This window comes from Cyclospora cayetanensis, unplaced genomic scaffold, assembly GCF_002999335.1.
Source record: "Cyclospora cayetanensis isolate NF1_C8 unplaced genomic scaffold, CcayRef3 CcayRef3_contig_41, whole genome shotgun sequence".
Classification (NCBI taxonomy): domain Eukaryota; phylum Apicomplexa; class Conoidasida; order Eucoccidiorida; family Eimeriidae; genus Cyclospora; species Cyclospora cayetanensis.
The window spans coordinates 46,015-112,957 of NW_020312381.1; the positions used below are offsets into that span (position 1 = coordinate 46,015).

At 51.6% G+C, this 66,943-nt stretch overlaps 11 protein-coding genes across 11 annotated transcripts in view; 5 read left to right on the forward strand and 6 right to left on the reverse strand.

The window, feature by feature from the left end:
- The window catches only part of LOC34618877, a 5,689-nt gene extending 1,470 nt beyond the window's left edge, over positions 1-4,219 (reverse strand). Inside the window, exons 1-9 of the mRNA XM_026334397.1 lie at positions 3,930-4,219; positions 3,444-3,522; positions 2,204-2,298; positions 1,944-2,040; positions 1,694-1,782; positions 1,032-1,332; positions 819-868; positions 232-295; positions 1-56 (exon numbers count right to left, since the gene is read on the reverse strand). The exon at positions 1-56 is cut by the window's left edge and continues 161 nt beyond it. Of these exons, the coding sequence (XP_026190182.1) occupies positions 1-56; positions 232-295; positions 819-868; positions 1,032-1,332; positions 1,694-1,782; positions 1,944-2,040; positions 2,204-2,298; positions 3,444-3,522; positions 3,930-4,132 (1,034 nt within the window). The 5' untranslated portion in view covers positions 4,133-4,219. The remainder of the gene's footprint in view (positions 57-231; positions 296-818; positions 869-1,031; positions 1,333-1,693; positions 1,783-1,943; positions 2,041-2,203; positions 2,299-3,443; positions 3,523-3,929) is intronic.
- Positions 4,220-7,578: 3,359 nt separating this feature from the next.
- LOC34618878 (protein FMP42) lies at positions 7,579-9,177 on the forward strand. Its single transcript, XM_022732194.1, has one exon. It carries the CDS (start codon positions 7,579-7,581, stop codon positions 9,175-9,177), a length of 1,599 nt encoding a protein of 532 aa, XP_022588085.1.
- A 2,174-nt stretch (positions 9,178-11,351) lies between these two features.
- On the reverse strand, positions 11,352-12,923 carry LOC34618879. Its single transcript, XM_022732195.1, has one exon. It carries the CDS (start codon positions 12,921-12,923, stop codon positions 11,352-11,354), a length of 1,572 nt encoding a protein of 523 aa, XP_022588086.1.
- A 5,379-nt stretch (positions 12,924-18,302) lies between these two features.
- On the forward strand, positions 18,303-20,952 carry LOC34623839. Its single transcript, XM_026334398.1, has 4 exons — positions 18,303-18,822; positions 19,209-20,336; positions 20,610-20,708; positions 20,858-20,952. Exons 1-4 carry the CDS (start codon positions 18,303-18,305, stop codon positions 20,950-20,952), a joined length of 1,842 nt encoding a protein of 613 aa, XP_026190183.1.
- Positions 20,953-23,345: 2,393 nt separating this feature from the next.
- On the forward strand, positions 23,346-26,797 carry LOC34623840. The gene is made up of 9 exons (XM_026334399.1): positions 23,346-23,399; positions 23,818-23,954; positions 24,192-24,281; positions 24,456-24,609; positions 24,829-25,647; positions 25,719-25,907; positions 26,106-26,176; positions 26,282-26,422; positions 26,584-26,797. The coding sequence occupies exons 1-9, from the start codon at positions 23,346-23,348 to the stop codon at positions 26,795-26,797; spliced, it is 1,869 nt and encodes a 622-aa protein (XP_026190184.1).
- Positions 26,798-34,053: 7,256 nt separating this feature from the next.
- LOC34623842 (probable aspartic-type endopeptidase opsB) lies at positions 34,054-38,638 on the forward strand. Its single transcript, XM_022736950.2, has 12 exons — positions 34,054-34,392; positions 34,574-34,852; positions 35,044-35,117; positions 35,321-35,573; positions 35,841-35,981; positions 36,461-36,697; positions 36,819-36,878; positions 37,153-37,341; positions 37,472-37,586; positions 37,696-37,784; positions 37,927-37,979; positions 38,308-38,638. The coding sequence occupies exons 1-12, from the start codon at positions 34,054-34,056 to the stop codon at positions 38,636-38,638; spliced, it is 2,160 nt and encodes a 719-aa protein (XP_022591371.2).
- A 72-nt stretch (positions 38,639-38,710) lies between these two features.
- LOC113146590 lies at positions 38,711-39,732 on the reverse strand. The gene is made up of 2 exons (XM_026334401.1): positions 39,060-39,732; positions 38,711-38,868 (listed from the first exon to the last, which is right to left on the reverse strand). Exons 1-2 carry the CDS (start codon positions 39,730-39,732, stop codon positions 38,711-38,713), a joined length of 831 nt encoding a protein of 276 aa, XP_026190186.1.
- Position 39,733: 1 nt separating this feature from the next.
- Positions 39,734-42,270, reverse strand: LOC34623843. The gene is made up of 5 exons (XM_026334402.1): positions 40,991-42,270; positions 40,525-40,783; positions 40,319-40,402; positions 39,901-40,230; positions 39,734-39,844 (listed from the first exon to the last, which is right to left on the reverse strand). Exons 1-5 carry the CDS (start codon positions 42,268-42,270, stop codon positions 39,734-39,736), a joined length of 2,064 nt encoding a protein of 687 aa, XP_026190187.1.
- Positions 42,271-42,724: 454 nt separating this feature from the next.
- Positions 42,725-43,405, forward strand: LOC34623844 (protein FAM136A). Its single transcript, XM_022736952.1, has 2 exons — positions 42,725-42,979; positions 43,241-43,405. Exons 1-2 carry the CDS (start codon positions 42,725-42,727, stop codon positions 43,403-43,405), a joined length of 420 nt encoding a protein of 139 aa, XP_022591373.1.
- A 5-nt stretch (positions 43,406-43,410) lies between these two features.
- On the reverse strand, positions 43,411-60,182 carry LOC34621575. Its single transcript, XM_026334403.1, has 24 exons — positions 58,920-60,182; positions 57,898-58,630; positions 57,236-57,375; positions 56,275-56,407; positions 55,793-55,893; positions 54,657-55,194; positions 53,824-54,039; positions 53,092-53,338; positions 52,595-52,700; positions 50,877-51,204; positions 49,929-50,248; positions 49,251-49,555; positions 49,036-49,079; positions 48,820-48,865; positions 48,614-48,674; positions 48,340-48,438; positions 47,607-48,293; positions 46,882-46,996; positions 46,506-46,758; positions 45,585-45,828; positions 44,596-45,291; positions 44,140-44,493; positions 43,737-43,908; positions 43,411-43,646 (listed from the first exon to the last, which is right to left on the reverse strand). Exons 1-24 carry the CDS (start codon positions 60,180-60,182, stop codon positions 43,411-43,413), a joined length of 7,437 nt encoding a protein of 2,478 aa, XP_026190188.1.
- Positions 60,183-65,148: 4,966 nt separating this feature from the next.
- LOC34623578 (protein FMP42) lies at positions 65,149-66,669 on the reverse strand. Its single transcript, XM_026334404.1, has one exon. It carries the CDS (start codon positions 66,658-66,660, stop codon positions 65,149-65,151), a length of 1,512 nt encoding a protein of 503 aa, XP_026190189.1. The 5' UTR covers positions 66,661-66,669.
- Positions 66,670-66,943: the final 274 nt, after the last annotated feature.

Here is a 66,943-nt window from a genome sequence, read left to right on the forward strand (position 1 = left end):
TTGCGGGGAGCCGCTGCTCCCGCAAGACGCAGCAGCTGGAAGAAGGAGCCAGCTACCTGCAGCAGTCCGAGCAGCACGGGAGCTCTAGAGGACGGCAGCTAGAGGGGGAAGGAGCAGCAGGCAAGAGAAGAAGGCCCCCTCCAACAACAGCGACAGAGAGCAGTAGCAGCACAACAACCGAGGGACAGGAAAGGGGACGAGAAACAGCACGAGCAACGTCGCCGTCATTACCCCGGGAAAGGCAAGCTGCCGTTCGCTTCGGACAAAGCGACTTTCATAAGAACTCAAGATGTCGCTGAGGGCAGGGGAAAGGAGAAAAACAAACAACGCACAAGATCCCCCAAGGCTCCCTAAAGGCCGCATGCGCATGGCGCGAAGTGCGAGAGAATCGCCCTCTCACACTCACAGCAGCACGCGAAAGAGGATACGTATGTATATATATGCACGCATGTTCGCAGCGTTTGAAGGAGAGACGCCGCAGGCGTGGGGAGGCGCAACGGGAGTTTCGCAGCAGCACCGACGGCCTTGTGCAGGCACAGCATGCGTGGAGCTACTGGCGGGTAGGCTCAGAGAGAAAAGTTCGAGGAGGAGGTGGCGGAGGCGAGTAGCAAGAAGTGCGTGCATGCACGTATGAATTTGGAAGCAGCACGACACACACGGTCTAAGGAAGTTCGCGGACTCAAGCGACCACTCAACTCGGTGCGGCGGCTCGCGAGGTGTGAAGGGAGGGTCGGTCAAGAAGAAGCATAAAAAAATTGCTTGATCGTGCATGCTACGAAGGCTTGTTCTGGCCCTAGAAGGGCCCCCATGAGACGCACTGGAGGAGAGTTAGGTTCTTGATGAGGAACAAGCTGACCATCAATGAGACCTGCAACGCGCATTCGAAATCGACAGCAGAGCACTTTTGGCATTTCCAAAAGGCCGTGTTGAGTCTGCAGTGCAGTGTCCTCTCCAGGCAGAGCCTGCATGCGCTTGGGAAGAGACACACGGCAGCTGCGCAGCGCTTCTCGCTTCTCGGGCAAGAGCCATACCTCGACGTTGCTTGGAGGAGCCGAGAGAGCGGCTGGCAAAGTCGCTGCCGCACACGCCGCTTTCCCCGTTGGCTCACTGAAGAGAGGCAGACGGGCTGCCCCCACACTGCGAGCGGCAGCGTCGAGAGAAACGAGACAGGCAGCCAGCACGTCGCTGCAGGCGGCATCGAAGGGGTCTCCTGCCGCTGCAGCCGCAGATGAGCCGCCACTCTCCCGGCTCCTGCTGCTGCGCTGCAGCAGCAGCAACACCAGGTGAAGGGCCCTGCGAACTGGCGGATATGTCTGCTGTAATATCCATTCCCTCAAAAAGAAAACACACACACAGACACAGCCACAACGCGCACACAAGGACGTCTTCAGGATCGCTAGTTGCCAGCAGCCCCTTGCTCTCCAAGCTCCTAAACAGGCTGCTTGCTGCTCTTCTGGAGTGCAGAAGGGATGGAGGAACGAAGGGGAAAGCCTCCCTCCATGAAACCACCTGTCCCTGCCGCTCGCCAGCCAAAAAAGCGGCAAGGTAGTCCTCCGTAAAGCCCTGCCACTCGCATCTTCCCACGACTATCCCTGCCCCCCTACTCTTTCGCCGGGAAGGTGTCGGAAGAAGACACCCTACAGAGCCGCCCAGTGGTAAGGAGCTGCTGCTTTTCGCCTTCCAGCTTGCTTACTTCGAGAGCTCCTGCGGATTGACGGCGTAGCGAGAAATCTCCGCATCAACAGTTACCTCCAGACGGAAGAAGAGCCGTTCTTGCACGTCCTGCGAAAAAATCGCAGAAGCGACGGCTGCATGAAGCGGACCCTCGAAGCGGGCCCAAAGCAGCAGCAGCAGCCGCTCCACCAATGCCACGCGTCAAGTTTAGCGACAAAATAGTGCAGAGGAGACGAGTGCAGCACCCGCACATCACAACAGAGCCGTACGATAGTGAGTTGATACAATTTTTGCAGCAGCGGAGATGCATCCGCAGAGGCCTCTTGCGCAGCCGCTATCTCAAGCAACAAGGTCTCGCGGATATCGCTGCACGCAGGCACACACGCCTCCAAACCAGCCGCCTTAGCCGAAACATCCAACGTGTCTCAGCTCAGCAGATCGCCAATCAAAGCCCGCTGTAGCTAGCCCTGGCTAGCCACAGCCAAAGAACTCCCACGAACGGGGACGGCAGCCGTTATTGCCGCCTTACCAAAGCTCTTCGACGCTGCTGCATGCCAGGACTGCCGGGAACAGTTCATCATACGTCGCTGTGGCTAGACTCTCCAACAGGAACCTTAGGGCACCCTACGCGAGGCAGCAGCAGAGAAGCAACAACGCGCTAAACGCGGGTGTGTGCGCCTGAGCAGCAGCGAGCCACCAAGTCTCCCATCGTTTCCCCCGCTTCTCTCCAATACCACCGTCCACTTGGAGACAGCAGCGTGCCAGCAAGCAGCTAATGAGTGCGCAGAACTGACGCTACACGTGCTGCAGGCAGGCACTGCATCTCAAGCCCTCCCCGCTCCAGCTCTGCGGATTAACAGGGGGAAGGAAGAGGAGGAGGCAGCTCGTCTTCTTAACAGGAGCCCCCTAACCTCGTGAGTTGGCGAGACAGAGAACGTTGCAAAGAGATCTCTCTCCAGTCCGCAGAGCGATAAGGCGCTTGCAGCGACCGCACGGGCCGCCTCGGGCAATGTGTCACTGTTTCGCAGAAGGAACTGCGTGCAAGCATCTCACAAGTAACACTTGACGCCTTCGACACACGTCTTGCTTGCTTCTGGACTCGTCTCGGCGACAGCACGAGAAGGCCTAACCCCAGGGAAGCAACGTGCGAATCGCCTGCCTAATTCTGGAATTCAAACGCGCTTTTGCATGCCTGTGTCGGGGGTTAAGTGACCCAGGCAGACCATAATAAGCCTCCAGTGTATCTGCTCCCCGATTCGTTGGTTGCTGTTGGACGCTTGTATCGGCCTTGCAGCGAGGCGCGGCTGCTGGCCTTCTTAGCCGTCCGCAGTGGCTCGTGTCATCTGTATATCTGTCTGTATGCCTGTCTCTCAGTCAGTCAGTCTGTCTGTCTGTCAGTTTGTCTGTATGCCTGTCTCTCAGTCAGTCAGTCTGTCTGCCTGCCTATTGCGCCTTGTTGCACCCCTCTGAAGGAGGCTGTCGTCTTCCGTACAACGCACAGTAGCACTTCGCCCTTAAGGGGCATGGCAGAGCAGACACCCTTGCCGATTGTAAGCTGCAACTTCCAAAGCTTTTCCCACCAGACTGGCCTCCCGAATTCTTTCCCCACGGGGCACAGTTCTCCTTACCCCTCTGCGCTCAGAATTTTTATGCGTTCCCTTTAGTGCCTCATCACGCCCCCTTGCAGCCTCCTTTCTGCCACAGCCTCCTCTCTACAGACAGCACGTCACGACGGGCATGCCCGTGCTAGGGACGATCAGAACCCTCACCTGCAAGTGTTTTTTGAGGGACGGGAGGAGCAGCCGCAGCCGCATGGCACAGTACTGCTCCCTTAGCTGCTCGAGCGTTCTGAGGCGCACCACAAGGCAACTGCTAGCACTCAATTCTCTAAAAACTCATCCTTGGCCTGTAGCACTCCATGGCTGAAGAGGCAGCAAACAGCCCAGCGCGGCCAGGCAGGCAGGCTGACTAGCCGCTGCAGCCGCAGGGAGAAGGGGTGCATGCATATACATAGGCAGAGAGGAAATAGCAGCTGGAAGCTGCCCAGGACGGCTGTACGTGTCTCTCTCCCCTACTGGTACGGCAAGCAACAGAACCTTGCTTTCCTCCCTTCCTGCCGGCTATCCCTTCGAGCCAGCTAGTTGCTTAGCAGGAGGGCGGCAAGGGAAGGCACCCTCCTTGTGTGCCTCCAGGGGAAGTTGTTAGCTAGCTAGCTAGCCGCTGTGTGTGTCTCTTCAAAGGGCAGCCCGCTGTACCTGAGGTAGGCGTCACTGCATCCTCTAGCCTGCCGCTCCGTGAGAATTTGCATAACAGGCCTTGTAGCTGCCATCAGGACCTCAAACTGCACATGAAGCACCGAAAGATCGAGACTCTCTTCTTCCTGCTGCTGCTCTTGCTGCTGCTGCTGCGCCTGCTTCTCCTTGAGCCGCTCCAGCAATAAGTCTTCTGTGTGTCGCATGTGCTGCAACGCGGCAGAAAGAAGGAGCGAGAGACAGCGTGTCCGAAGGGCCTCATAGCCGCAAAGGCTAGCCTCCGCCTGCAGGAGCAGGAGCAGCAGAAGCATTCGCACCCATCGAAAAGTACAGCGTGAGGCACAGAGTTCTACAGAGGAATGTGTGGAGGTGTGTGTGTAGGGAAGGGAGGGATGGGAGGAAAGGCAAAGGACGATTCCCAGCTAGCTGCCCCTGCTTTTTCGCTTTGCGCACAGCCACTGCTGGAGGGAGAGACGTTCTCAGGCGGAAGAAGAGAGAGTATTTGCAAGGTGTGAAGCAAGAGGCAAGAACGGATACCCCGGAAAGTGCGTGCGAGATACACAAATGCTCAATCCAGGAAAAGAGCATGTATGAAAAGCCTCTTTTGCAGCTCCTTTCGGGGGAGGACAGAGGGCATTCCCCCGTGTGTGCTGCTGCCGCGCAAAAGCCGCATCCCCCTGAAAGGCTACCAAGGCTCCCATGTTGGTGCCTACGTCTCTGTAGTCCAAGTGCGACGCGAAGAACTGCAGGGCGTCTTCTATTCTGTCGAGTGCCTTCTTGATGACAGACACCTCCACTGCCTGTCGAGCTCCTAGGCCGCCTCCCACGACAACTGGAGGACTTCTCAACTGCTGATTCAGATACTCTAGTTGCGTGTAGTGACGCAGCCGCTGCTCTACGCACTTCGCCAGCGCCTGAAAGAAACGCAGCGGCAGCCAGCTACACACACGCCGCACCAACAGGTCAGCTCGCAGCTGCGAACGCGAAGAAGCATTCACACTTGCACGCCAGGAGAGCGAAGACACACGAAACACAGAAAGGCGAAACAAAAAGCGGCAGGCTCTGAGGAAGACCGCGCAGCGCATAGCCATGAAAAAAACGTTGATAACATGGGATAGAGCTGAAGGCGTCAGCGCCTCTTTCTCTCGGTGTGTGTATATGTCTGTGGATGTGTCTGTGTCTGTGGATGTGTATATGTGTGTGTATGTGGATGTGTAAGTGTCTGTGTAAATGTCTGTGGATGTGTCTGTGTAAATGTGTGTGTATGTGTCTGTCTGTGTATGTATGTCTGTCTGTGTATATATGTCTGTGTGTGTTATTTGTACTTGCGCTTGAGTCTGTCTCTGCAGCAGGTGTTTGAGTGCCCCCTGCAGCCCTAAGCTCGAATGCAGGAGCTTCTCTCTCGAGGCGTGAAGGCGCTGCCTCCTTTCCTCTAGACTCGAAAAGAATCCAAGGGTTGCACTCAGGGGAACCAACACGGAGTCTAACCTGCGCCGCAGCACGCCCCGCCTTCTAAAGCAACAACCCTCAACTTTTGCTTTCTAGGGACTTAACTGAAAGCGACATGCCCTTCTGCGAAGGAGCATGCATGCATGCGCAGTGCAAAGCCTCCCCTTGCATCCCTGGACCACACTCCAAGACGGGCAAATAGGCATCGCTTTAAGTAAAGCTGTTGCGCTCGGCTCGCGTACTCTTGAAGAGGCATCTGAAGCTGCTCTGTCTGTTGCTTTTCTCGTTCTTCAAAGAAAAGCACAGCCAAGTGGAAGGACGGCTCCTAAGAAAAACGCAGGTGCAGCAAGCAGCAACTCCTCAAGCCATGCGTCCAAGAGAGCGAAGGGTTGGACAGGGAGTCAAATAGGCGGGCGACTGGAGAGTCAAAGCGACGCAGACGCAGTGACATGAAAACACATAGGCAGGCTCCAGGCAGATATTTATATATATACTCATACACTCACACACACATAACCATACACATTTACATTGACACACTTGTTGCTGCGCCTCAGTAGCCTTTTCAACTGCAGCACGGCTGGCCTCAGCCTGCTGCAGTTGAGGAGATTGTTCTGTGTCGATTGGCTTGGTGAGCGGGAAGAACCCTTGAAGACCGCCTGCCCCTCCCCAAAGCGCTTCTAGGGCGTGCTCCTGCAGGTCGCTCTGCGGCGGGTGATCGCGATGCATCTTCTGGGGAAGAAGTGCCGCGCTAAATCACATTAATAAAGTCCTTCAACTTCGGCAGCAGCGACATGGGCGCCTGGACTGCCGAGGTGGAAGACTTCGTGCCTGCGCATGGGCAGGGAGGGGGGCAGAGAAAGCCGCAGGGAGGAGAGGGGAAGCCTTAGCGGAGTGTGCGATGAGGCATGAGCGTCCTGACGGCTGCGAATTTTCGCCGTGCAGATGGACCTGATGAGGAAGGGGGAAGACGATAGGGCTCTTGAGTCGTGCTGTGGTGGACAAGGTTCGCTACACCCGCCACACACCACGCGCACATCCGCGCATGTCCTCTCTCGTGGACCGCGTGCAGGAAGCAGAGACGAATATCAGACTCAAAAACACGAAAGACTAATGTTCGGCTGCAGTTAGCGGTCTGCGTGGAGGAGGCATGTGCCGCGGCAGACCGGCGAGTACCTCTTGAATTCAGCCCGCTCCCCGGGGTCTCTGGCAAAATGCAGGTAAAATTGCAAAGGGCGAAGCGCGCTGAAGTTGCACCTTTAGCAAAGGAGGCACAATCTTTAAACGACACGGAAGAACGCTCATGAAAGCAGCTCCTCCTGCGATGAGCTGCCGTCTTGCAAAGCCCCCGCCACCACCGACGGGTGTGGGATACCGCCCCATGCGTCGTAGGTGTTGGGGGGTTCCTCTACGGCGCGCGGCACAGCAGATCTACCATGAACCTGCACGCTTCCACCGTTTTCTGCTTCTTTCTTCTTCATGAAATCGGCCTCTTTATGCGAATTTCCTTCATTGGGCTTCGTGGGCTGTTCTTAAGCGCCGCCGGGCTGCTTACGGGATCGCGTATCAGGCCCCCCGCCTGCAGTTCTTCTGGCCGCTGTTTTCGCCTTCATAACGCGCTCTCTCTGCCGTTTTGGGCCTCTTTTCCTGAAATTCCTGCCTGCCAAAGAGCTTGATCTTTAGTGCAAAAGGCGACCTGTAAGGGTGACCCGCACCCTGTAAGGTCTGGCAACTGCGTAGCGGCGTCATTATCGCCCCACAGGACGATTTCCAGGAGCCCGCGCTCTTTCTCTCTGCTTTCGCCCATTTTCTCCCCTTTGCTCTACGCGCTTCGTTGTCTGTCTTCCCGCTCGCGTTGCCGGGCCTTCTATTCCTCCCCGTATCGTTCCCTGGCAGAAACTGGTTACTGCTCTTCGCCCGCACGGTTTGCGGCCGTGCTTCCTTCCTTCCCCCCTGCATTTCGACAGTCAGCCTCTCGCACTTCGGGCTCGCTCTCTCTATGCATTGCTGCTGCAGCTTCCAGCTTTGGAACGAATTCCTCCGCCCCAAAATTGCCGTGCTCTCTGCATCCTCTCTACATCCTCTCCACATAGATATATATATGAATACATTTATTTTTATATTTATAATCTGTATCGACGTACATATTAAGGCATCCGCACTCATTGCGCGTGGATCTATGTAGCTTGGTTTCCGTGTAAAGATGCCCGTTTCAGCACATGACGTGTCGCCTTCTTCAGCCCCCTTTTTGAACGGCGGGCCCCCCGGCGCCCATTTCGCCTGCGGAAAGGGAGATGGAACGCCATGGTGGCGGCTGAATGGCTGGAGGGGCTGTTGCTGCTGCGCACCGCGCTACTGGGTTGTTTCCGCCACGACGCTCATGGGGTTGCTGACGGGGAGTATATACTTTGGGTGGGCAGCTCTGGCCTCCATGATGCTCAAGTCCGAGAGCTTCTCTAGCATGTGTTCAAAGGATGCCAAGGGCCACTTCATCGATGATGGGAGGAACGCGAGGAGCTTGGCTATCTGCGATGCGCAGGACGCTGCGGTTCAACACCTGTACTCCATTACGCTGTTCACGATGACCAGTGTCAGTCTTGCGGCTGGCGGTATGATGGATTTCTGCGGACCCAGAACCACAGCCATCCTGGGATACTGTCTGAGCATCCTGGCGAGCTGCTGCCTCGCCGCTAGCCGCTGGGGGGGCGACGTCTTTCTATACATTGGATTCGTGCTCCTGGGGGCTGCTACGGATACCGCTTTCCTCCCAATCATGAGCAGCGCGCGTCTTTTCCCAAGCAAGAGCGGTTTCATCATTTGCATCTTGGGAAGCGCTGCCTCTGCCTCCTTCGGAGTTCCCCCGCTGCTAGAATTTCTTGCCGATACCATGGCGCTAAAACACCCGCTGGACATCTTTTGGGGGTATGCGGCGGCAGGGCCAGGGCTGTGCCTGCTGCTGACCTGTATCTTCTTGCCGAACTCCGCATTCTTGGAAGGTGGAGGCGAGCAGCCGGAAGCCTCTCCGCAGCAGCACTACCAAGAGTTGGTGGACGCTGCAGAGAAGGAAACGGCGGCACCCGACTCGGAGTATCTCGTCTCTTCCGATCCTGCAGTCTTAGAGACGCAGGAGCGGCAGCCCAACTCCGCATGGACGTATGTCTGCTCCTGGGAGTACATCATTCTGGCAATTTACTTCTCGGTGGTATCCTGCGCCGTTGTGTTCTACCAGGAAGCGCCAAGCCGCTACTTCAGCCCTCAGGTGGTGCGGGCATTGGAAATAGCGCTGCCGCTCTCCTTCATTCCCTGCGCCGCGCTGGGATGGCTGGCAGACATCTGGGGAATTGTGTCAGTCATGGCGATCGTTACTGCCAACGGCATCATGGCGTACGCGTGCGCCCTATCCGGAAATGACTGGCTGGGATATATTTCTGTTTTTTGTTTCATGGTTTTCATCGCCGTCTATACTAGCCAGCTCTTTGTCTACACTGAGAAGCGGTTCCCTGCGGTGCACTTTGGCAAAGTCATCGGCTCTATACAGCTAATTGGAGGCTCCGTTGCGTTAATCTGCAACCCCGTCTATTCTGCAGTTGCGGTGTCGCAGGTCATCTCCCTTGAAGATGTTACTTATTTTATTATTGCATTCCTTCTCACGCAGTACATTTGGCTCCTCTACCTCTGGCGAGTGCAGAAAAGCGAAGAAGAGGCCCTGGAGCAACAACTGAGTGATGTTGGTGTGCAGCTGCAGAAAAAACTTCAGCTGGAAGCTCGACACACGCAGACGGAGGAGGTGTCCTTTGCCTAGTCATTTAGCAGAGCGAAATGCGCCATCGGCGAGTCGAGCATTCATGATTTGTCACATTAGTGTCGTTTCACTGCGGAATTTTATGGCCGGTCACGTGAACAGTCAATGTACATATTTTACCGGAGTGCCAGTTCGCGCCCGCTCTCCGCTGTGCAAGTTGGCAGTAGCCGTTTGGGCATTTCCTGCGGCGTGTCACGTAGGCGGCCATTTGCAGCGCTGCGGGTTTTTGAAGCTCTGCCGATACGATCCACCATTTAAAGGATTGTTCATAAGCAAAATTTCAACCCTCAGGTTTTGAAATGGCTTGTGTGGACTGTCGTGTCGGTGGCAGGCAGAATTTAAGCATACCATACCCAAGCTCAATGCTGCGGGACAGAGCGCGACGGATAAGTTAGTGCCACATGAACTTTTAATCATCAACACCCACCCTGTCGCGCCACAACTGTGCGTGCATACAAGCCTGCTTCCACCGCAAAGCAAAAATAGCAGAATTTGACCAGCCGCACGCGGGTGTTCAGCACAGCAAATTTTTGTTGCCCCCAGCGCGCATTAGTGACCCACCTAGGCTAATTTATGCGCCAGTGATAAACCCCGAACTCGCGCCGGCGATCCAAGCAATTGCACCCGAATTGCATACACAGATCAATGCGAACCCGCAAGATTACAGCCCCTCAAGGCGGGTGTACTCGAAACAAGCCTCAGTCTTGTTCGTGTGTTAACAAAGGTTGTTGATGTGCCGGCGATAAATGTTATAGGGAACAACCTAGGGAGCAATGCTCGGACGCACACGCAAGGTGTTAAATAATGAAATGAGAACAGTTTGCTGGTGCGCTGTTTGTACTAAAAATACCGCTGAGGCCCTGCGGGAGAAGAGCGAGCGAAATAGGGGAGCCCAATGAGGACAGCCACGCTAAGTGTGAAGCCAATTTACAGGATGGCATGGCGCTCAGCTCTAAACGGGCCCGGCATTGTGTCGAGATACTGCCCAAGGCTGTCTACTACGGAAGCGCAACTTAAATGCCTGCTAGTGCATGACACAGGCAGCGATCGCTGCTCTCCGAGTTGCTGCATTGCATCCCGAAAGAGAAGCCGAAATTCGCGCTCAGTTTCTATGCCATTTCCGGTTGCGGAGCAATAGAGGCCCCCTTCTAGAAGCCTCATGCGGATGAGGCGAGAAAACGCCCGAGCCGGTCATGTTGAAGGCCACAAGTATTTGACTTCGTACTGTGTTCCGCTCTCATGGATGCACTGTTTTCACAATCATCGCCCCCCCTTACTTGCCAAACCGGCATCAAGATTCAATCAACGCAACCCCGCCACTAGGCCCTGCCCGTTTCCAAGGGCCCTGCGTGGCGCTGCACTGCTACAAGAACAGACCCCATTCCATTAGAAAACAGACTTGTTGAAACGAAGGGCACAGCTAAATGCTGCCTGGGGGTTGCACCCAACCATTAAAACGTACGATTCACGAGCCACAATTCTTCAAACACAACTCCTTGCCAAACAGATATACCCGAGACTGCACAACGAGCTCGCAGGTCAAATATGGTTCTCCATACGAACTCCCGAACACCAAAGGACGTCATATCAGCTGGCATGCCGGCACAGAAAAGCATTTGAAGCCGAAGAAGCCATCTTGAACTCCTTGCGCGTAATCCAAGAAAGACCTAAGGCCGTTCGCATTCCGAGGCCAGAGCCAGCGGTCCCTGGGCTCGCAGTACACGACTTGCAAAAAGGAAACTTCGCGGTGCGGTCGAAATGTTTATTACATAGCATCTCGCCGGCGTCGGTTAACAAGAGAGCCTCCATGGAGACATATTGAACACACTGGACGTCGCCTGTCTCCTTTGTTCAAAAGAGTATATGGGAACCAAGGGACGGATGGAAAGCAGTTCCGAGACGCTAGCACCAAAGCACTGCTCTCTAAAACTATTGTCGCCCCACATCAGTTGTCGACCCTAGAACCCTGCGGACTTGATAGGGTCCGCCAAATTCCCTCTCTTCGCATTGCAGAAGAAGTCCACTGACGAGCATCAGCCTGTCCCCGCCTCATCTTTTAAATAGATCACAGCATGCCTCTTGTAACTCCTGGGCAAGCTTGAAATGCAAATCGCTCTGTGCAGCTACCTCGCAAAGCCGCCAAAAGCCTCACTCGGTGCCCTCCCCCCCCCGCCTCAAGCCAGTGCATCCTCGATGCACCCCTGGCTCGACTGTGGCTCATGAGAAAGATCCGGATTGGTAAGCTGCACATCTATGGTGTATTTCTGCTGTCGCGCAGAGCCTTTGCCGCGTTTCCCCAAGAAAAATAATACTGTAATCCATACGAACTGCAGACACAAAAGGCCGACCATGATGCCTTGCACGATGCCGAGGCCGTTTTTAACATCGGGGTTGAGGGCGACACCCGAGTAGAGCGGGTTGCAGGCGAGAGAAAAGAGTCCTCCCACCATCTGAATTATACCGATCAGCTTGCCAAAGTGGTCATACGTGAAGTGCTGCTCAATGTATACAAACACCTGGGACGTGAAGATGGACATGTAGTTTGTGAAGCACAAGACGGAAAGGTACCCAAGCACTTCGATGTCACTGAAGGTAAAGAGGTACATCAGCAAGCCCGTGATGTTGGTGATGAAAATAACACGGAGAATGCCCCATTTGTCCGCCAAATACCCCCACATGATGCATGGCAGGAAGGAAAGCGGCAAGAGGATCTTTAGGAAATTGCGAACCGATACAGAAAGCAGCCGGTTGTGTGCCTCTTGGTAGAAAGAACTGGCCCAACCAACGCCTACGAAGTAGATTGTAAGGACAATGTATTTGGCGGAGAATAACTGCCGCCAAAAGCTTGCACCCGGTATAGCACACCTCGAATCACCATGTGCTCTCTCTCCTGCAGTCTGGCAAGCCGCTGGACTGTCACCACTCTGCTTGCCCTGGGCAGCTTCCGTGCTGCCGGCGTCTTCCTCGTCTCTGAAGTCGATGTAGCCGCTGCGCGGAATGAAGAGAAGAGCGAAAAGAAGACACAGTCCAGGCCCCATTCCAGCGTACGCCCAGAACACGTTTCGGGGTGAGCTGACGTTCAGGCTCTTGCAGATGGCTTCAAGGATCAAGGGAATGGCGAAGGAGGCCGAAGCGGCACTACCCAACAAAGTAATGTTCAGTCCGGCGCTCCCAGGAAACAGACGGGTGATGCACAAGACCGGAAGAAAGCCCATGTCGGCGCCCATGCCAATGAAAACAAAACCTGCGTACAGCGCTGAGTTACCCACAGTTTCAGAGCTTGCCAGCAATGCCCAGCCAGTAAAGTTGAACAGCTGCCCGAGGAAAGCCGTCATGAGAGGCCCCGCAAAGTCCATCATAGTGCCCGCCACGGAACTAAAAGTTGTATGCACAGCCAAAGTGATCGTGTACAGATGCTGCACTGCTGCTTCCTGTTCATCGCATATAAAACCCTTATCCGCAGTCATGTCGTCGATAAATCTGCCGTCGGCATCTTTGGGACACAGCGCAGAGAAGCTCTGCGCCTTCAGCAGCATCGAGGAGAGGGAAGCCCATCCAAAGTAAACGCACCCCGTCAAGAAGACGTACAACAAGTATATCAGCAAAATGACGTATCTGTTCAGTCCCCATGGCGTCGGCTGCTGCGCCCCGGGAAGATCACTCCGAGGCACTGCAGATTTTAATGACGACCATACTCTGGCGCCCGTTCCCTTCCCACTGGATAACGAAGAATCTTGTGCTTTCATGGTTGCCTCTGACTGCCACGTCGAGATCACACGGGAGAAGTAGATTGCACGACAGTGCGGCGATGCTCAAAAAAAGTTGCAGTAATTGTGAGTTCAAATTCGCCTCTCAAGGCTGATAAAGCATAAATGGCTGCCTTCAGTAGCAGTAGGTAGGTCCCCGTCCCCCGGTGAAGACCAACGCGTTACGTAGCGGGTCTACCGCCGTTACTCTCTCTCCCGCACAGCGGGCGACCGGGGAAAGGCAACGCTTGCTTTCTTCCCTCTCAGTATAAACAGCGAAAAAAAAAGCTCAGCGCTAGCCACAACTGTCTAATAATTGGGTGTACTGTGTAATTTTAAAGTCCCCTGCGGAGGGCTCATGCATTCGCCCAAAAATAGCAGTGCGGGGGATGGTCTCAGCCCCACAGCTCGCCCTGGTACAGCACCACTATCAAAGGCCCACACTTCCAGTCAACAAGCTCTATTTGTTGTGAGCATGCCATCATTCAAGAAGTAACGCGGCAGACAGGTGTAGGCAATTTTGTAGCGCCCTCAGCGCAAATGCATGGATGGCGAGGTGAGACAGGCAGTCGTGCCAGCTGCAGGATAGTAGGTCTTTAGTAATGCCCTAGAAAGGAAGGGCGTGAACGAGTCATAAACCGAAGGTAAGCAGAATACTGTCTTATTAAATGCAAATGGGCTTCGGAGAAGGTTGCAGAGGCAAGTGCCACGACAGCACGCTCTACATTCTTGCCTGCGGGAAAACGGCCCAAGAGTGTGTCTACGGGAATTAGCTTTACGCAACACACGCTTAAAGGGGGAAGGGTACCCTGTACGTGTTTTATTACCTTTTGGCCAGCGACTTGTGCTTCTAACAGTCTCCTGCCGCTGCCTTGTCCTCTGCTATCGCCTACTCCACTGTGACTCACACATATGTGTAGCAAGGGTCCTCGTTTTTTTAAAAAAAGAGCTTTTGCCTTGTTCTTTTTGGGGATAGCTGCATCCTGTCATTTGATAGGCTTAGGAGGTCGTGCTTCCCCTAGTTTGATTTCAATTGCTGGCTCGCTGACATTCCACAGGGAGTAACCGTAAAGTGAAGCTCAATCAAAGACCTAGTCATTACCGGGCTCCGTTACACCTTAAAAACCTCTGCCACACTCATTATCTGTTTCACTATAATTACAAACAAATTCACTAACTGGTGTGTTTGTCTGTAAAGCTTATTTATTGGAAAGCACTGCTGGGCGGATACATGTACCGCAATGTTGTGCGCGCCCGAGCTAGATGCGCTGTGTAGCGAGCTCCAAATGCTCTGGATGCTTGGAGGACGCACGCCCCAAGTGTACCTATTTCTTCATGTGAGAACTCTGAAGGTTGCGGGCAGGGAAGGGATGGAGCCCTCATACGAAAAACTCATTGATATACCGTTTATTTGTATTGAGTCTCGAATTGAGTGCCCCCCAAGAAAACCCTTGATGGAGGCTTCTAGGTGGTAGTATGGCATGGATAGATGTGGTTGCTATCATTTCATCCAGAGGTTCTTGACACAATGGGATGCCAGGCCTCAATACAACATTTGTAGGGCTTCTACATAAAATCACTTGGCAATTAAGAATAATCCAGTTATCTTTGGGAGCAAGGCGAGGAAAGAACCTCTTGCTGATCAAAGTTGGTGCTGGAGCAGCCTCTGTTCGGGCTGCAGAGGCCGGCCTGCAAGCTGACGTGAACCCAGTAGCTTCACAGCTAGTAGACAGGCATGATTTTGTCGATGCGCTAATTAGGATATGCATATCGGAACAGTAGGAAAGCCGGAATGATGGGCAAAGATTCGAAGTTTTGATTAGCCAGTTGGAGATGTACCCCGCAATACACCCCGCATATGGAGAGAAACGCATGCTTCTTGCGGCCTGTATTTTGAAAGGAAAAGGCTTTTACCTTTATTCTATTCATAAAGGGAATTTTCCTGCCTATTGGCACTGATACACTTTAGTCCTCCATATAAGCCATTACTTATCGGTCCATGCATTTTTCAGGCCAACAGCATGTTTTGAGAGAATCGAGAAAACTAAGGCAGGAAAAAATATCAATAGACCCATAGATCAAGTATTATGAAGCTTTGGTTCATAAAAGCCAAGAACGCAGACGAACACCAGAAAACTCGAATAATGTGCCTGGGCTGAATGGAAGCAGGCTGCTTGCGGAGCAAAGGGGGCACATCAAGGAAGCAAAACTCCCAACAACAGTCTGCACGGCATGAAGGGCTCCACAGAAGATGGAGCACCATTTTGGGATTCACCACGGTTCAATTGTGCGCCTATACAAGCTCAGACTGATATTCGTGGATTGCCAGCGTTACTTGACGCTGGATGTGAAATGGATGGATTTCACGATAACCCGGCACATAAGTGCAATCCGCCCTTTTACTTGTCAGCGCAGCGCCCAAAACTCAAGTCTGCTGACGGGCGGCAGAAAGTACGCAGTGGCAAGGCTACTGCAATTATTCGGTACTTTACAACAGAATTGGATTCTATCAGCATGGTCGATGAGTCCAATTTTGGACCGGCACACCATGACGTAATTTTAGGTATGCCATGGGTAGCCCATTGGAAGGCGAGCATGCGGCCACAGCTGAGTGCTGTGGAAGTTGGTGTGCCAGGCAGCAGTAGTACGAAGCAGTTCGTGGTCTCCACCGCGCGTATTTCGTGTGTGGTGAGCTGGGTAGAGTTGGTGCCTCAACAAGGTTAGACAAAGTCTTCAGGCAGGCGGCTCAGCAGCGCAGTGAGAGAAAACAGTTCTGAACATGCATTTCGTCATAGCGGCTCTGCAACCAGTTTTCTTATGCCAGACAGTGGGTTGGACTTTTAGCGAAGAAAGAGCAGGAATGGGCAAATACTGAGGAGGAGTTTGTGCATGTGCTAAATAATTACGAGCTGCCAGGAGGCTGCCCACTTTCTGGTCGTCCAGTGCGCCGTACTCACCTATTCCCGGGTCAGTCCCAAGCTATGCTTTAGGCTGTTGAAAGGTTTTATAGCATAAAGAGGGGAGTGAGCAGTAGGCGAATAATATGTTTAAAAAGGCAAAGTACAGTCTGTCTACTCGACATTTGACTTCACAGACTCCCTACTAGATTCCCCCATTCTCCCTGATTACAAGCTTAACAGACTTTTTGCCCCTGCACGCACAAGCTTCACACCACCCTTATGTCGTTTGCATTTGGTAATGTCCCAGCTTAACTGCAACGCACAGTTAATTGAGAGTTTTATGAGCCTATGAAGGAGAGACTAATGGCAGTGCACATAGATTACAACTCCATCATTTACCCTTGCAAGTGTCACAAAGTTGTCATCATTGGCTTTTTAGAAAGTTGCGTCTCAAATTAAGCGCAAAACTTTGCGGCGCAGGCAAGTGACCCGTGTGAACGCGAAACATCCACAGGGAGGCGTACAACTACTACATTTGATGACTGTAGACCACCGCTCACACGAGAGCAGAGCTTCTGGTGAAGTATTGTGGAGGATGTGAAGGACGGTGCTTAACGGATGATCAGCTGCGGGGTCCGTTACCCGCTAGTGAATTTGCAGCTGTGGTTGACAGCGCTAGTAGCCGGGGATGGTATGCCTGCCTCCCTTATTACTTGCCCCCCTCTCGCAGGTTCTGCATTAACCAGCTACCCTGTTATAGATATTGCTTGGACATTCCCCGGTTACCATCGTTAGGGTGTTCTCTGCCCTCAGATTTAGGCGCAGGCAATCCTAATTATCGATTCCTTGCATTATTCCTTATGCTTCCTCTGGAACCTGGAAAGCGATTAAGCTAAGTACTCCGGTTATACTTGCAAGCAAACTATGCTCCATGAGGGGCGGCTGCACTGCTGAACGAAGGTCCTTTTGAGATTTCTCTATATGATATTCTGATCTTTCGTTTTTCTTTGTACAGGCGGCTCACACATTTCAGTGCTTTGACGACAGGGTTTTAGCGCCGTTGAGGTCGTCTGTTCGTTTCCCCATTCATTTCCGGCTAGTGTTGCGTTGCTCTTCGCCTCGACTTTACTTTAGCATCCGACACAGAAATTTGTTTTCATTCGCACTGTTTTCGACTTCTGCCTACCTGAGGAGTGGCGACAGGGTGGAAGCTCCTACACTGCCCCACATGTAGTTGGGTTCGGCCGACAGGTACGGCACGCGAGGATATGTGCTCTGAAGTCGAAGCCGGGATGATGCATTATTCGTACGCTAGTGTACCTGAACTATGAATTTAAAAAGAATTGACCAGTTGGTCTGACTGTATATATATCTTAGCTATTGCAAAGTACTATTAGCACAGTTCCAAAACACGCAATGTTGTGCGTACCTGGGCTGAATGCTGTGTTTAACTACCTGTGAGTGCTAGGAGTACACAGAGAAAATGCAGCTGTGAACACCCTAGCTGTTCCCCTCTCCTAACGTGGAAGACATTCTCAGGCCGCGAGAAGGGAGGGCGGAAGTTCTTTTGTAAAGTCACTCAATAACTTTTGCATGAAGTTTGTAAGAAGTCCGAGGTCGAGGCTCTCTCAGCAGAGGACTTAGATGTGGCTCTAGATAATGCTTTTCCGTAACAGACTTTCTGTGTCTTTGACCTAATGCAACCGGATTTCGGAACGTTGAGAGAGCCAGATAGAGTGTGCACACAGACGCCGAACACTGATTCCTCTTGTATTGAGCCAACTCTTACGCTGGAAAAAATGATATGCACAACCGGTTACACCAAATAATGTATTCTTTGTAAATTCTTAAGTAGAATAATTCGTGTAGAAGAAAATGAGTATTTGTATATTTGCGCGCTGCACACCGCCTAAGTGTGGGTTTCACTACGGCATGTTCAGGTGCTGCAACATTCCGTGGGAATGGCTGCTCAAGGTGGCTCCGCTAGGGCTAAAGTTTGTATGCTCCTCGAGTATTCCTTTACAAACAAGGGAAGATACTTATCTTACCGGAAACTTCTTCATCATGAATGGCAAATGAGTCAACAGCATGCAGAAGTTTGTAGTGCGTGTGATACGCATTTCGCATAAATATTTCGTGATTTCATCAAAATAGTATACGTTTAGCTATTTTATTTGACGTAATGGAAGAATTACTACATTACGTGCAAGAAGCCAACACAAGGTGTACTGTGGACTGAGTGCATGCAGCAGACGCTCTGCCACGGAAAATTGAACTGCGGATGACGAACGGAAGTCGCTGTGTGCGATACCCCAGTACCAATTGCTTCGATTAATTTATTGTACTATACTTGCTTTTGCACTTCTCTTCCAAAAGCTTCATCGAGACCCGCTTCTGTGTTCACGGAGGCGGGTCCAGCTGGCGGCAGAAGGAACCTGAAGATTACTGCCTCTCTACTCGTTTGTTAGTTTGTGTTCAAATGAATCCCTCCTTTTTCCCTGGCCGAGGCTGTGGAAATGGGCTGCTCCAACAAGCCGACATCCCCGCCAAGTCCGAAGAAATGCCCGCGTCAGTTCTAGAGCCCTTACAGTCTAGCCGAGAGGATGTTACCAGTACCAACCCTTTCGATGACTATGAAGGGGATCCCTCGGCTTCCTCTCATATCAGCCAGGCGAAGGCATCCAGCACGGCATTTGCCGCCACCGGTGACAGCGGATCGCGTGGCGGGCACATGAGAAATGCGGCATCTTCCGTTTTGTACCCTGAAGGATTGCCGCGGTTTCTTGGGGTGCTACAACCAACTGTTAGCTTTGGCTTGTACCGCTCAACTTTGAGCCGAGGCATGGACTTTATTGCACACTTCGTTGCTCTGACAACTCTGCTTTCCTTTTTCGCGACCATTCTGGCCATCAGTTGGATGCAGAAGCTCTGCCTACCCATCGCCAAGCAGTGGAATAGCAACTACACACTCGTATTCGGAGCCTTTATGGCCTTATTGGGTGAGACTTATGTGGGATTATTTTCGTGGTATTGCACTCTTTTATGACAATAGACAAAGCACAGGGAAGATCGCCTCTTCAGCGTACTCTGTCTTCGACGTAGAGGCACTCCGTATTCTTGTACATTTCCAAAAAAGGCTATAATATTGAATGCCTAGAGGTCTCATGCAAGGCACGTTTTTGGCGCAAAATGCACTGGCGTACTGAATCGCTGTCCTCTACGCATTGTAGATCCAGTTAGTAGGACATGCATTTTAAAGAATGTTCACGCACAGTTTACGTTCGTTTCAGATATATTTTTCACGTGTTTAGTACTATTGTTTTTCGTAGTTGCATCGCGTTCTGCTGTTGTGTTTTACCTGCCTGTATGTGAATGCTGGTTTCAGCAGTTTTTTCATGGCGATCTGCAACGAACTTCGACCTAAGGCGATCCAAATTCTTCCTGTTTCTCCTGGGATGGCGCCTCCATGCATTGTTGCTGCTTTCGCTTCTCATGATACTTAGCCTTGCCTTTAAACCCCAGTTCAACGCGCACGTACAAAATAGCGTCCGCTCTTGCATGCTTGCAAGCAACAGTGCCGAAAGCTCTTCATTCCGCCTGTCGCCCTCCAGCGCCTCTCTTCTGCAGAGTGTTCAACTCTCCGGTCTGCAGGCAAGTGATGCTCTTCTTCGTGCTTCGGCCATGCCCAGCATCACGGAAGAAGGCCTCGGCACACCAGGCTTTTCCGCAAAAGGGGTGCAGTCAGCTTATCCTGTCGTCGTCTCTGAAAAAGCAACCGACGCCGAACCCACTGGACAGTCCGCAGACGTCAAAAAGGTGGTGAAGCCCTCTCCACTAACTCCGGCAGGCAAGTTGGCTTCGCAACAAGAGGTTGCTTCGCCGGCAGTTTCTGGGCAGGAGCCGGAGTTGCTGGCAGAAGGCGGAGGGAAGTCTTTCACTGGAGGTACAGACAGCAACCAGCCCATTGCCGTGGACAGCTCTTCTAGCCCTCCTTCGCAGCCAGAAAGCGGTCAGGAGGAAGGCGAAGCAAGGGTAGCAGACGAAGGCGTATCTGGCACCGCTATCTCTGCGGAGCAGCAAGAGAGCCCAGCAGCAGGTGTGTTAACGCCTTCTGGTGATGGCACCGTGGTTGGCAAAGTTCCCGAGGTAAAAGATGCTAGGAACGCTCCTGAACAGGGGTCTCCCCTTCAGGCAGACACAGCGACGGCACCGCCAGATAGCAGTGCTCATCAAGACGAAGCACCAGACTCAACAGCAGCAGCAGCATCAAGTGAGGAGGCGCAGGCGGGTCATGAAGCCGCCGATCAGAAACCTGCACAGACACTGGAGCTTGAGAAGCAACGGGCGCGGCTGGAGGCGGCGCAGCACGCGGCTGTTCAAGAAGCCAATGCCTTCGTGCTTGTTGCTCTGGTCGTTGCGTCTTTTGCGCTTGTGTTTGAGCTCTATCTGATGTATGCCTGCTGGAGCTTCAAGGTGTGGATGGAACGAGGCTACGAGAGCGTGGTCTTAGCAGGTGAGGCGGGGCAGGGCATAGTAGGCCGAAGGATCGCGCCGGTCTGGATTTAAAAGCCTCGGAAAAACGTTTTTTTCCGTGTTTAGCTGGAGCACCTTCAGTGTGCGTCTGTAACGACACATCATAATCGTCCCTTCGAACATATATGCGCTACACACTTCTCGTGCAATTTCCATTGTCTCATCGGTGCATGCCCGCTCGGCTTAACTCCTCGTGCACTTTAGTTGCATCGGCCTTACTTGGTTCCATATTTGCGCTGTTCACTTGCTGCAGGCGTTGCCCCATTCGCAACGGCGGATGCAGGCGACGGATGGCTCGCTTATGCAGTACGGATGCCTCAATCCGTTCAAATGGAAACCTATGGTGCCGATGGTGTGTTTACACTTGTGGGGTCATACACTTTGGCCCATATTTATGGTTGGCAGATTCTCCTGTCGAGCGCTCGCATGCTGTAATGCGCGTTTTACGGCTGTGCAGGATCCAGAGGGGCTGTGTCTATTCTGCGTGTGCGGGTGCTGCAGCGGGTAGGCCAGGGCGGCTGCCGCTGTTCTTGCAAACGACGGATTCTTTTGACGGCTTCGCTCATTTCGGCCTCCCGATGACAGGACGCTGGTGACTGCAGAGGCCGTGTTCTTATAGATTTATTCTGTACTCTGGTCCCCCGCTTCGCCATTCCCGTATGCATGCATGCGTGGTAGCAGCATCGGCGATGAGTGCGGCAGTGGCGCACTGCTGCCTCTTGTGTGAAAGCCTCTGGCTGGGCTGCGCGGGGGATGGTCCTGAGACCAGCGTGGAATTTCTGAAGGTATGCTGTATTCACAGCATCCTCCAGCGTCACGACAGAAAGAGGCCCTGATGGCGGGCTTTAATTAGTTTTTACCGCCGAATGCGACCCATTTCCCTTTCAAAGAAGGATGATGGGATAGGGAAAGGCTTGTGCTGTATAAGCCAAAGCAGAATTAGGGCATGTGGTTCATGATATGAATGAATGCGTGGAAAGCTCAGGCAGTTTGCTGAGTTTCTCCGCGATGGACTGGGGGAGCATGTTCTACAGTGGCCGCTCTTTTGTCAGTAGCCTCGCGGCGGTTGTGCTCATTGCAGTTTACAGCACATCTCCCTCACCCTGCTGGTTCTGTGTATGCACGCATAGGGAGGCGGTAGTATAGTTCTGATGTGGGAGAGGGGGGTCCATGAAGGTGCATAAGGATGAGTCACCTAGTGCTATCCATCTCCCGTGTGACGGCGGTCCCGCACCTAACGCAGCGCGGCACACGCTCCTCCGTTGGTTCACTTGCGCATCGCACGCCAATGCTTTTAAAGCAAAATCCATAGTTGCTGCCAACGACGCGGTTGGATAGAGGACTTGGATGTACAGCATGTGTGCCAATGTACACAATAGTCAACTGCTCCTCAATGAGCACATGTACGGACAACTCTTCACGCGGGTCGCCGTTAATCCTCATCCTTCCAAGACAAGGCTAAGGGCAGCGCTGGAAATCGTGCATCTAATGAAATGGATCGTAACACGGGACTGCACCCATAAGCTAAGGGTAGAAGGGCACTGTATCTGGCGGAATGGTCACTTTCAGCTAGAAGCCCACGGTGCTGCTTGCCTTATGCCCACTATGAAGTATGGTTTGGTGCTACGCAACCAGCGGACAGCTTTCACCTCAGCGGGAGTGTGTTCAGTGCTGCAGCCTTACGTTTTACTGTTGCGCCTGCGTAGTTTAGAGACCATAGGATGCTCCCCAAACCAAGCATATAACCGGAAGAAAGCAATACGACTTTCACCATATCACACGCCTACTCGATAAACGCGGTGGTAGCTTAAGCTAAGAACGTTCAATACTCCGGTCGTTATCGATAGTGTGGAAGTGGGCGAGATACCGGCGACGTTGCAAAGAGTAGGGAGTTGGCGGCGTAATGGGGGCTCGCCACCCTGAGTACTTTTCACGTGAAGCTCGTTCAGTGCTAAACATTGCAGATCTATGGGTGAGGGCTTACGTGAAATGTTCGAAATAGAAGCAGTACACAAGGAGCAAAAAGGGCAGGTTCCTCTGGTGCAATTTCGCAATAGTAGCAACGGCTGCTTGTGGGCCATAAGCGTCAGATTATAGCTACCATACATTTAACTCTGGTAGATACGCACAGCCCTTTCAGTATAGTGCCAAGAATGGCTAATATCGAGGCTGCGTTCGAAATGTTGCGGACTGCAAGTCGCTGGGGCAATTGTTGAGAACGGCTAGGAAGATCAATATTGCGAAGACCAGCAACAGTCGTTGAGATAAAGCATCAGCATGTGGACTTAAAGCACTATTGAGTGACGTTGTCAAGTGCAGAATGCATACTAGTGAAAGATTTGGCGCATCCGAGCATCCGAGGCAACATACAGGGAGGCATCATCTCTCTAGAATTGGGTATTCCTCTGTGATTCTGGCCATGTAGCAGAATCTAGTTTCAATCGGTATTTAGATGAAGAATCCCCTGAAGCGCCCTTTTTATTCCCTAGAAGGGCCCGAGGTACCGGGGTGGGGCCTTCGTAGGAGCGCAGATGATTGCATCGCGGGTCTGTGGCGTGGCAAAACATAAAATCAGGGAAGATTATCGGACTGCTTGGTGATCTTCCGTGTTATTCTTTGTTGTACTGTGTTTCTGCCGTATTATTTTTTGTTTCCTTTGAGGTAAGTTGCCTCTCGTTGCAATCTGCACTGTAATTGGCGATCACCGTTCGTGGACCCCGCAGGCTCCTTCCGCTAAAAGGCAGTTAGCGGAGCCAGAATTCATTTTTGTGGCTTTCATAAAATTGACCACAGACGGACGCTGTGCACAGGGGAACGGCGGTTGTTAAGGGTCTAGAGACACCAGGGCACCTCGCCATGTCCGTCGCTTCTGTTGTCTTTTTAAGAAAGTCCTAGGCACTGGAGCCCCCTGTATATTTTGTACCCTCGATGTTTTTTGATACTTCTTAAGCCATAAATCCAAAGCAGCGGATGAACTAAAGCCAAGGAGATGCGCCTCTTTCAAAAAGAACACGTGTTCAAGAACGACTGGGATGCAATCACGGTCAGCTATGTTTGCATTCACGTACACAATTTGAAGGCGAGACCCTATTCTAATAGATTGCATCGACGCATTCGAAGTGGCTAACCGGAAGAGGTCCAGTTGCGTTTCATTTTGGGTTCTTGCTACATTGGAAAAATGCGTTTCTCTTTTCTCTTCGTGCGTCCATCTCCCTTTAGTGGCTTTTTACATTCGCTGCTTCAGTCGCTTGCTTGTTCTTCCTCACCCCACGTATGCGGGCACAGTGCCGTGCTGCATCTTTCCTCATGTTGCTTCCATGTCGTATATGCGACACTGAGTCACGCACAGACTTATCCTTAAGACTACTATGAAGCTAGATGCCCATGCCTCGTTCTTTTAGTGGCGGGTCTTGCTAATTTGAGGCTTTTAGTTGCTATGCGTTGTGTTTGCTCTTTTTCAGTCGGCGTTTTGGGTGAAGTACCCGAATGAGTTGCAGCCGCATGTACTGCGAGTCGATACACTGGATCTTCAGATTGATTCCGAGAATCAGCAATTTGTCTGCCACCGCCTCCTTTCCCTAAGATACCAATGTCCCAAGTAACCTGATCCCTTTGCCTTTCGCCATTTGAGAATGTAGTTTCCTCTTTTACTACACTCCCTTGTGCGGTTCATCTGTTGTACCGTTTGTACATTCCCCGCGCCCCGCTTTCCCTATCCGTTTCAACGCACGCATGAGAAAGTCCAGGAAAGGATATGTGCTTGCTGTATATTTGTGTTCTGTTTGGAATTTCGATGGCATGTTTTGTATGTGTCGATGAGTGTTGCTGCCTACAGGTGGGTGCAAAAGTTCTTCGGGGCTTCACCTATAGGTTTCGCCTTTGAAGAGGCGACTTGTTCCCTCAAGGAACGCAAATTGACGCTTAGGTAACCCACTGTGGCATGTCTAAGGCGTCCATCCTATTATAAAGGAATAAATGATGCTCTCGTGGGGTGCCATGGGAAACAGTCTTATGTGTCTCTCCCTGCTGCTGTCTATGGGATCTTGTGCCACTAAGAGTCGGCATTCGCATCCTCTCCTTAGTTTTTCCTGCGCTTCAGGTCTTGCAACTACACCTTTGCGTCCTTCTTTCGTGTAGAGGAGAGCTGCGAGTACACGCCGCATCCTGAAAATCCGCAACACACGCTCTACAAACAGACTGCTACGTACAAAGTCTCGGGCCTGGGGTTGCCTGTTAACAGAGCAGTAGAAAATGTATGTGTGGTGCTTTGCATGCCCTTCGCTTCCCATAGAGTGCGGCTGGACGATGGTCCCAGTGTTGGTGCATGCAGCAAGGCCCCAATGCCGTGGTATCCGTGGGTGGCTTGTGGGCATGCTGCATGAATTCGTTAGCCAAACAGTTTCTGTGCTGTGTGTTAGCGTGCTTGCCGCTCCCCCATGCGGCCTTGACTTTCTGTGGCTTGCTTTTTTCAGGCGGCGGTGGCTCAGGCAGCAGAGAAATCTCTGTTGGGTGTCAGCGTAGTAGAGCGCCTTGGGGTATTTTTGGCAGAGCAGCAGTGGCGCGAGCGCTGCAGCAACTGTCTGCTTTCTCTAGAAGAGGCAGCGGCAAGTGCTTCAAAGCATGCCCAAGAAAAGTACAGGCAGCTGCGCATGTGCGTCGAGCAGAAGCTTAGAGTAGGCTGCCCCCCAAGCGAAGTAAACAGAAGCAGCAGCGCTGCTTTCCTAGAGCCTACAGACGATTTCGAGGCGCAGCAAAGGGCGCGCGAGACGTGTGGACGCACGGAGGATGGGATTCTCACGAAATTCGTGAAGGGCACACCCGTCTCTTCAGCCGAACACAGCCACGATAGTCTGGAGCAACAGGCACCAGCGTCTGCGCCGCCTGGTGGTCTGCATGCGGCCTCCTTTTCACACACAAGGATTCCCTTACGACTCTCCTCTGAGGAAGCGCTCTCAACGGGGAGTGCAGGCAATGGGGGCCCTTCAAGTGCTGGCACCCTCAGGAGCGACGCTGATGCCTCGAACAGCAACGGGGATGTTGAATGCCCCTGCGGCTTAAATTCTCCGTCCGGCAGACAGCCAGCTCCCACGGGCACGTGGAAAGAGTTCAAAAAACCGTGGCGCGAGCCAGCTTTTGCTGATTTCAAGGCTGCGGCCACTTACCCTGCTTCTTCCTCTTTGCCCACTGCATCAAGATCTGGGGCCATTGATTTTCCGCTTGTGACGCGGGAAGCTGCTACCGCAGCGCGATGTCAGCAGCAGCAGCTGCCGCAGCAGAGCGGTAAGCAACAGGTGGATTGGCGGGGTATCCAGTTTCCAGCTGTATCGCCTTCGAAAGACCTTCATGTACACAGTGGTGAAAGGGATCAGCAGCGGCGACAAAGAGTGCTGCCGCATGGAGGATACAAGCTGCTATTTTCAAGCTTAGGGCCCCCATGAACGCATACGGAGAAGTGCGAATCTGCCTAGCTTTTGTCTTCTTTATGGCGCGGTCTGCTTTTCGTATTGGGTCGCCTTTTATGGATACAAACTTGTGTCAGTTTCTCCAGACGGTGAGGCATTGAACATTCGAGCAAACCAGTCCTTGCGGTTTTAGCGCAGCACTGTGTATGGTAGGGCTGCAGTCGTGCGGCCACCCTCCTGCGCTGAAGGGGTTAGCGGTAGGGGTCACATGCAAAATGATCTGCCTAGGTTGAGGTTTGGGGACCTTCTGCGTGTCGCCGCACCTTTCACGGATTGGGAGCTTGCAGTATGCCGACAGACTTCGCAAACTGAGAGGCACACTTATGCAGTCTGTCAAGCCCCCTCTTTATTTAGTGCGGTTTAACTCTGTTAAGTTCCAAACTAACACATATCCTTCTCTCGTCACTCGGCATCCTCGTAGCTTTTGTAAATAATGGATAGCTTTTCCACTAAAACGGTCCAGAAATGTAAATCTTTTAGTAGAGACATTTAGCCGACTTCGCGAAGCCGTGGCAGCCAGTGCTGTTGTTGCTGCTCCCCCTCATCCCCGGCTTCCAAGTCAGACTGTGGCACTTTGTGGTGATTCATCTATCTTGGGGTCACGGCAATGCAGGGGACGCGCTTGACTAAGCAGTGCCGCGAAGTATATCAATGCCCGTTGGATCTCAACACAAATACAAAAGCTCCTAGTAATACAATAAAAACATTCAGGTGTCCGGGAGAAGTTTGTACCCTTCCTGTGCCCCAATTTCACAATTTTTCGAGGTACCCGGCTACAGCTGATGGGGCACCATCTGCTGAGCTTCAGGCTTGCTCATACAGCCTTGTTCGTTCGTGTATAACCCCTATTTTACCTCACCCTGGCGCCCCCCACCCCTCCACACACAATGGTCGATGCGAGCTACACCCCTTACCTATCATTCCCGTGTATAATACAGAAAGTCACAATCCACGCTGCTGGCCAGACACAGCAGAATGAAGAAAGCGCAAAATATCAACCTGTGTGAAGCGCTACACCAGTTAACGATAATCGACACACCCAGGCTTTCATCCCTACTATTGCAAAAAAGGGATGGGTTTTCAGGGGATGCTGCTGGAAATTGGATGAGGCTGATGAGGAGATAAAACATCAACTGCGGAGGACTTGGGGGTTTTGTCGCAGCAAAAAATGTAAGGAATTAAGAAGACACTTTTCGTTTGGTCTCTGGCCGTATTTTCACGACGGCAGTATGGGATCAGTTCCAGTATGAGTGTACCTGCAGCCGGAGCTTTGCCTTATTGAATCTGTGCCTAGATACAGATTCGAAATTAGGATCCTCCTTTGTCTCGTGCAAAAAGGCTGGAGGTTGTTTCCTTAACCTCCTAACCAGCCAAGCTGAAAGCCAAGACAGTTCCGTACTCTTACAAGCCGAGCAGTTGCTGCCTGGAATAGAGCAAGAAGTACTTCTATAAGGGTTCTAAGGGTCTCAGGACTATAATCAAACCGAATGATTTGAAACTCAGGGGTGAGCCACTTACAAAAATGCGGTAATTAACGGACCGCAAAAACAGTCGATTGTTTGACGCATGTGATACCCTTTAGAAAAATAAGGCTCTCGACGCATCATAGTCAACAAAGAGAGGTACACTCTGGAGAAGTCTTGCTCAGTCAGGGAATTCTTGTAACGTGCGCAACGCTGAAAAGATTTCATTGCTGCTCTGCCTCCCAAATCAGCTTAAAACCGCCTCAGCCCAGCCCTGCACATGCTCTAAACCAGGGGAAATCTACATTGATGTGGCATCCAAAAGTGCTTATGCGAAGAAAATGAAGTAAACTGCAGTTTTTAAAGCGAATGGCAAAGTATAGCTCACGGTGTTTATTAATCGGGTCTGCTTTTAAACCCTTTGATGAAGGTACGAGTTATGGGTAATGCGATCTCTTTCTAACATGATGTTCATTCATCAGGGCAAAAGTGAAGCCTCTTGTGCTGCATGGGCGAGATACGCTTACTGCAGCTGCTGGTCAAAGGTCTCTGTGAGGTCAACTGTCGTGCAAGTATACCAACACGGATAACTTCCTATCTGCGAAGTGTTTACCAGCCGTTCCGTGTATACTTTCTTCTGCGCCAGCGGAGCCAATAGGCTGGTGCAACCAGGCACGCATTTCATTAGCAGTAACAATGGCCAGGCGCTTCCGCGCCATCACTTTTACTCCAGCCTGCAATTCTTGCTCATGATCACTACAATCACGGCATTCATTGAAGAATGTGGACATAGGCGTGAGCATGGCTTCTTTCGCATCCTTTTACTATCGCAGAGGGGTGTCCTGTGTGGCTTAGTGTACCACTCCATCGAGGGTCTTTCAAGAAGACGTCTAATTCCTGACGCAATACACAATATAGAGAAAGTTTTTGCGTGTTTCTCAAGAGAGTTCCCTCCATTCCCTGCTTGCAATTCTCAGGGCTCCCGAAATGAGGGGACAAGGATTGCTAGGGTGCGCGCAGCTGCACCCTCAGAGCGCTCCGAGCATTCACAGCTAGCTGCACTAGGAGTGTGATGCGCATTCACAGAACATTGTGCCTTTTGTCCTAGCAGTAGTCTTCAATGAATAGGCTATACGGCCAAGCAAACCAATCGGTTGATTCTTCCGTTATTTTTAGTTAAATACAACTAGTGTAGTAGACACTATTCAAGCGTAGCAAAGCTTGATAGATCTTCCCCATTTCTTAGCAAATGCTCTTGTATTCCGTTCTTTTCCGTCGAAAAAGCCGTGCAGGGTCTGTTACCTACGTGTTCGTCGAAATTAAGTGCATGCGGGATGCTGGGAAAATTCCTATCCTATCGCCACTGCCCAGCCAGGCAGAAACGCGCAAACAGTGCAGTTGTGTTCCAGCTGTTGAAGAGAAATCTGATGGAAGAAAGACCCACACACCAGCCAGCATCGAGCGACGGGCCAAAGCAAGGCGACCACAGAGGCTTGATCTCTTGTTAAGCAATCCCTCCGCGCCTCATAGAGCAGTCTGTGCAGGCAAATAGGGAACATAAATGTACCTAGTGAGTATCACAGCCTCAAAAGATACGTAAGGAATAATGTGGGAAAACATACTTGGAAGTGGCGGTGCCCGAAATTCGGGAAAAGTGGACACCCTAACAATAATTACAGGGGACCTTGTAAGAAATATCCATAAATGAAGGTAGCTGTTTTAAGGGAATTCTGGGGGAGGGCAAGTACCAGTACCAAGTAACGCAGGACCACCGTCCATGGCTACCAGCGTTAAGTAAAGGCAGAAATTCACTCACAGTCACGAAGCTTCCACCTGCTGCTCCGTCAGCCACCGAGTCTGGCGCTCCCCACTATTGCACTTGAAGCTCTTGTAAAATGTGGCATCGGCGGTCGACAATACTAGAATCTGTCACTTGTACGCCTTTCTACGGATCTTCCGCCTCTACAAGAGTCATCTGCCTGCGCCGCAAAGTTTGCGATTAATTAGAGAAGCTTCTAACTTTTGAAAGAAGCCAATGGTGACAGTTGTGTGGCACGTCCGGCTGTAAAGGCAAATAGCAGGCTCATGAGAAGATGCAAATGGTCCAAGTCAACTGGCCGCAACGTCTTTATCTTGTCACCTTCTGATGCACCGCCTAAAACCTGCCAATTCACCGTACTCAAATCTTCCAGGCTCGAAATACACAGCCCACAGTTTCTTAGCATAATGGCGTGTTTTCTCTCTTGAGCTTTGGACATACAGTCGTGTGCACCAGCCAGCTGTTCTCTAGATCCCTTCTCGGCAAAGGGTAGCTGCTGACCTCCTGCCACCAGATCCGGGCTTGGATCGCAGAGGCAGGGGGTTTCCTTAGAGTAGAACAGATTATTGGGAGAGTAATTAGTAGAACAGTGTTAAATTGCATCATAAACCCACTCAGCACCGAAACGAAAGTCCAGCCAAGCAATAAAATTCCGTGAGCATAAAGCCACAGGCACTGCAGAGGGCAGTGGATGGTGAGGATGGTGCGCTGTCTATCCGTCTGCATCATGATGGTTACATTTGCTAATAAAACGGTCAATGTGTGAGCAGGTCTAAAGTGTTATGCCAGTATGCGCTAGCGAAGTTTGAATCCCTTTTCGTAATGATATCTCTGTGGAGTCTGTAACGCATTGCTTTCATTCAGAGGCTAAGAATAACTGAGCAGCTTCCTGAGTTGTGAGCGAACTGTAACAAGGGCTGTAATGGACACACTTGCTCAGTCTATCGGCAACGATATACGTGCTATCCTGACCCTTGAAAACCAGCAGTGACAACAAAGTACTCAGCAAGATAAGTCCGAAACTGTTCAGGAATGGAAAGGCGTTTTAGAATGCCTATTTCAGGAGATTTTTGTTACTTTAGCTGCAAGCAGTCTCAGTATGATGAAACATGCTTCTCAAACGCGGGACGCATACCAGGCCACCCGAAGGAGCGTGCGAGCCTTCCCAGTGCAGTGTGAATCGTACCTTGACCCCACAAAATATGCTAGTGTGCTTACTACTAAAAGGCAGAGCACAGTGAAGTCGGAATGTATAATAAATTGAGGAGTGCCCAGTTTGTTTTGAACCGTGGCAGGCCATCCTCGACTTCACAGTGCTGGACCCGTTTGCGATTACAAATTCTGGCAGTAGTAGCGAATGTATTAGTTTCAAATGCACAAGACGCACGCATTTTGATAATTCATGCTGGAGCATCGATGACAAGAGCCGCTGTGGTGAACAGCAAAGGGTTTCTGGGGTGTCACGTTAGCGCGTCGGCGACCATCTTGGCTTCACTAGGGGTCATTGCCAGTCGTATTGCAGGAAGCTGTAAAACCGGCAAACAGCTCCAGGATTGTACAAATTCTTAATTCTCTATGCTAGATGCAGTAAAAAATAATGGTTGGTCTGGGCAGCAAAAAGACTCCTATGTAAATGGTGTTGACATTTCAGCACGGCCTCCCCACTGCATAGAGCTTGCTGTTTCCACACAAGATACCACTACTCGTCTTTTTGGCGTATCGATTAGAAGAAAGAGCAAAGATTTGGTATTATTTAATAGCCTGCAGGCTTCTGAGGAGAGAACGGCACCTACAGTGACGTCATAAGAATTGGTTTTCAGGAAGAAAATGACGCTCAGAATCAGGCAGCGTGAGTACAAAAGAAGTTTTGAGGCGCCCAATAAACCTTCTTGCTACGGCATCAGCCATCTCTGCCAGTGTCCTGGGCTGCGTTTCGTTGAGTGAATCAGTCAAAGGACCAATTATCTAAGCAAATACAGGAGTGATATTTAAGTAGTAAGATGCAAGCTTATAAAACTTCGCAACGCTATTGAAGAGCGTAAACGTAATGGCCTCTCTTTGATAGTTTCAATTTTGCAGATTGTAGCTCATTCCTGCAGCCAAAAATGCGATAAATTCGAATTACAATCGTGTTAATGAAAATAGAAAATTTTCCACCTGTACATTCTGTTGCGTGTCCCGCTACAGCTGAAGCGCCCGCCCAATGTCCTCTAGGTGTACTGATACTTTGCAGTTGTCGAGTAAGACGCCCATACACACCACCATCCACCCCTCCCTGATAAGGGCATAACCAGCCCAAGCAGAGATTCCTCAGCTCAGCTGGGGCATTTCTAAGTACCAACGAAAAGCAGGTCTCAATGTGGAACGTGTTGTGTCTGTCATCAGGGTGTATGTGGATATCTAACAGGGCTTCTGTGAAGTCATATCTCGAGTACACTGTTGATCAATGTGAATTGCCTAGTCAGTCTTCAGTATGAGACAATCGCGGACTTTCCACTCTAGTTATTCTTGCTCAGGGGCATGCATTTTAGCTTTCATGTGCGACATTCCGTCCGTTCTTCTCACCAACACCGGGCAGTCCTCAAGGGGCTCGCCAACTCTTGTACTTCGCCTCTTTCAACACATCATCCGCTCGCTGCTCGTCCCCATCTTCATGCTATGGACGCTTGCAACATCGCAAAACATAGCTTGTGGCTAAGCCAAAGGTTGACTTAAATATGGTGTGCTGGACGACCAGAAAGTGGGCAGCCTCCTGGCAGCTCGTAATTATTTAGCACATGCGCAAACTCCTCCTCAGTATTTGCCCATTCCTGCTCTTTCTTCGCTAAAAGTCCAACCCACTGTCTGGCATAAGAAAACTGGTTGCAGAGCCGCTATGACGAAATGCATGTTCAGAACTGTTTTCTCTCACTGCGCTGCTGAGCCGCCTGCATGAAGACTTTGTCTCACCTTGTTGAGGCACCGACTCTACCCAGCTCACCACACACGAAATACGCGCGGTGGAGACCACGAACTGCTTCGTACTACCGCTGCCTGGCACACCAACTTCCACAGCACTCAGCTGTGGCCGCATGCTCGCCTTCCAATGGGCTACCCATGGCATACCTAAAATTACGTCATGGTGTGCGGGTCCAAAATTGGACTCATCGAACACGCTGATAGTAGCTGTTTTCTTAAAGTATCGAATAATTGCAAGAGGCTTGCCATTGCGTATTTTCTGCCGCCCGTCAGCAGACTTGAATTTTGGGCGCTGCGCGAATGAGTGAGCAGGCAGATTGCAATTTTGTGTTGTTAAGCCCATCCATTTCACATCCAGCGTCAAGTAACGCTGTAAATTCATGAATACTAGGGTGAGCGTTTAAAAGGGGCACAAAATTGAACTGTGGTGGATCCCCTAGTGCTGCTCTGTCCTCTATGTCTCCCTTAACGCCATGCAGGCTGGAGTTTCTTCCTTGATGCTCCTTTTGTTCCCCCCAAGCAACCTGCTTTCATTTAGCCTAGGCACATTTTTCAAGTTACCTCGTGTTCGTCTACGTTATCGGCTTTTGCGAACCAGATTGTCATATTTCTCCATCTACTGGTTTATTGATATATTTATATGGCTGAGTTTTCTCGCTTCTCCCAAAGCATGCTGTCGAGCTGATATCTGCATTGACTCCTAGTTGTGGCGGGCTACGGTGGACTCATAAAATTTCTATCAAACTACCTATTTGTAAGCAAAAAGTAGGAAATAGTTAAATAAATTGTTTTCCTGCTGTGTATAGTTTATTGTTTGTTGCAGAGCACTGTATGGTCAATGTTAGAAGGGGAAATCTTGTGTGCGTGTGCCTTAGACTCCACGTGCAACCAGCTGTATAAGGCTGAGAGTGCTTAGAGTACTAGAGTAAGCAGTTTAGGGGAAATGTGATTTTTTGTTCGAACTTCTCGGAAGATAAGCCTGCTTTTTGCTACATGCCCTGCTGCGTATTGAAAACGTCTTCCATCTGACCGGCAGCAGGCGGGTGAAGGAAAATGGCTACTAAACAAACCCATCCGGGCAGGATTCTGTGAAACTAGGCACTCTTTTGGGCATTATCTGTGCTTTAGATGAGGGAAGAGCTCGTGAAACAATGAAAACTTACAATGCGCGTGGCTCTCGTACGCGCTGCATGTAGTGTCGCTTTGTAGCCCGGGTCTCCATAAACCGCATGGTATAGTAAGCCTATGAGGGGCTCGTTCCTGGTGGTATTTTGAAATGCTAGGAAGCTGAGAGTCTTTTCATATTCCCTGGATGCTTTTTTGTTTCGTTGGAATTCATTGCATGGAAGCACGAGAGCAGCTAGCTCATTCACTCTCTCCCTGGTCCTTGTTTCCTGCCCTCGTTCCATTTCCTTGCGCCCCAGCTGAGCCTTCCTGGCTTCTCTGGAGGCTCTTTTCCTCGAAGGTCACTTGAGGGAAAAGAAGCAGCCTCATTTGGCAGATCAAGCCAGTGTAGACGAGCTCCTCCGCCGGATCTGGGGAGCCCTCACCGTGACGCTTTAAAACGGCGGGGGTCCGAAGGCCGTCGTGCTGTGCCTCTGAAATTTTGGACGACTTGCGTTTGTCCTGAAAGGCGAAGGGTGGCAGCTTTGGGAGTGGCAGCGGCTCAGCAGTGCAGCCTCGATTCCTCTTGACCTGGTGGCTGGCGCTTGTGCTGGGAGTTGCTCTGGGAGCTTCTATGGCGTGTATGTCCTCCTCGAGTCGTGCACTTGAGGGGCTTATTTCGGCGGCACCTTCTTTTTTAGATGCGCTGGTCGGGGGGCCCTCTGGACGTCGCCGGCTGGACCCTGCCGCTGAAACTGCATGTGGCCCTTTGGGGGGGCCTCCTTCTCCCGTCTTAGCTGCTCGTATCTCATTCTGCTAGTTTGGACTACACGCGATTTTTGAGGCATTGACGTCTCTGCCATCGTCCGAGCACCTGCGGAACCCGTCAGAATGTGGCGATACGGAGCAGCACTGCTGCTGCCCGTGCTCTCGGCGGGGGTTAATGCATCGGTTGTTGCAACATCGCTGCAGTTGCTCAACAGCCATGGGGCTTCATCGGAAGACAAAGCAGCTGGTCCTTCTGTTGTGCTTACTGCCGTTAGTGACGGCGTCGATGCCTCCTTGGCCGAGATGCATGTGAAAGACGGTGCCAGCCTTTCTTCTGTGACGACACAGCAGAGTATTAGGCCGTACAGCAGTGCGAAATCTTCTATGCCTTACTGCCACAACTGCTTCTCGGAGAATGCAGCCTCCTGCCGCGTCTGTCTACATGGCGAGCATGAGTCCAGCGTGAGTCCTGCCTTAACGCCCCGGACCGAACGCATTCGCATTCAATACGAGTGCAGGCCGAATGCAGAACTCCCAAACACTGTGTAACTGCAGCTGGACGGAGCAATGAAGGGTGGGGGAAACTGCTCTGCGTGGACTTTGAAGGGCAATGAGCATTGCGGTGTGCTGTTTTCTTGAGCAGTTTTTGATGCCAATGACTCCCTCGCGCTTATCGGCAGAGCGGGAGGAGGCGTCATTCGCGGCGCTGGAGACCAATCACTATGCAGTTAAGAATTTGAATAAGACGTTCTACATGAAGCGGGGGGAAGGGCCTTTTGGGTCTTTAGGAAACAAGGAAATAATACGGGAGAAGCAAGACGACAGGTCGGGCAGCTTCCTTCAAAGCCAAGGCAGCACCGATATCCTGGACCTCGAGTTAGGGCTTGCGGAAACGTCCGTGCCCATAATGCAAATGAAAGATGTAAGTAATTGGTCTGGTTCTGAACTAGCCCTCTCTCCTTATCTCTGATGCGTTCGCCATGCACTGCATGCTCGAGTGTTTGGTAAATGCGCCGTCTTGCGGTGTATCCCCAGAATTTCGAGGCTTTAGGCCGAAGGCCGATGACAACTCATCCTCTTTGCATGCTGTGGGCTGCGTTGCTGTGATTTCAGAGCCAGTACTGCGGCATGCTGGGTATTGGGACGCCTCCCCAGTGGGTTAGGCCGATCTTCGACACGGGCAGCACGTATGTTGCACTGCGCACTGTACTTGCAGCTTGCAGCAGCAGGATGGATCAGTGCAGGGAATTCAAGCTTTGAAACGGCTCTGCGAAGGCACTGGGCGGGTCTTGGTCAGAACGACGTCGTGGTTGGCTGCTGGTGTGTTGCCTTCATCGATTCAAGGCTCAAGGCTATGGCCAGAACATTTTGCGGTGTTGTTGCTGCACAGGAACTTGTGGGTCGTCGGTTCCAAGTGCACGGATGACACATGCAAGAAGGTGACGCAGTTTGATCCGACAAAATCAGGGACATTCGAGTACACATCACCTCCCGTCCACTTGGACATTACCTTCGGCACCGGCCGAATTGAGGGCACAACGGGAGTCGATAACTTCCAGATCGGGCCCTTCACCGTGAAGCGGCAAACCTTTGGACTGGTGGAAGGCGAAGGCGGTCACAACATGCACGGAAATATCTTCAAGGTGCGAAGAGTCCCAGCCTGTGTAAAACGATCTTATTTAGGCTTTTTGCTATTGAAAAAGCAACGGTTTCTATCAACTACACCGAGTGCGCGTGTAGTGCATGACTCTGGCCGTTTTACGCGTTGACAGCACGTACTAACTGCCTTGATTGACTCTTAGAACGATCACCCGATTTTCTTCTGTTTCTTGCACGTGAGTGCTAATCCGCTCACCCGGGGACGTTGTCGCACATTGAAACACTTGGTGGTGCGTTGATATTCTGTGCAGTCCATCGATTTCGAGGGGATTGTCGGAATGGGATTTCCGGAAATGTCCAGCACTGGCGCAACGCCCATTTATGATAACATTATGAACCAGGCACAGCTGAAGCGCAGTGAATTCGCCTTCTACGTGGCAAAAGGATCGCCGGTGCGTCTTATGTTTAAGGGTACAATACAGTCGGAGTATGCCGAAGTCGTGACCTAATAGACATAATGGCTGCCATCTACAACCTATTTGCTATGACTGTTTGAACCGTCTGCACGCCCTTTTTGCAGTCGTGCATAGGCCTCTGGGATTGGCACTTGCACCGTAACCGCACGGATTCTGTCCGTTTGTGCCCTTTGTTCGCTCTGTGCATTCGTGGACTCTACTTTGTGTTGAGAATTTCGATGCATTATTTGGTCTCCAGCAGTTGTGCTTTTTCCTCTACTCCATGTGTATATGGCATCTTGCGTGTATCCTACTCATGCTCCAGGTGTCCGTTTGTGCCCTTTGTTCGCTCTGTGCATTCGTGGACTCTACTTCGTGTTGAGAATTTCGATGCACTATTTGTTTTCCAGCAGTTGTGTTTTTTCCTCTGCTCCATGTGTATATGACATCTTGCGTGTATCCTACTCATGCTCCAGGTGTCGGCTTTGTTTTTTGGTGGTGTCGACCCTCGTTTCTACGAGCCGCCAATTCACATGTTTCCTGTAGAGCGGGAACATTATTGGGAAGTTGCCTTGGACGCGATCTACGTCGGCGACAAAAAGTTTTGCTGCGAAGGTGGAACCAAGAACTACGTTATTCTCGACTCGGGGACTAGCTTCAACACACTGCCAGGCGCAGAAATGAAGAGCTTTTTAGAAATGATCCCTTCACAGGTGCGCTGGTCAGGGAATGTTGTAAAGGCTGCACGTGATTCTGACAGTGTCCCCGAAACCTGCGTCGCAATGACGAAAATTGAGGTCCCACGAAGCCGTTTGGACTGTTTGGTTTGTGCAGGACTGCGGGGGGGAAGATGACCGATTTCTTCAGCAGTACCCCGACATCACCTATGTCATTGTAAGCCTTGATGTGATGCAGCTGGTCGGACGCCGGTACACAGTATCAGCGGAGACTATGTTGCAATCGATAGCCTCGCTTTAAGGCTTGTTTATGCTCTGGATTCCCATGACGTATGTAAATCCATGCGTATGTATACAAGTGTACTTGTGGGTATACTTGAGTACCTTATGGCAGGATACGTGACTAATTTCGCTCGGACAGCTTGACAGTGAGTTCATGAGACTCAGTTTCTAGTTTTGTATCCTTCATAGTGACTATCGCATTATCTCAGGGAGGAGTTAGTTTCGTGTTAAAGCCCGAAGACTATCTGGTTCGCAGCAAGATGAATATTTGCAAGCCGGCCTACATGCAGATCGATGTTCCCTCTGAATTTGGCCATGCGTATATTCTGGGATCCGTGGCTTTCATGCGCCACTTCTTCACCGTATACAGACGTTCAGACGGGAAAACGCCTTCTCTTGTACGGAAATAACAGGAATTTAAAACCGATAAATGGTCGAATCCCAACTGTTTTCAGCCCTGCAGGAAAAGAGGAAGTATGGGCGAAGTACAGGCAGATCGCTTGTGGTCGCGCGCTTGTTTGAGTTCAGGTTGGCATTGCACGAGCAGTGCACAGCCCCGAGAATAAGCAGTACTTGCAGCAGGTGGTGGACGCATATCCGGCTGGCACTTTCAAAGAAGGAGACCTTCTTGCTCTGCAGAGAAGCACAGGCGGCTTCGGGAACCTGTTGCTTGAAGAGGAAGTGGCGCTGCGCAACTCCAGCAAAACTGCAATATAGAAAGCACAGAGCCCCTCCGCCCACATCGCCGTGAGTGTCGGGGGCGAAGGCCCCTCGCCACAAGTCGCCTAGTGGTCAAAGGAACACCGAGGGTGTTCGAGACGGGTTGAATGCCGCATGTGAGGTAGGTTCGTACTAATTTTACTAGGAGCGGCTATTGCTCTGGGGGGATGTACATCCCGTTGCTCTACGCGACATTGCTTAGCTAGGCATGGTTTTTCTCTAATACGCGGACATGCGTCCCAGTATGAATTTCCCTCTCAAAGAAAGCCCCCGGCGGCCCCGCTGTAGTTGCTTGTAGCAGTAGTCAAGCCTCAGGGCAGCTACCACGGAAGATATAATAACGCCTCAGCAGGACGTTTCACGCAGCGACGTGTCTCTACTTTTGGTGGGAAGGCCTCCCGGGCACGGATTAACACGTGCTAGACTTTGTAAGAACTGATTGTCTCCTGATTGCTTGTCGTTTGGACCGCAAGTGCAGAGTGATCAGACCCCGATTGTTGGCTGTGAATACGCACTATGTACAGCTTCCGCATGAAAGGGCACCTTCAAGTAGTCCTGTTCAATAGTTGTCTTCCGAACTGAAGGGTGCCCCCGCACAGAGTGCCCCTGCAGTAGCCCCCAGCATGAGTCTATGAGATCCAAAGGGTCTTTTTAGAGAAGGATGCCGACAAACCTTCAGGGCACCAGTTTTTTAGGTGGTCCGGCAGTTCGAATATGGCGCTAAGGTCTCTTCCGAGTGCAGTTGTAGCCTGCGAAGCATTCGTGGTGTTAGCTCGTGATGAGTCCTTTGCAACGGGGGCTTCCTCGCGCGATTCTTACCTTCAGCTTCTGGGAGGGCTTGGGAATATCCACCTCCGGCACCCTAGAGGACATTCCATCGCCGATGGGGCTTCAAGAGAACAGACTCTACCAAGGCAGAAGACGGTCGTACCAGTTAACATCCCCTGCAGCGGGAGTTCTGAATGCGCTGAATGAGAGCAGAGTAATTAAAAGAGGCTCACGGACCAAGAAAGGTGCCTTTGAACTTGGCGGAACCTCCGCCTGCGATCAGGCCTGCAGCACCCTGGGCTGGTGCGTGCGTGAGCTTGTGGGTTTTTTGTTCCTAATGGCTGTATCCGACATACAGTCCTCGTAGCCTTTTGGCCGCAACTCTTCGTCGTCCTCTTGCTGCCGCGTGAACAATACTGGCTCTTCTCCTTCAGCAGCTGCACAAAGTATACTCTATTGGGAAACGGCGGTCAATTCCAAGGGACGCTTTCTTCCTCTCACCTGCGGCTACTCTGATGTCGCCGATCCGTTCTTGAACGTTCACTGTGTACCATGTGCCAACTGCAGGAAGTGGCGGCTAGACATAAGGTCCCCTGATCGTTGGGCCAACTACTAAGCACTAGCTAACCTTTGACTTTGAAATTGCCGACAGTTCCAAGGACCTTCTTTTCGCCCTTCTTCACCCGAATAAGTTGGATACCGCCCCCACGGGTCAACATGACCACCCAGAAATTTATCTCCCCGACGCTTCGAAACACGAGGCCTGCCTCCTTTGCTCCATCCAGCCGCATCGTGCTTTGAATTTGTGTGCCCTGACAGAAAAAATCGCGCTTCATTAACGCAAAACGCGTGGACATACGCCGGGGCAAGAAGAGATTAAAGGGGAAGGGATGTGCGGGCTCCTTGGCTTCATCTGTGCCGGTGTAATCAATCGTTTGGTTTGCCACATCATAGGACCACCCAGCAGCTGGTAACCAGTCGTTTGACAGTTCTGGAGGCCCCCTCCGAGGATCCAACATCCAGCGAGGGCACCCTCCCCGCTTGAATAGCTTCTTGTACTCAGGGGGAGTCTGGGTCGGGAAAAAGATATTTGCCACGAACACCAGCAAGTCCAATTTGCTTCTTGTCTGTGCAAAACGAAACGATTGACCAGTCGAGACGGGCTGCAGAATATCAGCCATGGGGCTCGCGTCCGGTTTGGAAGACCGCCTAGCCATGTAGGCTAATACAGGTACTTGCACAACCGATAACCATGAGGTAAGCAAAATGAGGGGTGCGAGACCCATCGGTTGGACGATCATGCTAACATGGGAGCAAATTCCATACAGCTGTGGAAACAAGAAAGCAGGCGACCAGCGCCCTGTATTGGAACGAAATATCTGGTGTATGTTCACCTTGGTCTGGAACTTGTACCTGCGAAGGCTGGTCACATTTTGAATTGAGACATGAACACTCTATTCATTGTTTGCTGTCCGAATGGACTGCTGCATCTGTTTTATGGCCTTGTGTAATAGTTCCTTTCGTTTCGCCCTGAATCGAATCGCCGTTTCCATCCCAATGGTCAGTGGCTCGAGCTTTTCGAGCCCTAGGTGCGATCCTGGTTTAGTGACCCTCCCGTCATGCAGAATGGCTAAATCTTCCTCTGCTGTTGTGCTAAACTCCTCAAATAAAAAATGTTTAATGAACGAGACCACGAAACGCAGTGGGTTTACCTGTACGTACATGGACTCAACAGCGATGTTGATACGTTTCAGCATTTGAATATTGGCACTGAGACGTGCGTACACATCTAAACAAGCCTGAAAACCCCATAGATATCGAAATTTAGAAGTGGCTCAACAGGCCCCCAAACTATAGCGTAAGAGTTTAAATCTGAATTTTACTTACATGGGGGCGGCAGGGAGAACCGCCGTCGGCAGGGGGTTCGTCCCCTTCCTCTAGAGCGCTTAAATCTTTGTTTCCCATAATCACCTGCATTAAGATAATGAACAATCGAAATGGACAGTCCGTAGTTCCGCGTTCAGCTGGGTGCACGCAGGAAGCTCTTGCTATGTACAGCACACATGACGCAGCACGTTCTTCGAGCAGCACACCTTCGCAGCGGCAAGCAGCCTTTCGTCGGGCTGCGCATCTCCATTGATTGTAACTGTGGGCCTGAACTCAACAACGGGTGCTCTCTCTGCGTCATCGGCGCCTAGCCGCCCTTGCGCCAGTCCCAGTTTTGTGAGTTCTCGGACGACCTCTTGGCCCAGGAAGGCGAAATCATCTGTCAGTTTCATTAAATCCACACCAGTGGAGCGCAGCGCAGCGTGCACACGCCGCGGAGAGAATTCCATTCGAATCATTGCATGACTGAGCCGCAGAGGAAGCAGAAATATGCAAAGCAACTCCTCCTAGTTGTTCAACTTGCAAACTAGCTAGCTAAAGCGGGTTGCATCTGTCCTGCACATCTTTGCTGATAGTTCATGTATGGATCATTTCATTTCGGAAGTTTCCTGAATCCCGCACTGCTCATCGTACGGAAGCGTCACTGTGGACAGCCATGCGATGCACGCTCACGGGTTGTCGTCTGGGAGCAGACCGTAGTTAAGGAGCAGAGTTGCATTGTCGAAAGGACCATACGATATCTGAATCTCCTCCCCTGGTGCAATATCCGCCGTTGCCACGAGATGCACAGACTTTGTGTCCTGCAGACGGCCGTGAGAAGCTTTTCCGGCGGCGTTGCCTTGCTCGGGCGGCATTTCGCGCCCACTGCTATGAGCAGCAAAATAAAGGCTTGCGTTGGCATCGCGGGGGGAGTGACTACACAAATCCACTACTGGAATGAATGCGTGCTGCCCACAAGGCGTCTTGATGGAACGGCACACTGCTGTCGCGTACGCTGTCACCAGTCTGCCAAACAGGGCATGCGACTCCTGGGGGTCAGCCGCGCCGGAGAGGACCGCTGAGACATTTTCTCTTATTGTGGATTCGGTGTCGGTAAAGGCGCTGTGCAAACGGTGCAGTCGCGCGATCGCTGCGTGACAAACTGGATGTTCTAGCGCCTTTAGTTCCTCTGCCGTCCAAAAAAGAGGTATCGTCCTTGACGGCGGCGGGAGCACGCGCAGATACTTCAGCCAGCCCACACACAGGCGGGAAAGCCATGGTGCTTTGGCAGCATGGCCTGATGTTGTTGGGTGCAACGCTAAATGAGGAGGAGGGCTCCATTCGTGCCTGAGCAGCTCTTGGAAAAAAACGAGGGCGAGTGCCATGAGAATCTTGGGGTCGGTCACATTCGATGCGCCGAACGTGGCGCTACCCTCGGGAGAACCGCTTCCCGCACATCTTTTGGTCCGTGCATTCAAAGCGTAGTACACCAGACGCCTGATGCTCTCCGTACTAAAGTGCAAGGCAGTCGGAAGACTCGCAATCTTCTCTCCCCGTGCGTATGAACGCAGTGCTACGAGTCCTGGACTCCAGGGCACTGCTCGAGCTGAGGCTGTTCTGACTCCTCGTTCTGTCTGATGTAAGGGTTTCAATGCGATTCCATGTACGTCCAGCTCTGCACCATTATCGACAAGCCAATTCAGTAGATCAATGAAGGTGCCCTCCTGTACAGCGTCATGCGCCAGTTGATTTCCTCTTCGTGCATGTGTGAGGAAGGTTCTACGACTCTGCACACTCCCCGTGCGCAGTAAACCAGGGAAGTGTGATAGCCTATCATGGCCATGCCAGCCCGTCCATGCTCCGACTTGAAGCGGCAGCCACGCGCTCGGCCTCACTACTGCTGCAGAGCCCGACAGTTCAAGATAGCTGAGCACCTGGAAACATACGAGAGCAACGGCGCCAATGAAGCGCATAATGAATCTAAACAATTCAAGCTGCCATATAATGTAGCCAGAAATATCTAGAAAGCCATTTTGAAGGACTTTGATGTGTGGTTTCAAAATCCTTGAAAGTCGGCGGCGTCGATGCACAGCGGAAAAAGTTGTAGATACACCGCGGACGACAAACAGAGAGGCCAGTCAGCATGAGTCACTTTATTCGAGAAACGAGGTTCAAAGAAGTCTCCACCAATAACATGCCCAACACAGGTTCCAACAGAAGATGAAGTAATGTCCTGCTGCAAAGGGGTGCGCATGCAGTAATGGGAAGCCAAAGGCAAGACTCCCAGCATCGAGACAAATTCTGCAGAATTAAAATGCCTGAATTTGTATTCATTTTGGGCAAATTCAGGCTCTGCCGTGTAGGCATTTAGAAAGAAGTACCTTTTCCAGATTTCCCTCCTTCGCCTGCAATTGTATTCTCCCGAAAATGGCATCGCTAGAGGAAACAGCAAAGGTGTTTCAGGGTAAATTTGAGAGTATGATACGGGATATTACAATATTGTCCCTTCCAATGCAGAAGAAGGCGTTCCAGTGCTGTGTTTCATGTTTCGACAGCCACAAAGGGGAGCCCGAGAATATAGCTGAATGCATTGGTCAGTGCCATGAACCTTCCCAGGCATTCAATCGCGTATTACAACGGGAGGTGGAGGGACTTCAGACCACAATAGAGAGCTGCCAAAAGGTAAGACGTTTTTACTGCATAAGGGCATCGTACTGTGCCGAGAACAGCCCTCATGTGCATATCCCTGCCATATGTAGCAACGCAAAGTGATGTATTTGGCAACGAGTATGTTCTCTTGTATACTTGTGTTTTATGCTTTTTGAGAGGCTTCCCGAGAAATATCATGAATCCGACCGAACCACTGTTGCACGTTGCAACAACCCCCACAATCACAGAATGCGAAATGCTCTTCTCGCTTTGCTGTGCGGGGTCTGTCTTCAGATCTGTTTCAACCGGATAGCGCCAAAACTCGAATCAGCTTCATCTCAGCGTGAGAAGACGGCCCTGGAAGAGGAGAAAGACGCCTGTTTTGTGCAATGCTTCAACAACGGCATTCCGGTCATTGCAGAAATAAGCGGACGCCTGCGACGCCGAGTAGCCAATTAAGAACATCACGCAATCGTATAGAAATCATCTGAACACGAAGCAATACACAGGGACGGAACACAATACACATCCAACGAGGCAACGGCACTCGCCGTGAAGCCCTCAACTTTGAAGGGCATCGTGACACTTCGTAGTTTGGGTTTTTGCCATTCCGGGAGAAGGGCAGTGTTGTTTCGCTCTTTTTGAACTGCTATGCGCATATCTAGTGAAGTAGCTTTTTTGTAACAAAGGCAACGGCCAGCTTTCACCCGACTGAAATTTTCGTATTTTCTCTATACATATTCTCTCCTGCCTCTAAAGCCTACCCCCAGGGTCAGAGTTCTCTTTCTACCTGCCAGCCTGTGTGACGATTCGGCTATGCCTGTAGTTTTGGAGCTGTCACCTCTCTGCTGGGTGTGTAAAACTGTGGCTACGTGCACCGCGCTCAATCGATCGGAGCTTGAGTCGCGTATGGGCCCCCCGCCGTCGGTTCTCCTAGGCTGTCTGTCTGCTGCTGGGTCCAGCTTTCATAAAAACTCGTCTACGATTTGCCGCACACTCTAGTCCTGGATCTGTATATCAGCCTTCTCCTCCTTTCCAAAGGAAAGTCCATAGATAAAGTGCATCGCACGGCGGCAGCCGTTCACGGTGCCAGTTCTGAAACCGCGCTCTCCCGCACAACGCGCCCGCCGTGTGCTCACTCAAGCTGAGCCACTGGATGTTACGTGAACGAAAAAGTCAAAGGGAAATGAAACCAATGCAGTGCTGCAGCCGAATGGCCATCCCGACTTCCGCAGGTGTGCACCCCGCCGCGTTTCTTTGAATCGGTGGTCCAGCGCACGCAGCGCGCTGGGGTCGCCGATCTGTCTGCATTTCTGTTCCTGCCTTGCAGTCTCATCTGCCACCAGAATGACTTGCGCCTTCAAAGCGTTTAAATTGTAGATGCCTGGACACGGAAATAAGGCCGTGAACTCTGCATGCGCACTTGCCCCCGGAGGCAGCACCCCCAAGTCGTGGCTTACTTTTCCGAGCCAAATGCAACTTCCGTCTAGCGCCACAGTTGGCGTGCTCCCCTGGGAGCCGCATCTGGAGATCGCATGCTGCTGACCCTGAGATTTCCGTCTCTCGATTTCCTGTGAAAGAGCACGCCGAAGGAGGATGCGGCGCTTCGCTAGAGGGCTCGCGCTTGTCTCAGCTCACCCGCCGGATACTGCTCCTCCTCTCCCTAGTGCCCCCGACCCTGTGCCTCTCATGAATAGTTGTGCAGGAAAAGCCAGCCTTCGCTTAGTTGCCGGATGGCTGCGCCTCCCTCTCACCTGTGGAGTCTTCAACCCGTCCGCGCCGCTGCCAGTCTTCAAGCCCAGCTGCGAAAGCCGCCCCCCCTCGCCCACGTGCCCCTGCTGACCATTCCCAGGGTTAAAATCTACGATGCGACGGCCAAGGCGGGCCTTTACCCCGTCGTTGTAGCACGCGTCAGGCAGTTCAGCCTTGAGCTGCGCATCGAGGGTGTTGTCAGTTTCACCCTCTGCAAGAACTGCGGCGCACAACGGCCGAAGGCCAAAGTGCGGGGAGTCAGCTGAGCCCCCCTGGACTGCGCCGCTCCCTTTCCGTTGGCTCAGCTCCGAGGCGTCTCGAAGTGATGCAGCGCCGACTTCTGCCGAGGGTTCGAAGGCTTCGAGCGCCGGAAAAGCCTCCTCTTGGCTTCGAAGGGTCGGCCCGCTACTTCGGGATGCCATGCGCAGGCGCAGACGGAGGTGGAGCGAGCTCGAGACGTTTCTCACGATAAACGCCACGGTGTACATACAGGGCGCCTCCGCTGTCCAGCGAATGCACCGCCGGTCAAGTGCCAGCGAAGGTGCAACCGTCAACTCAAGGGGAAGGCCACGAGGCATCACGGCAAGCGACACCTGCGAGACACACACGTGGCACCCCCCCACTGGAACGGAAAGCTGCCTCCTGCTTTTATTAACCGGCGTCCTCTGAAAATAGAGTACCCGCTTTCCAGGCGTGCGAGGTGTCCTCTCGCGATTTCCACCGCATGACACCGAGGCAAGCAGCTCTCTTATTGAGGGAAGACGAAGCAGCGAAAACGCAGCAGCCTCCTTAGAAGTTCGCAGACAGAGAAGAAGTCGACTTCTTACGGCCCATCCTATGAGGCCTCTGTCTGGCTGGAAGGCGTGCGAGTTGCACTAGAGCTTACGGGATTGAGCGATGATACCGTTCCTGTGCGCTGGCGGCAGCTCCTGCCTTCACCGTAAGCGGTGGGGGGGGGCCTTTGAAAGAAGTGCGCGGATTCTGTGGGATGATGCGGGAGGGCAGAAGAGGCAGCAGAAGGCAAGCGGCTGTCAAAAGGCAGGCTGGAGGAAGCAGTCGAAGCTGAGGAGGACGGCTCTTGGTCGCTCGCGCCGCAGAGCTCCCACTGAAGGGCCACCTGCACTTGATTCCTGCACAGGAAATGAAAAAAACGGCATGCACTCAAAAATCCATGCAAAAACGCAAAGGAAGCACAAAACAAAATGCGCGCATACATATACACTCACGCATACATACACACACTCACACATTGCACACGATCACATACACATGCATACATGCATACACATATATTTACACATACCAACACACATAAACACACAAACATACATACATACACATACATACATACACATACATACATTTACACATACATTTACACATACATACACGCATAAACATGCAAACAGACATAAAACACATACACATACATACATTTACTTATGAATACACAAACACACACAGAAAAGAGGACAGCGCGGAGCTTCATTGTCGGAAGCGAGATGCGCGAAGGCCACCTGATCCTTGCCCCTCCCCCCGCTGGCAAAGTTCTCTCGCTACGTAGCGGCAGCAGCCCTTCGCATGCAGGGTGTGTGTGTGGTGCATGCATGCATGCATGCATGCGTGCGTGAAATCAGCACATGCGAACTGGCAAGAAGATGCACGTGCCTAAGGCGTAGAACACGCGCTGCGGCAGCGGCACTGGGGGCGTTAGCTAGACGGGCACCAGAAAGAAAAGGAGGCCTCTGGGATGCGCAGCAAAGCTGCTTTCAAAGATGACTGCCCTCAGCGTAGAACAGCCACATACTCTGCAGATAAATCCGCCAAACGCTGGAGTTTTTCCGCGTCTTGAGAAGCGTAGACGAGGAGCAACTCCTCCGAAGGTCCCAGCTCTCTCTGAGGGGCATCTGCAGGAGGCGATCCTCGCGCGTCAGAAGCAAAGCTGCTGCCCGTCTTGCTGCCTTCTGTGCCTTCGCTGAACGTCCACCTGTAGGGTATGAGCGGCACACATCCAGGGAAGAGACTACCGCCACTCGCCGCTGTACGACTTGCAGCACACGCTTCGAAGCCTCCTGCACAAAGACCGCTGCTGCCTCCGCTGCCCGTCATCACGTTTTGCTGCTGCTGCACCTGCTGCACCTGCTGCTGCTGCTGCTGCACCTGCTGCTGCTGCTGCTGCTGGCTTTGGGCGGAAGGCAGCCCCTGGGCACAAAGGCCGCACACCCTCAGGCGGTGTGGGGAGATGCTGCGGACTCTGCATAAGAAGAGGACTTGAGATGGCACGCGCCACGACAGCCGCTGCACACATAAAGCGACTCCAAAACACAAAGCAACACTTAGCAGCAGCATCTTTTGAAGGCGGCCTGCTCTCGATCCTGGGAGCCCTTCCTTTGGCAGGGCGCGGGCACAGACCCTTGCAACCGCAGCCCCCACACACATACATACATAACATACCTACATACATATATATATAATACATATATATATATGTAAACATAAATATATATATATATATAAACATAAATATATATATATACCTACATAAATATACATACCTACACATATACATATCTACATAAATATATACAAATCTACACAAATACATGTATATCTACATATATATACATACCTACACACATACATACCTACATATATATACATGTATTTATGTACCTACATATATACATATCTACATAAATATATACATATACCTACATAAATATGTATACATACCTACACAAATATATATATATATATACCTCCATATATATATATATATATATATACTTACACGCACACATGCATGGACACAAGGCCACAAGGACCAACCCCTTTCCCCTCACCGAAGCGAGCAATCCCAACAGCTGCAGCGATTCAGGCATCCTTGCATGCCAGAATCGCCCCTCACCGGTTCGACGTGGAGCTCGAGAGAAGGGGCTACCGCGAAAATTGCCTCCACTGCCCTCCAGACGGGCCGCACGTGATCTCCTGTGTCTGCTTCGCTCTGCGACTGTTGCTGCTGCTGCTGCTTCTCAGGCAGCCCTCTCAGGCAGAAGCGGACGCGATGAATGCCAGCGCACGTCGCTCGCACAAAGAGGCGGAGGCAGGCTGTCATCCCTGGAGGAATGAGAGAGCTCGACTTTGTCGGCGTTTGTAGTTTGCAGTCGCTACCCTCTGCTGCAGAGGCAGCCGGCTGCAAACTAAAAACGCGAACGAAAGAGGAGCTGTCGAGCTCCCCTGCGGGCATCATCATCATCCTGCTGCTGCTGCTGCAACTGCCTACACCCCACGAGTGGACGCGCAGAGGAAGGCCGTCGGGTAAGGCAGCAGCCTGCACAGCCTTCGGCATTTGCACTAGCTGCTGCCCCAAGCGCATCTCCACTGCTGCTTTAACCTGCGCCTCTGAAAGCAGCGTCGCAGACGTAATGGACACGATATCCTGGGGAAATACTGCGACTGTGAGCTCCTCCAGAGAACGGGCTGCTGCGCCATTTCGCACCAAAAGGAAGCACTCCCGCTGCTCCCCCGCCAGCATCCACGGCGTCTCGCGAACTTCACACGCAGACACATCACTTCCATGGGGGCTAAAGGGCTTCTTCAAAGAAGAAGGCGTTCTGCAAGGCACACAAACACACACCAACCATAGCGGGGGCACAAAGAAATGCTGCGCAACACTCAGCGGCGGGAGCTTCATTGATGACGGCCATCTCAGCGCCTTCCTCTACCGCTTCCCACCAAACCTCCTAAAAATGGGCAGCATAGCCGCGGAACTGCGCTTTGTACACAAAAACCACTCGAACGCCATGCAACCCCACATCCATAAAAATATATATTTAGATATATACACATATACATATATATATTGTATATCAAAAAATACACATACGGATATACATGGGGGGAAACGTGTCGAACTATTTCTTGGCTTACGCTCCTGATGGATTTGGCATGCCTTTTAAGGCCGCATTCGCTGCATCTTATAAATAAATAAATATACATATGTATATATGTACATATACATCAATATATATATAAATACATATACATATATATATTGTATATCAAAAAATACACATACGGATATACATGGGGGAAAAGTGTGGAACTATTATTTGGCTTACGCTGCTGATGGATTTGGCATGCCTTTTAAGGCCGCATTCGCCGCGTCTTTTAAATAAATAGATATACATATATAAATATGTACATACACATCAATATATATATATATAAATATATACCCATACATATATGTACATATACATCCATATATTGTATATCAAAAAATACACATACGGATAGACATGGGGGAAAGTGTGGAACCATTATTTGGCTCACGCTGCTGATGGGTTGGGCATGCCTTTTAAGGCCGCATTTGCCGCGTCTTTTGAATAAATAAATAGATATACATATATAAATATGTACATATACATCAATATATATATATAAATATGTACCCATACATATATGTACATGTACATCCATATATTGTATATCCAATGAATACACACATGGATAGACATGGGGGAAAGTGTGGAACCATTATTTGGCTCACGCTGCTGATGGGTTGGGCATGCCTTTTAAGGCTGCAGCTGCCGCGTCCTCGGGTGGTGTCTGTGTTTGGTGCTGCGTCAGTGCGGAGCATTTCTCATCTTCACGTTTTTGCGTTTCGCCGCTCTGCCTCACTGCCGCTTCCGCCGAGTTTCGCGGACTGCTTTTCGAGGCGTGGTGGCGGTAGTGTCTTGGCCAGTCAAGAAACTGGCAGTCTAGAAATGCGAAGTCTTTCGCAACTTCCAGTTCGAGGCGCAGATCAGGTCTGTGTGTCTCGTTCACTCGGCTGCGCGCATCCCAGCGAAAGACCTGAAGCACGTGGACAGTGCAGCGAGAAAGAAGAAAGCGTAGAGGAGGCGACAGCAGCAAGAAGGAGGCTGCCTGCCACGTGGAGGCAGGGAAAAGGGCTGGGGATGGATGCTGCTCGCTGGAAAGAAGGCATCTGATCCTCAAAGAAGGAAGATGCAGCGCGGTGTGTCACGCTGCGCCCACATCACGCGTTGAGAAGAAAGCGGCTCTTCAGCATGCAATCCGCTGCGGATGGCCATGCCGCAGAGCCGCCTCGCCGGCAGAGGTGATCCCCGCAACCACACACAAAATGCCGCGCGCAAAAACGAAATCGAGCAAAAACACCCTCCCCTTGCATTGGACTTGCAAGCCTAGGACGCAGCCTGCCTTTTACCCGTATGGGTGTTTCCATGTGCAGAAGTCTGAAATCCTCCACGTGCAACGCGTAAAAGAGGGGCAGCCCGTGAAGCAGGCGAGACAGCTGCCCCTTTATCTCCGAAGTCTGCGAGGACGCCAGCAGCTGGCGAATCATGCTGAGACGTTGCTGCAGCCTGCAACGACCCTCCTCCGCGTCTGCTGCACGATCGTTCTCCTCCTCCGCCTCGCAGTCCAGGTGACAGTGGCCGATGTCAAAGCGCCGTTCAACGCGCTGAGAGCCGTGCAAACAAAAAAACTGAGCGACTCGCACCAACCGAAAGAGCTCCCCGACAATGCCTAAAGAAGGATACACAAATATACACACAAATGCACACACAAATGTACATACATATATCTATAGGTACATATATAAATACGAGTGTATCCATACACATACATATATATATATAGGTACATACACAAAGACGAGTGTATCCACACATGTATATATACACATATATAGGTAAATATATAAATACGAGTGTATCCACACATGTACACATACACATATACATATACATATATATAGGTACATGTATAAATACGAGTGTATCCATACATGTATATACACACATATTTACGTACATATATAAATACGAGTGTATCCATACATGTATATACACACACATATATTTACACATATATATACATATAGATAGGGACCTATGTAAATACGCGTGTATCCACACACACAGAGAGTACAAAAATGAGGTAATGCAGCCCAGAAATAGGCGCTGAGGGAGGCGCCTATTTCTGCAGAGTAGCGTGAGCTGTTTGCTGTGCTGCGCGGCAGCAGACGATGGCGTGGAGTTTGCATTGCGAATTACGACGGCATGAGCAGATTGGCTAGTCAGAGAGTCAGTGCCTCGGAAATAGCCGCGAAGTCAGCTTCGTGGGGGAAGGAAGGGGTCGGTGGGCTTCCCACCTTGCAAACACAGCCGTCCAGGCTTTAGCGGTGTTGCAGTCAGTCGAACACTTGCCGACGCAGTAGGATCGAGGGCGACATTGACAGTGGAGAAGGCTATGGCCTGCTGAGCTGCTGCAGCCTCCGTAAGCTCCGCCTGGGGTGTAGCAGCTTCCTCCTGGGGAGACAAGCCACCCCGTGGCAGGAGAATTCCAAAAAGCCGGAGGTTGCTGAGCTCTATGCGGAGGGACAAAGGATTCATGAGACGCAACTCGACAGTAACGGGCAGCCCAACTGCGGTGGTTCGGCGAAGTTCCTCGAAGGCCTGGCACGAGACAAAACTGCCTTCCTGCACCACCTCAACAGCCGCATGAAGGCGAGAGTCTCTCTCTAGGCAGAATCATGAAAGTCTTTCTCTAGGCAGATTCATGAAAGTCTCTCTCTAGGCAGATTCATGAAAGTCTCTCTCTAAGCAGATTCATGAGAGTCTCTCTCTAGGCAGATTCATGAAAGTCTCTCTCTAGGCAGATTCAAGAGAGTTTCTCTCTAGGCAGATTCATGAAAGTCTCTCTCTAGGCAGATTCATGAAAGTCTCTCTCTAAGCAGATTCATGAGAGTCTCTCTCTAGGCAGATTCATGAGAGTTTCTAGGCAGATTCAAGAGAGTTTCTAGGCAGATTCAAGAGAGTCTCTAGACAGATTCAAGAGAGTCTCTAGACAGATTCAAGAGAGTCTCTAAGCAGATTCAAGAGAGTCTCTAAGCAGATTCAAGAGAGTTTCTAGACAGATTCAAGAGAGTCTCTAGGCAGATTCATGAGAGTTTCTAGGCAGATCCGAGAGTCTCTAAGCAGATTCAAGAGAGTCTCTAAGCAGATTCAAGAAAGTCTGTCGGCAGATTCAAGAGAGTCTGTAGGCAGATTTAAGAGAGTCTCTAAGCAGATTCAAGAGAGTTTCCAGACAGACTCAAGAGATTCTCTAAGCAGATTCGAAAGAGTCTCTAAGCAGATTCAAGAGAGTCTCTAGACAGATTCAAGAGAGTCTCTAGGCAGATTCAAGAGAGTCTCTAGACAGATTCAAGAGAGTCTCTAGGCAGATTCAAGAGAGTCTCTACGCAGATTCAAGAGTATCTCTAGGCAGATTCAAGAGTGTCTAGACAGATGTCACCTGCCTGCACGGCACAAAAAAATCGCCCCTTTTCCTATTTCCTCCCCTCCTGCCTTCCCCCCCCCCCACCCCCTAGCCCCGCCTGCAGACGTCGTACGTTCACCCCTCTTTCCTTTCATTTCTCCTCCCTCTTTCCTTTCCATTCTCCCCCCTCCCACACCGCAATAGCGCATCTGGCAAGGCACCTGCCGGCTTATGCGCAAACCGAAACTACCGAGAGGCCCCTATGAAAGACATAGCGCATCGATCTCGCACGCAGCCTACGCATCGTTCAGCTTCGGCTTCAGTATTTTCATCGTCTCGAAGGCCTAGTTGCACGAGACGGCGCGCAAAGACGCAGTCCCACATTCTTTCTTGGATCTGCAGCTCTTGAGCGGCGCGCACGGAGAGGCCAGCAGCAGCAGCAGCAGCAGCAGGAAGAGGAGTAGGAGCAGCAGGAGCAGAAGCAGCAGCGCCTCTGCCTCCGCAGACAGTGGTGAGCCGTGCGAGGACCTCATAAGACGGCAATGCGTAGGAAATCCTTGCTCCTCCAGTGCCAGCGCGTGGTGGTGATGATGATGAAAGCTGCAATCGCGCAAGCGAAGCGAAGGCCAGCGATTCAGACGGCAGAGATGCCGCGCTGAGGGGGAGCGTCCCTTCCGCCTCAGCGAGGAGAGCGTCTCCAGGCAGGTACACGCCAACACTGCAGAAAAAAACAGCTCATACACTCGCTGTATATGTCCTCCAAGCGATAGACACATGCACACGCGCAAAAATGCTCTCCAATCGCCGTGGGCTCTGCGGTTGGCAAAAAAATGCAATTAATGCTCTGGTGAAGGCTTCAAGGCTCTTCCTCTCTCTCTATCTCTATCTGTCTCTATATATACATCTCTCTATCTATCTATCTATATCTATCTCTCTCTCTATCTCCAGCGCAGAGATGCAGACACTCCCGTCTCTTCATTCTTCTCCGCTTTCCCCGGAAGAAGGTGTGGGAGGGGAAGAAAGAGCTGCTCGAGTTTCTGCAGCGAGTGAGCAAGCAAGCGAGCGCTATAAGGAGTTTGCTAGCTGTGAAGCGCTTGTGTCGAGCCTACCTGTTCCGCAACAATCCTAGGGTGTCTCGCAGCTGAAGAATTGGCACGCGGAGCTCAGTATCGAGAGTGATGGCACTTGTGAAATCTTCGCCCTGTGCAAATTTCTCTGAGGGTCTGTCTAAGAAAGCTCTCGCCGCTACAACCTTTTCGGATGCAGCGAGCCGCTGCCGCTCAAGGAGCACCCGACACACAAACAGAAATTCTCTCACGTAGTGAGACTGCCGCTCCGGAGGGATCAGCGCAAGGCCTGCGCGAAAGGACAAGCGGTGAAAAATTTTGCCCATGCGCACGCAACGGATGCAGCAGGCTCCTCTGGATACACAGAGTGCACCATGGCAGCAGCAGTAATAGTAGTAGTAAGAGTAGAACGGCACCCATAGCAGGAGTACGGCAAAAGTAGCAACAGCAACAACAACAGCAGTAATAGCAAGGCAATAGTAGCAACAACAACAGCAGTAATAGCATGGCAATAGTAGCAACAACAACAGCAGCAGTAGAATGGCAACAGTGGCAACAACAACAGCAGCAGTAGAATGGCAACAGTGGCAACAACAACAGCAGCAGTAGAATGGCAACAGTGGCAACAGCAGCATTAACAGTAGCCTAGCAGCAGAAGCAGCAGGAACAACAGCAACAAAAACAGCAACAGCAACAGTAGCAATAGCATGACAACAACAGTAGCAATAGCATGACAACAACGGTGGCAGCAGCAGCAAAGGCGCCACAACTAACCTGCTCCGCCACTGCCCGTAAGCATGCGGCATTCGTGCAGGGCAGCGATGCTATTAAGAAGCCCCAGAAAATGCAGAATGGATTCTTCAAGAAGGTGTAGACTGAAGGTTTGTCGTGCCATGATGAAGCGCAAGTGTTGTGCTACATGATGCCAACCGCCCGCCTCATAGCCCTCAAAGACGTGCAGATAGCAGCGCAGCGCGAAGCGTTTGTATCCTGATGGACAGCAGCACCCCACCCGCTGCATAAAAATCACGATGCACCACGGAAGATCCCGACTGCCAACATACATTAGACACCCTCCTGTGTAGAGCTGCGTCTTGAGAAAAGCAGCATCCTCATGTCACTCATGCACTCATACCAGCGCATACCTACCTTCTGCCACCTGCGGCCTGCATTATGTGTGTTTGCGTGTCTTTGTGTGTGTGTGTGTGTGTGTGTGTGTGTGTGTGTGTGTTTGAGTATGTGCCTTTGTGTGTGTGTGTGTGTTTGAGTATGTGCCTTTGTGTGTGTGTTTGAGTGTTTGTGTATTTGTGTGTGTTTGAGTGTCTTTGTGTGTGTGTATGTGTGTGTGTGTTTGAGTGTCCTTGTGTGTGTGTGTTTGTGTATTCGTGTGTGTGTTTGAGTGTCTTTGTGAGTTTGAGTGTCTTTGTGTGCATGTGTCTTTGTGTGTGCGTGTGTGTGTATGTGTTTAAGTGGATACTGAGTGCGCAGTGGTGTACGTACTCGTGCACGCATAGTATATATATATCTGCATATCCATATATATATATATATATATATATCCTCCATGTATATATAGAGGAGGAGAAGCCAGACTTCCAGTATCTTACCCGCCTTGTAGTATGTATGCCCTGCCATGACGAGCTGAAAGTTGCGCTTCCTCCACTGTGAGAAGCCTGCGTGCTCGAGGCAGACAGCTGCCTGCTCGAGCAGCATCGCACTCCTGATGGCTTGGCTTTGGGCCTGAATAGCCGACACCCCTTGTTGTTGCTGCTGTTGCTGCTGTTGCTGTTGCTGCTGTTGCTGCTGCTGTTGCTGCCACATGGAAGCATCCAGAGAGGGAAGCTCCGCATTTGCGGCGATGAGACGCCGCGCGACTTCAGCGGAGACATCTGCAGAGCGTCCTCCGCCTCCAGTCATCAGTGGCAGATGCAGGACGTGCGGCAGCTGCAAGAAGCTTGTGGCGGCACTGCTGCTGCTGCTGCTGCTCGTGCTGTTGCTGCTGCTGCTGCTGCTCGCGCTGCTGCTGCTCGCGCTGCTGCTGCTGCTGCTCGTGCTGCTGCTGCTGCTGCTCGTGCTGCCGCTGCCGTCCATCAGCAAGCGATGCGCGAGCAGCACGCAGCGCAGTGCCAGACGGCCTGCTGCAGCCTGCGAAGCAGACGGTGGCAGCAACACGCCAACACACAGCATCGACAGTTAAAGGGAGTCTGGGGAAAGCTTATAGAGCCCTTCAGGATGCGAAGAACAGGAAACACGACACAACACACCCATGCATGCATGCACCACTCCAGAGAGAGAAAGAAAGCACAACACAACACATGCATGCATGCACCATTCCAGAGAGAGAGAGAAAACACAACACAACACACCCATGCATGCATGCACCATTCCAGAGAGAGAAAGAAAGCACAACACAACACATGCATGCATGCACCACTCCAGAGAGAGAAAGAAAGCACAACACAACACATGCATGCATGCACCACTCCAGAGAGAGAAAGAAAGCACAACGCAACACATGCATGCATGCACCATTCCAGAGAGAGAAAGAAAGCACAACGCAACACATGCATGCATGCACCACTCCAGAGAGAGAAAGAAAGCACAACGCAACACATGCATGCATGCATCACTCCAGAGAGAGAAAGAAAGCACAACGCAACACATGCATGCATGCATGCACCACTCCAGAGAGAGAAAGAAAGCACAACGCAACACATGCATGCATGCATGCATACGCGCTCACCTTTACGTATGCGTTGTATGCCTGGTCAATGTACGACTCAATCTCCCGCCTGGGGCCAGCCATGGCGTGTAGTGCCACCGCACACATTTCGTATGCGCCTCCTACAGCGAAGCAAGATAAAGACGCAATTAACACACCCCATCTTCGTCTAGGCTTCGTTTTTTTCACACCTATCGTTTCAGTCACAGCTGCAAAAGCACAAGCAGTGGCCATCATCCGCCAGCCAGCCCTTGGCATCCCCTCTCGCGCAGCACTCCCCCCTCCCCCCTTCCCCCCTCCCTCTTTACAGCAACAGCAGCAGCAGCAGCAGCAGCAAGAGGAGAAACAGCCAAGTCTCCTACGTCTCCTTTTTCACGCAGACACGCCGCCATCCATCCCTAGCCAGCGTCGAAAATGCCTCCCTTTCCCTCCCCCCACGCAACGTCGGCTGCGAGACACCGAATGAACAAGAAAAAAGCTTCTTCTGGATAATCAACACGCACCCAAGTGCAGCCAGCGCTTGTCTTGCTTGAAGTCGGTGGCGCAGCTTCTGTAACTCTGCAAAGCGCTTTCTGCGCTTCCAAACAACAAGCTAAGGTCCCCCAAGAGTCGGTACTGCCACTCAATAGCGTGCAGCTGCACGCCAACCCCCACAGCTCGCTCTCTGCGCAGTCGTCACAGCAACCCCTCCCCCCTCCCCCCTCTCTGCCTCGCACACATACACACACCTACACACACCCCACTCCCCCTGCCATGCTAAACCTCCTCCAGCAAGCAAGCACCCCACAGATGCACACGTCCATACACACAGAGCCGCACAACAGACACGCACGCTCCGACGCAGGTATTTACACACATAAACATACATAAACATACACGTAAACATATACACACATAAACATATACACACATAAACATACACATACATAAACATATACACACATAAACATACACACACATAAACATACACATACACATAAACATACACATAAACATACACAAACATAAACATACACACATAAACATATACACACATAAACATACACATAAAAACGTACACAAACATAAACATACACATACATAAACATACACACACATTTACATATACACACATAAACATACACATAAACATATATACACACATAAACATACACATGCATAAACATACACACATAGAAACTCCTTCCTAGTGGCCAATATCGGTTGACATATGTCTCGCCACCTTAACTCCCCATTCCCACGCCTCCCCCCTGCATGCATTAGCGTTCAATCCAAGCCTTTTTTGCAGTCGAGTTCGTCATCAGCCAGGGCAGCCCAGTGCGGTGTACAGAAGACACTTGAGAGAAAGCCAGCCATGACATGTATAGAAGGCCTCCTGCTGCCTGCAGCTCCCGGCTCTATGCATGCATGCCGTGCTTCATTTTTCAACAACCCCCAGCAGCATGCACATGCGCTAAAACTCACGACATAGCAGCCTGCAGAAGGCGTGACAGTAGGCGATACAGACAACGACCCTCCCGCTCCACCCATCACCACCTTCCCCTCCCCAGTGTCGCTGGAGCCTCCGTTGACGACCCCTCCGCCGCTGCCACTGCCTGATTCTCCTGAGAAAGACACAGCCACGACACCAGCAGCAGCAGCAGAAGCCCTCTGCAACTGCAAAAGCCACAAAACAAACGCCAGTGCCTCATACGGACGGCGGGGGAAACAGGCATGGGAAGCAGCCGGAGCAGTATGCGCGAATTCGCGAAGAAGGAAAAGGCAGCAGATGTAGTGCAGCAGACGAAGTGAAGCCGACGTGGTGAAGCAGATGCGGTGCTAAGGGCATCTCTAAAAGCAGACGTGGTGCAGCAGATGTGGTGCTAAGGGCATCTCTAGAGGCAGACGTAGTGTGCAGCAGATGTGGTGCTAAGGGCATCTCTAGAGGCAGACGTAGTGTGCAGCAGATGTGGTGCTAAGGGCATCTCTAGAGGCAGACGTGGTGTGCGGCAGAGAGGGTGCTAGAGACAAGACACCTAGAGGCTCTGTTGCCTTATTGTTGGAGCCAGTCTAGAGCTCGTGTGTGTGTCAGGGGAGCAAACGGAGAAGCGCTTCTGCATGCACGCCGGAGCAGGAGGCACACGTACCAAGCAGCGCGCCTCCAACGGCGGATAAGAGAGCTTCAGCTGCTCCTCCCGCCTCTTCAGCTGCAGCGGCAATCCCCACCACGACCGCCTCTGCTGCGGCAGTGGGAGTAGCCGACGCGGCAGTGACTGCCTTAGGCTTCCTCCACAGGTAGCGCAGCTGATTTCTTAGGCCTTTGCGGTTGCTGCTGATGCTTGCGTCGAGTTGTCGAATGCGTTGCTCTGACCAAGGAACTACAGAAGTCGCCACGAAATGCCGCACGAATGCTCCAAGCCACTGGAGATCTTGCCACGCCAAGCCGACGCAGAAGCTGCAGCCGAGGCAGGCGGGGGAGAAGCGGAGGGCAGCTTCTCCTGCCTGCTCTTGCTGCAGGTGTTGCTGCTGAGATGCGGGCTTGGGAGGGGAGGGGGGAGCAGGGGGGGGGATGGCGTTGGCAGTCAGGCGCGCAGCCACGGGAAGCTTTTCTGCGGATCGAATGATGGCGTCTGCCAGCTGTTGGGGGTGCTGGACTTGCTGAAGGGGATCGTTGTGCAGCAGCAGCAGCTGCTGCTGCTGCTGCTGTTGCTGCTGCTGGGGCTGGGCCGGAGAATCTGCCGCCTTCGAGGTTGGCGGGGGGTGTTGCGCGTGCGGAGGAGCGGGGTGCGTGAGCAGCGTGGGGGATAGGCTTGCGCCAAGGGTTTGGTGGAAGGAGAAGGACAGAGACTGCGCGTAGAGGAAGCGAATTGCAGGGAGCAGCTGAGCAGACAGACAGGCAGGCAGACAGGGGCCACAAATATGGCGCATGCAGCAGTCTTTCCGCACAAAAGTAGCTGGAAACACACTGCGGCGAGCAGGAGGGTGGTTCTGTTTGAGGCTCCAACGCGCGCGTGCAAGGCAGCCACCAAGGGTGTGCGCCTCTTGTGCTCAGACCTTTCTCGCGTCCACTGAAGAGTTCAGCTAGGGATTTTTCGAGATGGTATTTTGCAGCGCCTCGCGGTTATACTACCCCAGAGAACACCCTGATGGCGCCTCTAGCCGTCCATACCTGCGCATGTCGGGTGCTTGTGCAGCCGCGTCCAAGCGTCAGCAGGTGACAGTTGGCGGGAGGAAAGATCTCGCAGAGGCGTTCCATGATTTCCATAGGTCTTGAGGAGGCTGCCCTCTCTTGAATGCCCGGGGGGAGGGGGGCCCCTCCTCCCCCCGCAGAGGGGGCCCCCTCCGAGTCGCCTTTTGCACGAAGTCCATCGGTGGAGAACCCTTTGGCAAAATCTTCTGAGTTGCCTCGCGGAGCACCTCCTGCGCTTGGGGAGGCGAGAGGCTCCTGTGCATCAGGCGTTGGAGCAGCCGCAGCGCGCATGCGGGCGGCGCATGCGTCGAGGTGTACGTCCAGCAGAATGACTGCCCTGACGGGGTTCGGATCGAGGATGTACTGTCTGCACATTTGCGGCAGGCTGGAAGGCTGCAGGAGCTCCTCCAAGGCGGCTACAGGGTCAGGATCGCGTGTGCTCACGACGAAGATGAGGCCGACAGGCTGCGACAGAGTTTCATGGGAGCTGAAGCGTGTGCCTTCAAATATCACACGCCGCCACTCGTTGTACCAGGGCAGTTCAGCGCCTAAGGAGGTCTCTGCAGCGGGATGGCTGGCGGCGGTAGAGGGCTCCGGCTTCCTCATATCCGGCGGCACGCCCCCTCCGAAGACTGAACAGCGCATCTGTTCTCGCAGTTCGCTCACGCTAGGAGACGCCAGCAGCAGGGAGCGTGCAGCTAGCGACTCGACGGAAGGGCAAGGCACTGGCTCGGCCTCTTCCAAGTTGAGAAAGCGCACGCTTAAAGGCCGAGAAGGTCGCTTGAGAGAGCCTCCTCCTCCTGCGGAGGCGCTGATGCTGCTGGCTTTCGAACTGTTACCCGCAGAGCCGGCAGATGCTCCGCAATCCGCGCGTAGCTGCAGCACCAAAGGGGGCACTCCTCGCGGCGGTCCGAGCCGAGACACCGTCCCCGAGGGGTCCAGTTGATCGGGGGAGAACTCTTCTTCATCGTCAGAGGCAGATCTCGAAGACGTGGGCGTTGGTGGATCATGAGAGGATTCTGCGTGGCGGCGGCCCCGGTGTACAGACACCCCCGCCCGACGCTTAACGTGGCTCCTTATGCGGTGAACCGTCTCCCCATTGAAGGGCTGGAAAAGGCAAGCAAGAGAGAGCCCGGTGAAGAAAGCCACCTCCCTTTTCGCCGTTTGCGAGCCGCCTACGAGGATGTACGGTGCGAAGGTGCGGGCGAGCCATTGGCGCCTGTGTGTAATCTCTGGATGCATGGTGCAGCCGTGTTACCGCAGAACCTCTAGAGGGAGCCTCTGACCTCTGCGGAGTCAGTGACGAGCCGGAGGAAGCCCCTTGAGAGGCAGTCAGCAAAGCCCTGCATGCCGGGAGTTGCAATGGAGGAACGGCGCGCGTGTGCGGCCAGCGAGGCGGAAGAGCACGGACTCAGCTACACAGGGAGTGGTTTTTCGGGTGTATCTTGTCGTGGTGGATTTCTAGAGTCTCTGTGTTCCCGCATGTCCGAGCTGCTGCACGCTAGAACCGTAGGGTGGGCACTGATGGGGGCCGCCGAGGAGCGCGACAGCGAGCATCTGTCGCAAGACTCGGGAGGGGATTCAAATAACAAAGGGCAAGAGCGAAGACAGCCAGAGGTACTCAGCTGTGGAACAGGAATGCGCCTTGGTGCTGCCCGCCACTGCATGCTACCACCACGAGCAGCTGGGGGGCTCTGCAACTGCTCGTGGCTTCACGCGTGTACAGCTTTCCCTTCGTTTTTTGAGCGAATGAGCGTGAATGCACTCAAAGACACAGTCGTATCCCCTTTCAGTGCAAAACCTACGCACCCCCGGGGGCCGCAACACGGCAAGCACCGCAGCCGGCGGACTCAGGATTTTGCATGGGTGCACGAAAATGATCATTTGCGCCGATAAAGCATTGTTTTAGGCAAAAGTTCTTCAGTTTCTGTTTGTTCTTTTGCTGTGTTGCCAAGATGGGGGCGAAGACTCGGTGCCTCGGGGGTCAGGTGTCTTTCGACAGACGTGCCGTTCAGGAGCTGCTGACTGATAACTAAAACGGGGAGAAATTGACGACCCTTTCAGGACCGTAACGAAAGCAACACTTTTTTCATGCCACGCAGTAGTGCGAGCGGCTTAATGCCTGAGGCGGAAGGATATGTGGTAGTTTCTACTGCTTCAGGCAGCATCAGCGTCTACGCGCCTACGAGGGGCGAGTTCCCCTCCCAGACAAGACAAGGACTGGGGTCGGTCCCGGAGCTTCGCACCACTAAAAGCACGAGAGCTAAGTACTGAACTGTTCAAATGGGGTTGGGACAAAGTGTTTGGTCACCATGAAAAAGTCATGTTGAACTTCAAGCTAAATCTGCGAAATAGGCAAAACCGTGGCAAAACAGTGCCATAATTGAAGGTAACTATCGCAAAACGAGAGCAACGCACTGCTTTCTTGGTTTCTCTGGGAACCTGAACCAATCCTCAAAATCCTGCAGCGGGTTATGCCCCATTTGAAAAGTTCCCCCAACACTTCCTAGGTTTAATCAACATTCAGAAGGCACTTGACTTACTGCATTTCCTCTTTCCATATCTTATTTACTCAGAACCGTGGTAGCACGATACAAAAAGGCGCAGTGTTGTGTGCCTTTGCCCTAAATGCTACGTGCATCAGTTCAGAGTGCTGGGAGGGTGGAGCTACGCCCGCAAGCGCTGCCCTTCTCCTCTGACATCAGGAACTCTAAGGGGCGCAGATGAGGAGTGCATAAGTTAAGTGCTCTCCTACGGAGATCTTAGATGGAGCCTTACATGATCCATTCTGTTGGACTAGAGTGTTTACCTGGAAGCACATTGCGGGCTACGAAGGACTCCAGAAGTAGCTAGAGGCTGTTGGGGGACCGAAATATCAAGGTGTGTGGGGTGCGGACCAAGGGAAGGCTGGCATTGCGTATGTTCTATATCATACCACCATCGATCCCAAGAAGCAGTGCTGCTTGCAGATGTGTAGGTATAAGGATCTCCAGTAGTGGACCGATCTATGCAAGGCCCCCGCTCTCCTGCCGAACGGATTAGGACTTCTAATCAACAAACCGAAGCACATCAGCGCCTCTCGTTTACACTTTTGTACGTGGATTTAGGAGCCACGGGGGCTCCAAACGCGCAAGAGGGACAAATGCACCCACTAAATCCCCGGTCACAGTCTTGATAACGTCTGGGCATCCATTCGGTATTCTCACGTATAACAGCTCATAGTAAAAGCATCTACAGCAGCGGATCCTTACGTCGCAAGTGTACAGCGGATGATGCAAAGCAATGCTTTATCACGCCGTTTTCGAAATATAGACGTGAGAGTAAACACGAGTAGTGAACGGATCGCGTGAATGTGCCTCTGTGATGACCTCTGGCAAAGTATGAGTGAAAAGCAGGGAGCTGTTTGTTTCGATGACATGGCAGTAATCCCAAATTTCGTTCAACTAACTAGCATGTGTCTGAGCTATCGGGTGAGTGGGCAGTTTGCACAGCCTTTGTGCCCCGAAACTTCCCATATCGCGTCTCTGTACCCATACGAAGGATCACTATGCTCAGGCGCATTACGGTCCTTGACTGCTGGTTTCTCTTGCTGGTAGTGCAGGACGAAAAAATTAAGAATGCAGTAGGCATTCACCCCTTCGTCGCTGGTTTTGCCTCGCCATCCCCTTTATTAAAATGAAGAAATGTTTAATAGAGTCCAGGAAACTCCGGAAAGTATGATTTCTATTAGATCTTGTTTGAATGTGTTTAATCTGTTTATTTTCCCTGTATTGGCCTTGAGTGAACTACAGCAGTACGCGTATGTTGTTCGACAGTGAAGGCAAAAGCATAAATCAGTAGGAATTAAGAGATGAACTACACACCTGAAGCCCTCAGTTGAATTAGCTAACTGTTATATACGGTGGGTATGCACATTGGCTATGTATCACCTTTTAAACTAAAACCGCAAAGGTCGTAAGCACAGGGCAAGCTTGGGCTTAGGTAGGAAACATTCGCCGATAGGATAGGCATTGCTTCTCCCAATTGCTATTTGACACGGTCCTCCAATTTTTAAGCTAATATATGGCTCTGCGCTTCTGTCAAGCATTCACGAAATCGTTTTTGCACCTGATAAATATCGTATCTCCCTCCGAAGATAACAGATGCCAGGCTGCATACATAAAGCAGGATTGTGTTCCGTATTGTATATACAGACACGATAATGTGTATGAACTAATAATCTCATGTATTCGCCTGAACTGCAACAGGATTAAGAATGCCTATTTCTCCTGTTCCAGGTACTTACAGAAACCACCTGTTTGCCTTATTTGGAACCAGGGCATCCACTAGGGGGATCTGCGTTTATTTCAAAGGTCTTTCTGACTGATCAGGGGCGCCCTTGCAGTTATTGGCGCACTGTCATCTGCTCATGCACCATTTGTTCTCCACTTCCAACTCAATTGTATCCATGACCTTTGGAAATGTGTTCTACTGGTACACTTATGCGTACTCTGTTTGTACTGTCTTCCAGGCTTCTTCACGCGGAAGCTTGTTGTTCCAATTGTATTGCCCAGCAGGTCAGTGAGTGCTTGTTTGGCCAGTCGAATACCCCGATTGCGATGCTGTTTGGGCTGCGTACTATGCGGTCCATGGTTCCTTTTTCTTAGTATGCTCTAAGGCATGTCAAAGAAATAAAAGGTCAGCAATGTCGTTTTTCTGCTGGTATGCATTGGAGCTCCTTAGACCAATCAATCTTCACTAAGGTGGGAAATGCTACCACTCTTACGCTGAAGATGGGTGGGTATAAGAGGAACCCCTCATATAATCGCATGTACAGCACCGATATGCGCACACCGAGCGTGCTGTACTGATTTGTGGCGCCAAATAGCCACTCCAGCGTTTCGCGTCCACTTGGAAATTGCTCACTCCTCCGCATCACTTGGTTGGGTCGCAGCTGAAGAAATCAAGCGTTGCAGTGCTTCGTTTGTGATGCACACTTCAATCGGTTGGGCTAAGTTTTTGTAATTCTTTTACGAGAACCGCACGTGCAATCCATTGGTCACATGACACAGGCTCCTAGACCTCTCAGCAAGTCTGTGACGCGGATGGCCATGTGAGGTGATGGGGCTACTGCTCTCCATGCATAGCGATACGAAACAGGGGAGTAACCCACGGTGATAACTATCTTGGAGCTAACAAGTGTGGCTGTATCGCAGGCGCTTCTGAGTCGCCGCTACGCAGGTCGTGTGCAGCGACTAGAGGGACACAGTGCTCGGTCGATGTGGAAAAGGCATAGGTGGAGGGCTGAGATAGTGGGCGGAGTGCCACTGTCATTGCAGCCTAACACCGCCAGCCGTAATGGGCAAACCACCAATCAATGGGGAAAAATATTTCTCAACGAGATGATTAAGAGCTCTGGTATCCGGTAGCCAGCCACCATTTTGAATGCTGAGAGCCCAGATACCGCGGCGTTAAACTCTATTGTGCTTTTGATGGCGGGCAAGAGCACAAGTATGGCTTGTTGACCACTTCTTTCTCAATAAAATTCATAGAGAGATACAAGAATACCGGTTAGAGGGTTGCTGTATGAGCGTCTAGTGCTTGAAATACTCTTTATTGCCACACGTGACAGCAATATCAGCTCTGCGGCCTTCTTGTACGATTCAAAGGTCATTAGCACCACAGGATTTATTCCTTTGCAAAGGTCCATGCATAGGCAAAAGCACTCACCTCATTCCAGGCAGTTGAGCTTTATGTAAGGATATGAAGCTCGTTTGAACGCGCGGAGGAAACGCTCTGCCCGTGCCTGGGAAATCGAATGACAAATTACATGAAATTCAAATCCAGTGCCCTGACAACCTAGCGTTGCACAAGTAAGCTGCCACTAATTGATAAAGCTGAGCTTGTAATACACGCATTTCCAGCGCAGGGAATTCTACTGGTGCTATACGGGCTGTCTACAAAATTGCTCCTACAAACCGTCAATGAACAGCAAATGTGCTCTGCTTTAAAAAAGCTTGAAATGCAATCGTTAAAAATGAGTCGAACATAAAAACCTGCGAAGGATGCAAATGCCTTCCTGCAACTGGCAGGCGGCATGCATCTTAGCAGTCGGAAATTGCTCTGCCACTAAAATCATATGCACAAGCGTGCCGCAGTGTGTTTTAATTCGCCAGTGCACTCTCCATCTGATGCGAGTGAAGCCGAAACAGCCCCCAAGCTCCTTTCCTTAGGGTTCAGTTGTCACATTGCAACTCCCGTGAGCAGCATCAGACACCTGCGATGCCAACGGTTTGCGCCGAATCCACCACATGCGCGCCAGGACAAAATACATCAAAATAAGGAGGCCAAGCAATGGCAACTGAACAAGGTACAACCACTTTGGGCCAAGTCCTACTGTGAGATGGAACAGGGGGCTGCAAAAAAGGGATAGAAGCCCGCCGACCAGCTGCACGATGCCAATCAAGCGGCCGAAATATATAGCGGGGAAAGTGCTTTCAATGTATACGAACACTTGAGAGACGAAGAGCGACATGTATACCATGAAGCACAATACGGATATGATACCCGTCGTTGCCGCCTGCTTCAAGCTGAAAGCGTATGCCAATAGGCCTGCCGTATTGACGATTCCCATCACCGGTATTATACCGAGAAACTCTGACAGCTTGCCCAAGATGATGCAGGGAATAAAGGAGAAGGGCAGAGCACTGCCTAAGAAATCTTGCGCTTTCTGAACCAGAATACGGTCATGGCCCTCTTGGTAAAAAGAAGTAATCCATCCCACCGCGATAAAGTAGATGACAATTAAAATATACTTCTCAGAGGACAGAGTCTTTAAAAACCTATAATCCGTCGCTGTTTCAACTAGTTCTTCGGGCTGTTCAATAGACCATCTTGGCTTCGTTGAGGCTTCCGAATCACTCTCGACGGTAGTTTCCCCCGCATGTTGCTCCACTGGCTGTGCCCACTTAGGCCCTGTATTTTGTTCTTCAGGTTTAAAAGCCATGTGATTCTCTTGCATGCCGCCATCATAAACCTTGTACGCCTTTAACGGCATCACAAGGAATACGATGACAAGGAACAGGCACGGACCGAAGCCGACGTACCACCAACAGCCTGAAATGCCACCATCCGTGAGATAAGAATGCAAAATGAGGGGGATGGCGAAAGAGGCGGACGAAGCCGACCCAATCAAAGTTATTACAGTCGCAGCAGCGCCCGGGAAGAGGCGGGTGACCAGCAGAGTGGGGAGGAAAGCGGTGTCAGCGCCTAGACCAATGCAGATGAAGCCGAGGTACACTGTTGCGTGCGACTCCGCCGTCAGACTTGAGATCAACGACCACGCCACAATGTGGAAGCACTGGCCAATCATAGACGTAATTTTGGGTCCCAAGGTATCCATCATTGTGCCAGCCAGTGCACTCATCGTGCAATGCACCGCCAGCGTGAATACAAACAAGCTCTGCACAGAAGCATCCTGTGCATCGCAGATATAGTTGTGTCCTAACTGTCGTTGGTCGTCCACAAAGCCTCCCTTTCCGTTGGCTTCGCATTTAAAACTAAAAACTTGAGCCTTTAACAGCATTGCCGACAGCGGAGCCCAGCCAAAGTACACGCATCCTGTCATGAACGTCTGGAGCGCGTAGACAAATAACAAAGCATATCTGTTCAAGTTGAGGGGCGTGGGCTGTTGAGCGCCTGGAAGATTGGCTGGGGGAAGGGCACGACGAACCATGTCCATAGATTTATGCGCCCACAGAGGCCCCGAAGCATTGTAATTCGCCATTGTAAACATCAACTGAATCAACAGCAGGATAGTCTTGAGAGGAACGGGCCAATATCAAACGCCTCACAATGGACTGCGCGCCGCATTGGCGGAGTCCGTGGATCTTTCCCGCTGTATCAGTCCAGTAGACGCAAACAAAGCAAAAATAATGCGATATTCACACAAAAAGACGCTATGGCGCGCGTTGTACTGTACGCAGACTTGAGAGATGCTGCGAAGGTCTGAGTGGTGCCTGGTC

Coding starts and splice junctions, on each gene's coding strand:
- LOC34618878 (XM_022732194.1), top strand. CDS start 7,579: ATGCCCGTTTCAGCACATGACGTGTCGCCTTCTTCAGCCCCCTTTTTG.
- LOC34618879 (XM_022732195.1), bottom strand. CDS start 12,923: ATGAAAGCACAAGATTCTTCGTTATCCAGTGGGAAGGGAACGGGCGCC.
- LOC34623839 (XM_026334398.1), top strand. CDS start 18,303: ATGAATCCCTCCTTTTTCCCTGGCCGAGGCTGTGGAAATGGGCTGCTC. Junction 18,823..19,208: donor AGCCTTTATGGCCTTATTGG/GTGAGACTTATG, acceptor TGCTGGTTTCAG/CAGTTTTTTCATGGCGATCT. Junction 20,337..20,609: donor CGAGAGCGTGGTCTTAGCAG/GTGAGGCGGGGC, acceptor CACTTGCTGCAG/GCGTTGCCCCATTCGCAACG.
- LOC34623840 (XM_026334399.1), top strand. CDS start 23,346: ATGCGCCTCTTTCAAAAAGAACACGTGTTCAAGAACGACTGGGATGCA. Junction 24,610..24,828: donor TTAACAGAGCAGTAGAAAAT/GTATGTGTGGTG, acceptor TGCTTTTTTCAG/GCGGCGGTGGCTCAGGCAGC. Junction 26,423..26,583: donor TCATCTATCTTGGGGTCACG/GCAATGCAGGGG, acceptor CAATTTTTCGAG/GTACCCGGCTACAGCTGATG.
- LOC34623842 (XM_022736950.2), top strand. CDS start 34,054: ATGTGGCGATACGGAGCAGCACTGCTGCTGCCCGTGCTCTCGGCGGGG. Junction 35,574..35,840: donor TGCACGGAAATATCTTCAAG/GTGCGAAGAGTC, acceptor TATTCTGTGCAG/TCCATCGATTTCGAGGGGAT. Junction 37,342..37,471: donor ACGGGAAAACGCCTTCTCTT/GTACGGAAATAA, acceptor GTTTGAGTTCAG/GTTGGCATTGCACGAGCAGT.
- LOC113146590 (XM_026334401.1), bottom strand. CDS start 39,732: ATGATCGTCCAACCGATGGGTCTCGCACCCCTCATTTTGCTTACCTCA. Junction 38,869..39,059: donor CGGCAATTTCAAAGTCAAAG/GTTAGCTAGTGC, acceptor TACTTTGTGCAG/CTGCTGAAGGAGAAGAGCCA.
- LOC34623843 (XM_026334402.1), bottom strand. CDS start 42,270: ATGCGCTTCATTGGCGCCGTTGCTCTCGTATGTTTCCAGGTGCTCAGC. Junction 40,784..40,990: donor CTGCTCCCAGACGACAACCC/GTGAGCGTGCAT, acceptor TCTGCGGCTCAG/TCATGCAATGATTCGAATGG. Junction 39,845..39,900: donor TGCAGCAGTCCATTCGGACA/GCAAACAATGAA, acceptor CAGCCTTCGCAG/GTACAAGTTCCAGACCAAGG.
- LOC34623844 (XM_022736952.1), top strand. CDS start 42,725: ATGGCATCGCTAGAGGAAACAGCAAAGGTGTTTCAGGGTAAATTTGAG. Junction 42,980..43,240: donor CAATAGAGAGCTGCCAAAAG/GTAAGACGTTTT, acceptor GTCTGTCTTCAG/ATCTGTTTCAACCGGATAGC.
- LOC34621575 (XM_026334403.1), bottom strand. CDS start 60,182: ATGCATCCAGAGATTACACACAGGCGCCAATGGCTCGCCCGCACCTTC. Junction 53,339..53,823: donor TACGGGCAGTGGCGGAGCAG/GTTAGTTGTGGC, acceptor CCTTTCGCGCAG/GCCTTGCGCTGATCCCTCCG. Junction 49,080..49,250: donor ATGCCCAACCCATCAGCAGC/GTGAGCCAAATA, acceptor TTTATTCAAAAG/ACGCGGCAAATGCGGCCTTA.
- LOC34623578 (XM_026334404.1), bottom strand. CDS start 66,660: ATGGACATGGTTCGTCGTGCCCTTCCCCCAGCCAATCTTCCAGGCGCT.